The following is a 64,259-nucleotide window of genomic DNA, read 5'->3' as shown; positions in this document are numbered from 1 at the left end:
TAAAAGACGCATTGAGATTTTTCATGAAGATCTGAACAACCCGAAGCTAGTTTGGCATTATCACGTCTTTTTGTGTCTTTTCGCGCGATAATAAAACGCGAAAGACATGAAAAACTTCATTTGGAGCTTCCCAAAATCAGCCCAAAATGGACTTCTCGCATCTTTTCGGCACTCCGGCTTTTAGCGGCTAGATCTTCCATGAACCAAACGAGAGTAGTCTGAAATTTGGTCTACTTAGCTTGTAAACAACCGAAAGACCGTATGGAAAGGCATGCTAAACGGGCTCATAGTTTTGAAATCACGTATGCTAATATGTTTTACAATAATAACATGATATTTTATCATTTTCTCTTAGATTGGTTGCATCTATTTTCATCTTTCCACAAAGGTTTCCACATTCGATTTTCTCACAAAGCATAGATTTCAATACTTATTCCATTTTCACAAATGCTTCATTTGCTTAGAAATAGACAGTGCTTTTGAAATTGAAATATGATATTCATCATACTATAAAAAATATGCTATTTAATTATTTATCCAATACAAGATGGCATATCTATAGATATAACATTTTAGAGTTCATGTTTATGAAATTCAAATACACTATTAACTAATGCACTGAGGCATTTTATAGACACACAATTTTGAAATCACGTCTTCTAACCTGCCTTACGAAAAAAGACATTGTTTTCTCCTATTCTCTTAAATCGGTTGTTTCATTTTGCTATTTTTATTTTTTCACAAAGTTTTTTACAGTCAAGTTTATCAAAAGGCATGGGTTCCAATACTTGGTTTTTTACAAATGCTTCACTCACACTTAAAAATAGATAATGTTTTCGAAATTCAAATACGTTATTTATCATTTTATAAAAAAATACACTGCTTAACTATTTTTCCAACATGAAAGGCATTTCTAAAGACATAGCATTTTAAAATTCGCATTTATAAAATTTAAATACACTATTAACCGACACGTAAAGGGATTTCTAGAGATACATGCTTTTAAATCACAATTGCTAATCTGCCTTATAGAAATATATTTCCTCATATTCTCTTAGATTGGTTTGCTTTCATTTTGCTATTTTTATCTTTATACATAAGCGTTCATAGTCTAGTTTATGACAAGGAATAGATTCCAATACTTATTCCATTTTTGCAAATATTTCAATTGCTTAGAAATAGATAGCATTTTCAAAATTCAAATATGCTATTTATCCTTTTATAAAAAAAACAATATTTCATTATTTATCTAATGCAAAAGGCATTTTAGAGACATAATGTTATGAATTCGCATTTACAAAATCCAAATACACTATTAACTAGTGCACAATGGTATTTTATAGAGATGCATAATTTTGAAATCACGTTTTCTAATCGAAGAATGCACTATTTTCTCCTTTTCTCATAGGTTGGTTTCTTTATTTTGTTATTTTCATTTTTCCACAAAGGTTTTCACAACTAAATTCCTCACAATACATTGAATCCACTTGTTTAGGTGATGGTTGAGTTGGCAAAGGATCACATGGCAACTTCCACAACCATCCTCTATCTAGCCACGTCGATACCATGTGTAACGGAAGAGCATGACTAAAGAGTGTTCTACATGGACAAAGAAGCAGACTTTGCCGAGGAAGAGGAAACCTCCCAAAGACCTCACGTGAATGACTTCATCCCAACAATCTCGGAATCACTAACCATCTAGGGCACGAATACCCACCTATAAATGGGTATTCCCCGCCCGAGGTAAGGGACCTTTGTTTGGAAGAACACTCTTTGAATATCTTTGCACTATCTCTTTGACTCGGACCAATATTATTTCAACCTGCTCGGCCCGACCACCTTTTTCTCTACCCAACTGGCTTGAGCGTCGAAGTACCTATTCGGGGAATAACTCGTTGGTCCTTTGACCTTTCTCTTGGTTGTAGATCTCAATGCACACCTTCGTCCTTCCACCTCTGCTTTGACTAGTTGGCAGGATTATTTGATTGTGTTCTCGGTTCGAAACACCTAAAATTGGACAACATCACCAATAGTTGTTTAATTTTCACAAATACTTCACTTGCTTAGAAATAAACTATAACCCTAAGGAATAAATCGTCGGACCTCTGACCTTTCTCTTGGTTGTAGATCTCAGTGTGCGACTTCGCCCTTCCACCTCAGCCTCGTCTAGTTGACAGAATTATCTGATTGTATCCTTGGTTCGAAACAACTCGGATCGGACAACATCACCAATAGTTGTTCAATTTTCACAAATACTTTACTTGGTTAAAAATAGATTGTAATTTTGATTGTATTCTTCTTTCAGCTTTTATATAAATTCTAAAAAAGACAACTCAAATATAGAAAACACACACACACACAATGGTGCTAAATACGATTACACTAATCTAGATCAATTCCATCTATACACTATAATCACTTCTTGATGTTGGGTGAGGAAGAAAGAATTAATTTAAGCCAAACCATTTTACATTTATTCACTTGTTTCCCTGATACAATGGTAAAGAAATAATTGGTGTATGTGTTGTGTGATTGATAGAGGAATAAGGCGTTTAATATAAGTAAAAAAATCAAATTATTAATATATCCTTGATATTGCTTTGATAACTGGGTTCTCGATATGAAAATGATATTATATTACAAGGAGATGGCATGCTAGAGAGCACACGTTTGTACAAAGAATACAAATAAACATATAAGAAGATAATTTTGTATATATTTTCAGTTTTTTCATTTACTAAGTCAAATAAACAAATTGGTAAGTATCTGCTTAAGTACATTGACGATTTGAGTAAAGTTTCTACTTGTAATTAGGGGAAAGTAGCTATATATTCAGGATTTTTTAATTGGATCTGTTCAACATGAGGGCAGGACATATATTTCTCGTATATATTACAAGTTTTCCAAATTGAACTTTTCCTAATTAATTGTTCATAGAATAATATGCTATATTGTTTATTTCTTAATTAATGTAATTAATTATTTATAGCATATTTGAATAAGAGGTTTGTATGCAAATATGTTTTGGAAGCTTTAATGCCTCTAAACTATTTAATATATTTTTCATTATTCCAATAATATTTTAAAATTTTAGATTATTTATATTTTATATTCTTATTATCAAATATTTTTAAATATATTATAATTACTTTTTCTTTTTGATAAATTTTTAAATTAATTACATAATTTCGTTCTTTAATCTATTTTTTGTTTTTTAAATAACATTTAAAATATGATTTAGTTATTAAATTTTCTGATATTTAAAATTTAGTGAATTATAATATTATTTAGTTATTTAAATAATTTATTGATTATTTAAAATTTTAACATATTAATTTTTTTTAAGTTTAATAATCTATAAAATTAACATTTACATTGTTATCACATAATTTTGTTATTAACTTTGTAAAATATAAAATTGATATTAATTTAAATATTTATGAAATATATTATACTTATTTTTTATTTTTAAGAATATTTTTAAATTCATTACACAATTTCATGATTTCAACGATTTTAAATTTAGTTATGTTAAATATTTAGTTATTTACATATTGGAATAATATTTTAAATTTTGTTGTCATTTAAATTTTATTTATTTTAATGTTATTATATAATATTAAATATTTTTCTATATAATTATTCAGATATTTTTAATATTTTGAATTTTGAAATATTCAAATAATGTTTTAATTTTAATTTTTTATTTTTATTATTTAAATAATTGTATTATTAAATTAAATATTCCACAAAATTATAATTTATATTGTTATTTTGTAATTTTGTAATGAATTTTCTAAAAATATAATTTTATTAATAATCTGAATATTATTAAATATGTTGTAATTATTTTTATCTTTATAATAAATATTTTAAAATTATTACGTAATTCTGTTATAGTATTTAAATATTTCTTATACTTTTTATTTCAAACTTTCTTTGGTTCAAACTTTGGGCCAATTTGGAAGGGTTTTCACGTAGATGCACCCAACTTGGGTAGCCTATTAAGTAGTGTTTGGAAGGAGTGTAAATGGATTGAATTCGGCTCTAATCAGGCAATATATGATTTAAAATCCTATTATAAAATTCGTATCTGAATTCGATTCGATAATTGACATATATTAAAAATAAATGTTTGAAACTTTTAATTCAAATTCAAATAATAAATATTTGAAAGTTGATTTGATTTGAATTTGACCTGTTAATTATTTTATGCAATTAATAAATGTATAAAATAAATATTTTATTTATGTACATTATATAAATACATAAATCATTTTTATAACTTAAATATTATATATATATATAAAGTATATACAATATTTAAATATTTTATATATTATACATAAGAATTAAATAATTGATAGATATTTATCAAATTGAATCATACTATATCATAATTCAATTCAATTATATAGATCTCGAATTTAAAAGGGATTATAGCTTATAAGGGCAACTTTTGGGCCCTAATATCAATAAAACTAAATACTTTTAATAAATTTTAAAAAATATGTTAACTTTTTAAAAATAATATCAAATAAGGGCAAAAATACTGCTCATCTTCTTCCTCTTGCAAACCATCATCAGCGCCACCGTTCGCCGTTGTCTCTAGCAACACCTCAGCCTACCTTCACTGCCTTCACCTCTACCTAATGCCGCCACCTCCGCCTCCGGCAACGTTGCCGGAGGTGGGCGGAGGCAGGCGGCAACGGCGGCGCTGGTTAGAGAGAAACTTACTTGGGAAGTTGTTATTCTTGGCCAAATTAACTTGGTGTCCTCGTAGTTGTTCAATTTCAATGATTGGCCACTGCACCAATTGTTTCCCACTTGAATCGAGTCAGAGATGCCTTGGGATTGCCTGCAAAATGGATCCCGTAAGATTTTATTGATCTTCTCCTTCCTTTTGATTAAATTTCCCAACTTCAGCCGAAGGGCATCGATAGAGGAAATTGAAACTGTTGACCTAGGTGAAAAACTAAGCCACTTTTTGAATCATAAAGGATTACTGGAAAGCAAACTATGAGAAATAAACTGGGTCTAGGAAGCATTAATTCAGACATTAGATGCAAATCGTGCAATCTATGAGATGAAGAAACAGAGATGTTCACAAACACTAATCAGACCATCCCTTCTTTACATCATCGGCTACGCTAGAGGATTCATTTATCCAACCCCACAATATCCTCCTCTTCTTCGAGTCATCTAAAAATGTTTTCGAAGTGTAATTTTCCATAGTCGTATCTCAAGCCTGAGCCATTGTCTACAAAGCCAGAATCGGGAGTGTATTGATCCTTGGCAGGATCACAAGTGCCAATTATGTAATACTCGTGTTTGGTATCATCCAAGCTCACCTTAAGCACATGCTTAACACCCCGATTAATGACTGAAGTATTGAGACCCATTTTGCCATTGAGAGAGACTGGGAAGAAATCTAGGCATTCCCACATTTCAGTGTTGTCCGACAAATGGAGTGGGTGTTGATCTTGCCGGAGGTGGGCGGAGGTGGTGGTGTTGGGCAGAGGCAAAGGCGTTGTCGGAGGCAGCTGCGGGCGACAATGCTGATGATGATTTGTAAGAGAAAAAAGATGAACAATTTTTTGCCCTTATTTGATATTATTTTTAAAAAATTAATTTATTTTTAAAATTTTATTAAAAATATTACTTTTATTGATATTAGAGCTCAAAAATTGCCTTTATCAACTATAATCCCAATTTAAAATCAGATTTTAGAATATCGTTGACAAGTGAAAACTCTGGAAAACCCAAAATACAAATCGAGAGTGCTTCCAAACGGGGCCCTTTGTGACCTCACCTTTAGTCATTTTATTCGACTTGACCCGCGCTTGTCAGGCATGGTGGGCTTGGCAATTCGAGTAATTCTCTCTCCGAGTCATATACTCCTTTCTTTGGATATTCGACTCGTCCGAGTACTTTTACTCGGTGCGGACTTCGGACACGTCGAAGGAAAACTTTTGACCAATAAAACCGGACCACGTCATCTCGAATGTTGACGTGTAAACAAGCCAACGACCTGTACAACTCAGAAGACGGCTTTAGATGAACTAGGAAGGTGAACTTTCTAAAGTGACCTTGTTCCGTAATCAAGTGATCGTACTAATGCCCTGCTTTAATTATGGGTATTTTAGGAATTTTACTCGTTCGATAAAATGGTCCTGATAGTTTCACAGAGAGCAAGAAAAAACTCTTGTCAGGAAAAGGAATTTTCTTCCTTCGGGTTGAGAAATTTGGAGGTGCTTTTCATGTATTTGAATTTTTGTCTCTTTGATCTATAAGATGAAATGGACAATTGGAGTTCTGAGTGAGATCTTTAATAGTGTATTTTCAGTACCCTTGCTTAATCTCTGATGGTTGAGAACTTCTCTATTGATTGCAATGGCCGCTCCGTTCTTCTCAACGCCTTTCCAACCTTATGTTTACCAGGTAAACTTTACATTTTTTTTGTTTTTGTTTTTCTTTAATTTCGATTACATTGCGTGTATGTATTTGTATTCTCTTTTTTGGGGGGATAAAATTGATTTGTTATTCGGTTTTAGTGTTAGATCCGCTCTGTATCTAGATATAGTAATAATTTTCGTGATTTGATGTGCATTAACGAAGAGTTATTTGTTTTGTCTTCTGTATAGTCGACCTGTCTGGTTTCAATTTCCTGTGATTTTGGGCTTACGTGGTATTTTAAAGGTCCTGAAAGTCATAACTGGAGTCAATTGACTACAAAGAGATTTCTTAGAATGTTGGTTATGACGTGGAAATTTTATGTTAGCCTAAACTTACAATCTATACTCATTATCATTCATACTATAGCCATTGAGTGAGCTGGAATTATTAGGTTTTATCTTACAAATACTCGTTTTGTGGCAGTTTCTTTAATTTGTCAAGAACCATTACTATAAATCAGAGCTAACGTATGATGCATGCACAAATCAAGTGTTTTGCATCCTTCTGATCGTCTTCGTTGTTTTTAAACTATTGTCATCTGCATTATTCCACTGAAGTGGGGTGTGAAACATGAATATAGTTCTTCCATTGTATTCTGTGTAATGCATCATATCTTTAGCAACATAATACGATCAACTGAAATGAAAATGGCATAACCCCAACCATATGGGGTTGGCTAGATGAATCCTGTTTCCAATTCCACTCTATCAAGGGACTATCTTACTTTCTCATGCCGTCTTTGGTTTGTGTATAGGTCTTCCAGTCCCTTAGCTTTATCATCTATTTCTTCTTGCTGGTGTTGTAGAGGATGTTCTATTCACATGGCTAAACCACCTTAACCCACTTCCCCTCATTTCATCACCTGTTTGGGCCATATTGTCAAGGTGCCATTGTGCCAAGGCAAAGCTAGGCAACAAGGGAGTGACTAGCCACTTGGGCGATGGATTTTTTCTTTTCTTTAACCTGAATCCTAGGCTAATTCCCTAATTTTGTTAGTAACCAAAACTCATTTTTTACTAATATGTAGTAGTGGTTTTCACCAAAAGTACAAACTTCAGATCAAAACATAGAAACTCATCATATTCATGAGAAGAGGAAGAAGAAGAAGAAGTACAAGCCTCTTATAGAAATTGTCCCAAAAGAGAAAGGGAAAAACTTAGAAAATAAGGAGAAGGGGAGAGGCCCCTATTTTTGTCCCAAGAAAAGAAGAAAAGAAAGGGGTGGAATAAAAACATTCATCTCAGTCCTATTGATTGCTCTTATGTGTTCATTAGTTAAAGTCTTCAAGTTCTTCCATGCTTATTGATTGAAGTTTTTAGTCTTCAAGAGCTAAAGGCAGTGTTCGCTGACTTGTTTTTTGATTAAACCACGACAAACAAGAAAGTAATAGAAAGAACTAATATATAAAAAATTACAAACCTACAGAATCAATGATTTGATGTAACAATGTCTATGATAAAATTATAAACTCACAATATAAAAATATAAAAACATTATAAAGCACATTCTACAAAAACAACTAGGTGCTTGGATGAGGTGACCCCCATCTCCTAGGCATTGCTTTGACAACTATGGTTTAGGAAACTTCTAGATTTGCACAAATGCATTTATATCTAATCCTATCCTTTCTATATTTGTCCCTCATTCATCTCAACGTTTGCATCTTTGTTTGACATGGTATTTAATTACTGCCATATTCTACCAAATAATGAGCTCTCAAAATTGTTTCTTGTTTTTTCCTCTAACAAGTAGCGAAATAATGAACAGAAAGAAGAGGGGGAAGATGTGTACAAGGAGAGTTCCACAGAGCTGTCTTAGAGGAGTTTTAAATGTGGTTTCATTTTTTTTTTTTTGATCAATATAAATATGGTTTCATTCCACCACAAGAATAGATCACATGATTTTTTTTTGAAGATAAATAAAAAAGATAATTCATTAAATAAGAAGAAAGGTACAATGCAGCAGTGACAAGGCATCACCCACTAATCCAAATAACAAGCAGTAAAAAACAAAGAGATCACATGAAGTATAAACCAAGGCTAAACCATTGACATCTTTTGATATGCATAAGAACAATGTTTTCATGAAGATGGCTAAGGCTCTAATCTTGTGGATATGGAACAAGTAATCGTTCCCTAGGCTGTTTTGTTTTTCCTAACCACGTTATTGGAGTCTCTAGTCAGGACTAAGGGAACAGGAAAATGTGATTGTTTACCTACCTATTAGAGTTAATGGTTCCTTTCCTAATATGGTTCTGGTTTAGTAATTTTGGAAAATATTTTGCCGTCCTTTCTTTTATTTTCTTGTCCTTCATTAGGTTCTTTTAATCCTGATTTTATATTCATCAACATCACATTTTTTAACTCACTCCTTCCTTCGTTTCTTCAATTTTTTAGACATCTTTAGCAGCCATATGTTCTTAGCATGTTGCACAAGTAAACATTGCTAATTTGAAATGCAATTTCTTTAGAATATTTTGTTTTGCCTTCTTCTTAATGCTTTTATATCACTGTAGATTTTTTGTTCATTGCTGGTTCATTTTTCCAAGCCGTTGTTCACTGATAGCCTTTTGGATATCATTATTTCGCTACCAAATTCACTGAAAGGCAGGAAATAAGTCATTCAGTTCAGCCACTTCAGCTGTTATCAAATAACCCTTTAGTCGAGGGGGAACCTGCTCTTGAGGGGTTGGAACCTGATTCAAAGAGAATGAGGCTGCATACTTCCAGCCTCTTATGACATCATTAGATGAGGACCAAAACCCTTGTTGTTTCACCTAATGAGCCACCTTCACAGGTATTAGCTCAACCAATGCTTCTATAGATTGGTTCTTATTTGAGAACGCTACCATTTCCTTCCTGCTAAACAGACCACAAAACAGCTGCTTGAGTACAACCCCATAAAATCTTTCCTCTTTTTGAGGAGAGAAGAACAGGGGATGGACTAAGTTATCTATGTCCAACAATAACAAAAGGACAGGAGATTAATAACTAACTTTCATTGCAATGAAAAAAAAAAACATATGAGGTGATAGATACCAAAAAAGCTTTCTTTTGAAGCCTTTTACAAGTGTTGACCTTTTTTTTGATAATTAACTGGAGAATTTTATTAAGAAAGAAACACCATCCTTCAAACTCAACTAGGCAGCAGGCCAAAAGTTACAAAGCAACTCCCAGATATAGGGAGCCCAACACAACATAAACATAACCAAGCACAATAAAGAGAAGCTATTACAAATTACAACTCCACCTTGGACAACCCCATTCTAGCTGTTCCTTAGTCACCCCAGCTCTTGCTAAAGCATCTGCCAACATGTTAGCACTTCTGCGCACCCGATTGAATGAGACATTCAAGGTTGTACTTGCACCTAGAGAATGTGCCTGCCTTACCAACAATCTGACTTTCCAAGGTATTGCATTTTGGGTTTTCATCCAACAGACATTCAATTAGGGGTCATCACTTTTAGCCTGGTCTGCCCTGCAAATTTTTGGTCTTAGCCCTAGGTTTTGTGTCCAAGCTTGGGCTGAGTTTGAGCCTGCACCAGGTCCAGAAATTTGCAGGTTGAGCTTGGAGCCTTGGGCCCAATATGTTAGGACCCAGAAAACAGGCTGAAAGTATATTATAGAAAGAAGAGGAAGAAGCCAACTCAGCCACTGAGACAGCTAAGCACAACTAATCAAGAAACAGTTGGCACCTAAATTCAGTTACATGTAACCAACCAAAAAGCGAAGCCAAGTGGCAAGTGATTAGTTAGCTGTAATAATGTCATGAGACCATTACAAGAAGGAGAACACTATAAATAGAGGGCTGTACTCTGAAAGAAAGGAATAGAAGACTTGCACCAAGTTCTCTCTCTCTCTCTCTCTCTCTCTCTCTCTCTCTCTCTCTCTCGCTCTCATCTAATTTGATTCAGGAGTCAGCATCACCCTTGAAGGGAAGCCTGTGTCAGGCAGTAACCCAACACAATACTTGTAGGCCTGCCTGGAACAGCTCCAAGTTTTGTATAGGGCCTGGTCCTATATTTCAGGCCCGGGGTGTGGGCTGGCCCGGGCCCAACCCTCGGTTAAGCCCCTTATCCTAGGTGCTAAACATGGTGAGGCCCAGACCGCCCCAGGGCAAATCTGGATACCTTTTACTAGGAACACTAGAGGAGGATGTAGAGATGATGATAGAATTTTAAAGAAACAAATACAAGTGACCAAGAGAATCAACAAAACAAATCCTAGAATCTGACTTTTATAAGTCTAGGAGGGCCTTAAGAGTGTTGAAAAGGTCTATTCATCCTCAATCTCATTATCCCTCAAATTTCTTCTCAACCCAAGTTCCCTTTGATAACCACAAAAAAGAACTAAACATACAATCTGCAATAAGTGACAACTTTTTTCAAGGAGATGGAGTAGATTGTAAGGAATTTCAAGTAGGGTGAGGGCTTCTTGTCTCTCTAAATATTTGTATTCTTTTTAACAATAAAAAAAATCAATTCCTTTTTGTTTTTGAAGTGAGTGAACAAATGAGGTTTATTTTCTACATCTCTTGGCGTTAATGTTTTAAAACTTGACCCAGACACTGAACCGCTTTTCCCTCTCAGTCAACGGGTCAGAAGTTCATCTGTTTTGGTCAAATGTGATGTCATAGAAAATTTCAAAAAATAGTCATACAAAAAAATCCTAACCAGGTCAGATGGGTCAACTTTCCAGGTTGATGGGTCATTGACCAAGTTTTGTAATATGAAGGGTTAGAGGTTGACGCAAAATGGAACTGTGACTGGGTCATGGGGTCACCTGTCTGACTGATCAGGTTAACGACAGGTTGAGAACACTGTTTGGAGTTCATGCATTGAGGAGGAGCCCTTTGTCTTGGTGTAGACTCTTTCTCTCTGTCTGTCTGTCCTTTTCTTTTCATTTATCTCTTTTATCTGTTTTTTTCCCTTTCTTGTGAGACTTTGTAGGATGTTGCACAAATTACCTTCCCCAGGAAGCATATTGCACCAGACCTCATTGTTGTTCATTTGTTGTAACTGTTTACAAGGTAGTATCTGTGAAAAAAAATGCATATGTTTTCTTTATCAAAAGGTCAAAACTTTGATTTCTAGGAAAATTTAATACCTTACAGAATGGGATATACTGTAGAAGTTTTGCTAGAAATTTCAAAATGGCATAAAAGTTCCATATATAATGTGGAACTTCAGATAATGTAATATAGACACGATTCATCTTAAAAGCTACCATACTATGAAATAACCATATATAATGTTTATGACAAGCTCAAGGAACAAAGTAGTGTTTCAGAATGATATTATGCATGTATGATTTGTTGGAAACTTGGAACATCTCTCATTAACACCAAAATTTGCTATCATTAATTGTTGATTTCTTTGTGCTATTTATCAAATATGATAATGCAATCTTCTGGCAGAAACATCACCTGTATCTTGTTGAAACTATGTGGTTTTGTGAATTTCTTTTTAAGAACAACTGTACTGATACTTTTTAAAACTAGTAATTAAGCACGTGAGAAATTTTTTTCATACTAATTACTTGAATTTTAGATATATCATAATTAAGATAAAAATTGAAAATTAACAAAATTAACAATATGATTAAAAATAAACTCAGATGCTTGTAATAAATGTGCACGCGCATTGTGTGTGGAAATTTTAAATTACAATAACAATTATTATTATTATTATTATTAAATTTTGTATTTCATTAATTTTTGCCATAAATAAAAATAAATTTTATTTTAACAATTATTTTTATTTATTAGGATGAATATATAACATTATAAATGTTCCCAAATGCAGTAGAATTTTGTACTTTTTCATTGTTTGTGTTTTATCTTTTTTAAATATTCTTATTCAATTATGACATCATGAGTTTCTTTGAAAGGTTGGATCATTGACCCACCATCTAGATAAGAAAATAGCTTTACTTTTGGATTTGTTTTAAATTATATATCATCTATATTTTATAAATAATTTTTACTTATTACACTTAATTTTTGTTTGACACAATTAATATATAATTTTTTATATATTCTTTTGATTACTTGTACTCTTTTATTTTTTAAAAGATTTATTATTTAACTATCATATCCTTGGTTAATCCATTTGACCCAAACCACTAACCCATAACCCAAAAAGGAAAATAATTTGACTTCTAGGTTGACACTAAATTTTATATTACATTTCCATCACTTATAATGAATGTATAGTATTGGAGATATACCCATATTTATTTCTATGAATATGGAGCGTTAGATATGTGCCCATTTTTTTCTATTTTTTGTTATTATTTATATTTTCTATTTTTAAAAATTTTATTATTTGACTATGACATCATTTCATTTATAGGTTGATTTTAACTTTGGTGTTCCATTTTCATCATTAATAAAATTACTTTACATTTCATATGTATTTTTATAGTATAATGAATATGCAATATTAGATATATGTCCAATTCTTTTTATTTTTTGTATTATATATTTAATATATTTAAATTTTGTATTATTAAATATGGCATTATTTATTAACCCATTTGACCCAAATTGGTTGAATTGCTTACCCACCATTGGGAGGGAAGAAAATAGTTTTGTTTTCAAATTATTTTTCAAAATATTTATTTTTATAATATTAAAATTAATTTTATGGATTTAATGAGAGAATATACCTTAATATGAGATTTAATGAGAGAGAATAGGAAAATAATTTTATTTTTAATTGATTTTAAATTTTACATTCTATTTCCATCATTAATAAAGACATTTCTTATTTATCATACTTATTATTATTTAATATGTCGAATATATGATATTAAAAATGTTCCCAATTTTTTAATTTCTATATTTTTAAATTTTATTATTTAATTGTGACAACATGGATTGGCTCATTTGACCCGAAATGGTTTAATTACTTATCACTGCCTAGATGAGAACACTATTTTTTAGGTAGATTTTAAAAGTATGCTTTTATGTTATTGGAATTATTAATTTGTTATGTATGGATTTAATTAATAGAATTTAATGATGATGAGAAATAAAGATGCCTTAAATATATGGTTCAATGAAGTTGAATGCAAATTAATACCTTAAGTGTTGGATTTAATGAGAGGAAATTGAATGCATTGAATATCTTATAATTGTCTATTTTCAACTCATTTAATATTAATAATTGATTACCCTTTTGCCCTCATTTTTTATCAATAAATTTAAATATGAAAGGGCAAATTTTGTCCTAAAAAAATTCTAGAAATATCAGTGAGACTATTCGTACTTTTTAAAGTAGTATAGATAATATCTTCTTGTCAATTTGATACTTTTGAGTTGCCTAAATATTGAGAACTATGTTTTTTCAGAGTCCACAAGCAGCTGTAATACCTTTTCAAATTTTGGGCGGTGAAGCTCAGATAGTTCAGGTATAGTTCACAATAATAAAAAGTACTCTTGCGATTGTCCTATTTTTGTTTTTCTTCTTTCCATTGAACTGATAATATCCTTTCTGTTTTCTTGTTCTTTTGGCCACTAGATTATGTTAAAACCACAAGAAAAGATTATTGCAAAGCCTGGTAAGTATCCTGTCAATGATTTATGTTGTTTTAAACATTAATTGTGTGGGAAATATAATATGGTTTAACAAATTGCCTTGGCAATATTTTTTTTCTTTTTTCTTTTTGAGTGTGTGTCTGTGATTGTTAATGTTGAGTTTTGGGCTGATGTTATTTGTTTTATTTACATAGCATAGTTAGGGAGTTATTGGGCCTTAGGCCCATTAGTTTATGTTTTAAGTTAAGAGTGTTTATTCAGTTCTTACAAGTAGTCAACTTACTAAGGGCATACTTGTCTTTGTAATCTCTTTTATTTGTGAGTATATAATCTAATGAAAGGGGCGACCAGACCTAATTTTGTGAGTATAGAGGGAGCGGTAGCCTCTTCTCTTTCTTCTCCCGCTCTTACAGAAAAGGGAATCTTTGGAAGGAGGGGCTTCTAGAGTACTAGGAAGGTGTTGAGGTTTCTGAAGGAGATAAATACCTTTCTTCTCATCTCAAATTGATTTCGTAGTTTGTTCTGTGAGTTATGGAGGGTTGTGGAGCTGAAAACAAATTTGCAGGTGAAATGGAACTATGGGGAGGAGGTGTTGGAGATCTCTTAAGGCTTGGGACCATCACTACAGTTAAGTTGGATGGTACAAACTGCTTAGAATGGTCACAATCTGCAAAAATGGACATTGGAGCTCGTGGGAAATTGGGGTATATCACCAGTGAGGAAAAGAAACCTAAGACTAACTACTAGTGGGTACAAGGGAATTACATGGTGATGACTTGGCTATGCAATTCCATGTTACCCCATATAAGTAAGAATTTTTTATGGGCTAACACAACTAAGGAGATTTGGGATGGAGTAGCAGAAACTTATTCGCAGAATGAGAATGTTGCTAGAGCCTACCAGTTGAGAAACTAGGTGATTGCTACTAGGCAGTAGACCTATTCATGGGTCGGGTAGCCCGATGGCTCGGCCCGGCCCGGCCCGCACCCCCGGTCGGGCTTGGTCATGTAATTAGGCCCGCGGGCCTGACCTTGGGCCTAACACAGTAAACCCGATTGTGTTTCGGGCCGGGCTCAGGATTTGTCATAAAAGGCCGGCTCGACCCGACTCAACATTATATATTTTATAAATTATATAAAATATATAAATAATATAATATTTATTGAAATATATATTTATAATTTAACATATACATTTTTTATTCTTTTCTTTATAATTTCTCTCTCTCTCTCTATGTATATATATATATATATACATATATATATTCAGCCGCTTCAGCAGTAGTAACAGTATGGGCTAAATTTCGGGCTCGGGCCCAGGCCTGGGCTTCGGGCTTTTTATGAGGCTCGGGCTTGGGCCTTAGAAAAATCTGTTAATACAGAGTGAAAGCCCGGCCCGGCCCATGAACAGGTCTACTAGGCAGGGAGATAAGTCTATTGCTATTTATTTTTTAGCCCTCGAAACCTTATGGTAGGAGATAGATCATTTGGAGACTATGGTTTGTGAAAGTAGCAAGGACGCAACAACTTATCAAAAGTTGGTAGAGAAGAATGGGGTTTTTGAGTTTTAAATAGGATTTAACTCTGAGTATGACATTGCATGACAGCATATTCTTTCCCTAGACAGTGTAACTCTCTCTCAGGCATATGCTTTTGTGTCTGGAGAGGAGAGTAGGAGGAATGTGATGATGAGGAACCCAGACCTTGAGCAGTCAGCTATGGTTAGCACAGTGAAGCCTAAGCCGAGTGGGGACAAGGGTGGAATTGAACCGAGGAAGGAGGATAAGAAGGATCTGATCTATGACTATTGTAAGAAACCTAAACATACCAGAGATACCTGCTGGAAGCTTTACCCACACCTTATACCAAGCTGACTCAGAAACAAGAAGGGAAATGTGAATATGACAATGATTGATGATTTCTCAGGACCACCTACTATAGCTTCTCCAGAGTCTGTTGCAGTAGCTGCAATGAGGGCTGAATTGGAGAGGTATGGGCAATTTTTTATCAGAGGGATACAACCAGCTCTAACTCATTATTAGGTGCATAGTAGGGTGCAAGTGGATCAGGAGGTAGCCATTCTACTTCGTTTGCACATACAGTTAGTTCACATGCCATTGCAAATTATGTCTCTACTATAGGTAAGGGGGGACCTCCCTGGATTATAGACTTAGGAGCCTCAGAACATATGACCAACATTTCCACCATTTTCTCGAGGGGTTCTTCTTAGGGGGAGTGTTTTGGGGAAGGAAGTGAGCAATCAATACCATTTCCTGTTCTAGCTCCTTTGTCCACTCTAGTGTTTGACCCACCTACTCCACTCACTTTGCCACCTCCATTGCATCCTGTCTCTCAGTGTTTTACACGACAACACAGGGAGGTTTATTCCACAACAGAGTAACCCACGTCACTCTTTATCGGCTCATCGGAGATTCCAGGTTCAATTGACACAAACCCAAGTATGCTTCTTGTTTCTTCTGATGACCTAACACCATTGTAGATGACCTAGATCTCCCTATTGCACTTTGAAATGGGAAGAGGAAGTGTACTGCTCATTGCATCTCACACTATCTTTCTTATAGTGGATTATCCCCTTCATATCGGGCCTTCCTTTCCTCCCTCGACTCTGTGTGTATACCCAAGAGTGTTAATGAGGCCCTCTCCAAACCTGAGTGGAAGACAGTTATGCAAGAGGAAATGAAAGTATTAGTTAAAAATCATACATGGGAGATTGTGGATTTACCTGATGGCAAGGAGATAGTTGGGTGTAGATGGGTTTATACAGTGAAGTAAGTACAAGGCTGATGGGAGTATAGAAAGGTACAAGGCAAGTCCGGTTGCAAAAGGGTACACTTAGACTTATGGCACAGATTACTTTGAGACTTTTGCACCAGTGGCAAAGATGAGCTCAGAGTCCGGATTCTTCTATCATTAGCAGCTACATACTCTTGGCCACTCTTCCAACTTGATGTGAAGAATGCTTTTCTTAATGGGGACCTGCAAAGGAGGTGTACATGGACCTTCTAGCTAGCTTTTACAATGATGTGGATAAAGGAAATGTATGTAGGTTGAAGAAGTCTCTATATGGTTTGAAGCAATCACCCAAAGCATGGTTTGGCAGGTTTAGAAGTGCATTGGTTGTATTTGGCTACACTTAAACTCAATCTGATCATACTTTTTTTGTGAAGAGGAGGGGGTCACTGGTGTCAGTTTTGATAGTGTATGTGGATGACATTGTAGTCACAGGAAATAATCTGAGTGAGATTGATACCTTGAAGAAGAACTTGCACAAAAAGTTTGAGATCAAGGATCTTGGGGAGCTGAAGTACTTTTTGGGCATTGAGGTGGCAAGGTCCAAGCATGGGATCTTCGTCCCATAGAGGAAGTATGTTCTGGATCTACTACAGAAGATAGGAAAACTTGGGGCAAGGGAAACTGATGCACCTATTGATAAGAACCAAAGGATAAATGCTTCAAAAGGTGAACTAGTGAAGGATGTTGGAAGGTATCAAAGATTAGTGGGCCAGTTGCTATACTTGTGTATGACACGACCAGACATCTCTTATGCAGTAAGTGTGGTGAATCAATACATGCATGTCCCACAAGTTCGGCATTGGGAGGCTATTGATAGGATACTTTCCTATTTGAAGGGACACCCAGGTAGAGGCATATTGTTTGCTGACCATGGATAGTTGAAGTTAGAGGCTTACACAGGTGATGATTGGGCAGGGTGTCTAGATGACAGGAGACCTACATCAGGAGTTTGCACTCTTATTGGAGGTAATTTTGTTTCATGGAAGAATAAGAAACAAATAGTTGTGGCAAGGTCATGTGCATAAGCTAAATACAGAGCCATGGAACATGCTGTTTTAGAGTTCCTCTGGGTCTATTGTGACAATCAAGCAGCAATTAACATTGCCCACAACCTAGTTCAACATGATAGGATAAAGCATATAGAAGGGGATAGACACTTTATAAGGGAAAGGGTGACATTTGGAGAAGTTTGCTTACCATATATTGCATCTGACTTGTAGCTTGCTAATGTTCTTACAAAAGGTGTTGCAAGAAACAAGCTGGAGCATGATCTACGCAAGTTGGGAATGTGAGACATCTATTCCCAACTTGAGGGGGAGTGTTGAGTTTTGAGCTGATATTACTTGTTTTATTTACATAGCATAGTTACAGAGTTATTGGGCCTTAGGCCCATTAGTTTATGTTTTAAGTTGAGAGTGCTTATTAAGTTCTTACAAGTAGTCGACTTACTAAGGGCATACCTATCTTTGTAATCTCTTTTATTTGAGTATATAATCTAATGAAAGGGGCAACCAGACCTAATTTTTTGGCTTCTCCCATTTTCTTCAACCTCTCTTCTCTTTCTTTCTCTGCAGAAACCTTCTCTTTTCTTTCTTTTCTTCTCTCTTACAGTTTTTATATCAAAACAGATCTTCCAAACTTTTCTATTGTTAACTGTCAATTTATTAGATTATAAATAATGAATGATGTATGTACAACATGCCATGCACCATAAAATTGGTTAAAGCCAAGTCTTTCCAACCCATTTTGTTGTTTGCATTACAGTTGCCAAAAATAATTAATTCCTGTTTACCCCTTGCTAGGATAGAGCATTGGCCAATTTATTAACTGATCTTGGTACCCATGAAAAACTGGAGCTTAGTTCCATGACTGCTCATAACATGTTGGTACTGCCATAAACCTTGGCGATTATTCTTTAACCAATCCATCACTAGTTTTAAATCCCCTTCCACTATTACATATCTATAACCCAAGGATTTCCCCAAATGTAGTCCTTGCAATAATGCTAGCAGCTTAGCAGTTAGCTCTAATGAAACCCTCATTTCTGTATACACCACCTATAGCTGATGGCCTCAGGTTGCAGATGCTACATCCCTCAAAATTCAGCTTGGCATCCCATGATATCTATTGACTTTGATTAGGATTCAGTTTTGTATAGTTAATGATTTACTATTTTATATACTTTTGATTACCTTCTAATCATTGTAGAGAAGATGGGCCGAATGGCCCATAGGCTATTTATCCTTTTTATCTTTTATGTTCTTTGTTGTAATGGGCCTTAATCTGGGCTTTATTCTTTCTTATGTTATGTCTTTTTAATTTTCTGCCCAATTAGGGGCTTCTCTGTAAATTACTAAAGTTTAACTTAATGAAATAGAATTAAGGGAGTAAGAGAAGAGATTATGTTCGAAAATCTCTCTTTGAACCCAAGTTTCCGCCACCTTCTTCTTCTTCTCTCCTCTTAAACTCTGATTTCTGCTACTTTCTTTTGAATTTTTGCAACTTTCTAAACAGTCCTTTCTTCTCAAAAGGCTGTTTTTCTTCTTGGTATCAGAGCAGGCTTTTTTTCCCTTTTTTTCACCTTTTTTTTCACCTTTTTTTCCCATACACAGTGTGTATGGAGAACTGAATCGTATGAATAGTTAAAGAAACCTATTTCAGCCCAGTTGTTAGTGGTTTCTGGAGAGAAGGGGACTGGTTTTGTCGTCCTCTTGACAGATTCAAGTGTGTTGCCCAAAACCCTAATTTTTTGGAGAAATCTGATTGTGGGCCCCACAGGGAGTTTGACCTGGGTGCTCAGTGACTTTGAAGGCTTTCTCATTCTTCTTCTTGAAGATCGAATCAAGTGGATTGGTGTTCTGTGAAGTCTACAAGGAGCGGCTGAGTTTTCTCTGTTTCTCCCAGCTTTCGGGTGTGATGCAGGTTATTGGTACGGCTGCATAGTGGTTGGCTCACAACACAGTTTTTTGTTCTGTCCTCATTTGTTGTTATTCGAAGTTGTTTGAAGTCATTTTTTGAAGTATTTAAGAAGATGAACTCCTCAGACTTTGAAAACAAGCATGTTGCTGAATCCGAACAAGTTTCGGGAGCCTCTGTAGACTCTCTACTAGTTGTGACCACAGTCAAGATGGATGAAACTAATTATTTGGATTGGTCACAATCAGTAAAAGTTCATATTTGTAGTAGAGGCAAATGGGGTTTTATCTCTGGGAGCAAAAAGGCTTCTCCGGAAAATGATCCATCATATGAAAAGTGGATGCAAGAAAATTATACTGTTATTGGATGGCTTGTGAACTCAATGCAACCACAGATTAGTCAGCACTATTTGTGGAAGAATTCAACAAAGGAAATTTGGGATAGTGTTGCTGAAACATATTCCCAAAAATTAAATGTGGCCAGGGTTTACAAGTTGAGAAGTGATGTGAAGAATTTGAGACAGGGGGAGAAACCATTAGCTGTATACTTCTCAACACTGAAGTCTTTATGGCAAGAAATAGATTTGATAGAAGTTGTAGCCTGGGAAACCACTAATGATGCTGAAACCTACAGAAAACTGGTTGAGAGAAACAGGGTGTTTGAGTTCTTGACAGGGCTAAATCCAGAGTATGACATTACAAAGCAAAATATTTTATCCAATGATAGTGTCTCACTATCTCAAGCATATGCCTTGGTAAGTAGTGAAGAAAGCAGAAGACTTGTCCAGGTCCAAGGGGCTGGTCTAAATGATCACTTTGCTAATATGGGAGTGAAACCCAAGGGGGTTGCAAGGACTCCAAGTAGCTCAGGGAAGAAAGAGATTATCTGTGAGTACTATAAAAAGCCAAAACACACTAAAGACAAGTGCTGGAAATTGCATCCTAAGCTCCTACCACTTCGGTTTCAGAAGAAGTCTGATAATATAAAGGCAGGGAGTGCCAATGTTGCTGTTGGTCCAGATAGTGACAAATACCAAATTGAAGAGATGACGGCTAGTGAGCAGTTAGTAGCTATGAAGGCAGAATATGAGAAGTTTGGGAGGATGATCAATCACCTAGAGGGTGTGACCTCTTCTTCCAACCCTCCAGGAAATTCAACCTCTTCTGCATTTGCTCACTCAGGCATACGGGCTTCTGCCAATCATGCAACCATTTAAGGTAATCGTAGGATCCCTTGGATTATTGATTCTAGTGCTTCTAATCATATGACCAGCCTTTTTACTTTTTTTGTTTCATATGATTTACTTCCTGGACGTGACAAAATCACCCTAGCTGATGGCTCTCTTGCCCCTATCCCCGGCAAGGGAACCATCGAGGCTACAGACTCTTTGGTTCTTCCTTCTGCTCTTCATGTACCTAGACTAAATACAAACTTGTTATCTGTAAGTAGCCTAACTAAGTCATTAAACTGTTGTGTAACCTTCTTCCCTTCCTATTGTGTTTTTTAGGATTTGGAGTCTTAGAAGGTGATTGGGAGTAGCCGTGAGGCGAATGGATTATATCTGCTGGATACTCCTGGACAGTGCCATGAACAACCTGGAAAAGCTGCTTTTGGGTCTACATCTACAGAGTCCATCAGTCGAGTCATGTTATGTCATTTTCGTTTGGGTCATCTTTCTTTTTCTGCATTAAGTCATTTATTCCCAGAACTGTTTAAGGGAATTAGTTTGTCTAGTCTTCATTATGAGTCTTGTGAACTGTCAAAACATTGTAGAAACATTTATCCTCTGAGTAATAAAAGATCTTCTTCTCTTTTTAATATTGTGCACTCTGATGTGTGGGGGCCTTACTACTTACCTTCTATGGGTGGCTACAAATATTTTATCTTGTTCATTTATGACTTTTCTCGATTCACTTGGATATTTTTGATGAAGTCCTGTGATGAAGTTCCCAAACTCGTGAGGCAATTCCATGAATTTGTCCTAACCCAATTTGATACCAGAATTAAAATTTTCAGATCCAACAATGCAAAAGAATATTTTGAGAAAAACCTGACCTGCTATCTCACTGATTTAGGGGTTATTCATCAAAGCTCCTGTGTTAGGACCCCAGAACAGAATGAAGTTGCTGAAAGAAAAAATAGACATATTGTTGAAGTTGCAAGAAGTATTCTATTTGCCTCACATGTCCCTACAAAATTTTGGGGTGATGTTGTTCTCATTGCTACCTACCTTATAAATCGTATGCCATCCAGGGTTTTAGGGTTTAAGTCTCCCTTCAGTCTTCTCCATCCGGACAAGGATCTTTTTCAGATTGATTTATGTTTTACAGTGTACGTGAACCTGATAGTACACCATATGTCTTCTCCATATTAGATGTAATAATGTATCATTGATTGATCACAAATTTACTGATCAATGTTCAAGAAGCTTTTTTCAGAAGTGATTACTGACTTTAATGAAAGCCATAGAAACTAAGGTTCTATTTTAAACTAATCTAACTTTAAAAATATAATTAAAAAATCCTAATTAATTCCTCATCTATTTGTGATGCAATATACATGTAATAAAATGATTTATCCCATACTCACTCTATCATTGTAGTACCTTTGTTTTTATCCCTTGGGGAGTGACAAAGCATTCATTGGCTTTATCATGGTAGTTCCTTTGTCATGTAATAAAATGATTTACCCCCTACTCACTTTATCATGGAAGCTCCTATTGCCTGCATGAACTTCTATTGAGATCTTAGAAACCATGTCTGGCAAAGTATTGGCTTTATAAATGTCTTTCCCTTGTTTCAACAAGGAACATATGTGCAGAAATTGTTAGATGGTCTAATAGAACTGCAACCTTAGGTTATACCATAAAATGTTCTTCCGCCATTTTCTACAACTCTGGTTTGGATTTTTGCTATTTTCCTCCAATTGGGGGCAGTTTTTTTGCATGTCCTTTTATAAAATACACAATGTATTTAACATTTCCTTTCCCTATGGTATTCTAAATTGTTAATTGTCACTTTCTAGATGAAGGAGCTAGTCACATCTGTTATGTCCTTAATTTGTCTATCTGATGCTTTAATAAAATTTGTAGGCTCCATGTGCTACATGTCAGGGTCCATTCAGATGGAAAATGTTTACCCCCCAGAAAATGAAGGAGGTATTTGGCAATGGCTTTTTGGGAAGAATGTGACTAATGTTGTTCTTCTCAATCCTGGTCCAAATGATGGATTTGTTGGAATAGCTGCACCTTCTCTTGCAAGGATACTACCGGTCTGTATTTACAAAATATATCCATTTTACTTGGTTCCATATTTGCATTATTAAATTATGCATTTCGTGTCTGCTTAACTTCATTATTTGGTCTTTATTAGGTGCTCATACTACTAATATTTATCTCTGGATATCACCAATCACACTCACTCTTGTTTCGTACTTGTGTTTTCGGTTCTTACAGATTGACTTAGCAATGTTTGGCGGTGAAATTTTATGCCAGGTAGAATTAATTATCAGCAACACCCATTCCAACATTAGATGAATTTGGATGGTGTTTTTACCATAACCTCTCATTTTACAGTCAGCAACTTAGTGAAGATATTCCCATGTGTCTCTTGTTAGTCTAGTTAGCTTGTTGCCTTTTCTTTGCTTTCTTTTGTTGAGTTTACATTTTATGGAAATGGTTGTTGTAGCCAGATGCGTTTCTTTGCTCAGTCCATGATGTGACTGTCACCAACTCTATCGATCATAGGCACCGTAATGTTGTCCCTGGTCCAGAGGTGAGATCATGATCAATGCTGGTTTTCTTTCTGTTTAATTAAAGTAGAAATTCAGGACTGTTATCAGTCTTGAACCCTAATTGATTTCAGGTTCGAAAATAAGAAGGTAAAGAGAAAAGAGGAGGAAGAGGGAGGAGAAGCAATAGAACACAAGAGTTGAAAAAGGAGGAGCAGAAGCTTAATGTTCTGCCGCTGCCACTTTAATTAATATTTATAGGTTATGCTCATTACATGGAAAGGACAGATCTGCCCTTAGTCTTTACATAACAAATAGAGCAAAAATAAGACTGAAATAAATAATAACTGAAACAACTAAATGACCAATAGCTAACCCTAGGAAGACTAGAACACCTTCCACCCTACGAACACAGTGGGACCGTAGCTGTGGGGCCCACATCAGTGTTCTCTACACTCCCCCTCAAGTTGGGAATAAATGTTTATCATTCCCAACCTGGATAGATCCGCCTCTAACTTCTTCCGTGGTACAGCTTTGGTGAGGATATCTGCCAGCTGCATGTTGGAGGTGATGTATGGGAGACACACTTCTTGTGATGAGACCCTCTCACGCACAAAGTGTCGATCAACTTCAATATGTTTAGTTCTGTCATGCTGCACCGGGTTGTGTGCTATATTAATAGCCGATTGATTATCACAATACAACATCAGGGGCTTCTCATACTCAATACCCAACTCCTCAAGTAGTGATCTCAGCCAAAGAGTTTCAGCCACTCCGTTAGCCATTGACCTGTACTCAGCTTCAGTACTAGATCGGGAGACAACACTCCGTTTCTTACTCCTCCAAGAGACCAGGTTACCTCCCACAAGAGCACAATATCCAGAGGTAGACCTTCTGTCATCAACACTCCCAGCCCAATCGGCATCCGTATAGACTTCCTCCTTCATGTGGTCATTGTTCTTGAACAGTGTACCTCTACCCGGGCATTTCTTCAAGTATGCTAGTATTCTTTCTGTTGCTAGAAGGTGCGTGGTTCTAGGAGAATGCATGTACTGATTGACAACACTAACTGCATAGCTGATATCTGGCCGAGTGAGGCATAGATATATGAGCTTTCCCACTAACCGCTGGAACATAACTTTGTTTTCAAGCAGCTCCCCACTCTCTGCACTAATCCTGTGGTTCTGTTCAATGGGTGTATTTGCAGGTTTGACACCCAGCTTTCCAGTTTCAGCCAACAGATCTAGAACATATTTCCTCTGAGAGACAAAGTTCCCTTGTTTAGATCTAGCAACCTCAATACCCAAAAAGTACCGTAGTGTACCCAGATCTTTCACCTCAAACTCTTGATGAAGTAGTTGTTTGAGGGACTCAATCTCATGGCTGTCATTTCCTGTCACCACAATATCATCAACATATACTGCAAGTAGTGTCAGTGAGGATTCCACCCTCTTGATGAACAGTGTATGATCTGACTGGGCCTGTACATAACCGAACTTCCCAAGAGCTAGTCTGAATCTGTCAAACCAAGCTCTAGGTGACTGCTTCAAACCATACAATGCCTTATTGAGCCGGCAGACCTTCTTACCTGCCTCTGTATCATAAAATCCAGGAGGCAACTGCATGTAAACCTCTTCCTGCAAGTCCCCATTCAGGAAGGCATTTTTAACATCCATTTGGTACAAAGGCCAAGTGTAGTTTGCTGCAAGAGATAATAGAACCTGAATGGTGGTCATCTTGGCTACCGGGGCAAATGTCTCCAAGTAATCTATACCATAAGTCTGAGTGAACCCTTTTGCAACTAGCCGAGCTTTGTACCTCTCAATGGAACCATCCGCATTGTGCTTCACAGTAAATACCCATCTGCATCCAACTGGTTTCTTTCCTTTGGGCAGGTCAACTAGCTCCTAGGTATTATTTTTCAACAGGGCATCCATTTCAACTTGCATTGCACCTCTCCACTCCGGGACTGATAGGGCTTCTTGCACTGTTCTTGGAATAGGGATATTAGCAACGGAAGTGAGATAGGACCTGTAGGAGGGAGATAGGTGATCATAGGACAAAAACTGGGAGATGCAGTGGGCTGTAGATGTGGTGCAATGCCGTTTTCCTTTACGGATGGCAATGGGAAGGTCAAGGTCATCTGCAGGGGGGTGAGGTAGCAACAATGGAAGGAGTCTCTGTGGGCCCTGGGACTGTAATATCTGGACTTGGAGCCGTAGAAGAGGTTGGAGCTGGCCGAGACTGCTGATGACCGGGATCAACCTGCCTGCATCGCCTGTGATAGACTCTCAACTCCCGATCCCCCTGACCACCTTCACTACTGCAGCCCTCATCACCCACTGGAATAGGTAAGGGAACAACCCCAAAAGTATTAACCCTGCCCTCACTGCACTCCCCCTGAAGAAAAGGACCCAAATCTCCACGCTCACTACTCTCCCCCTGAGGAGAGACCCGAGAATAGTAGGGTGTCTCCTCAAAGAAAGTGACATCCATGGATACAAACCTCTTCCCTGAGATAGGATCATAGCAGCAATAACCCTTTTGAGTTTGTGCATAACCAAGAAAGATGCATTTGGAGGCCTTGGGTTCAAACTTGGAGTGATGGGGACCGAGAAGCTGAACAAAACAGGTACAACCAAATGTTTTGAGGGGAACAGTGAACAACTCCTCATCTGGGTATAGAAGGGAAAAAGGAGATGACATATCAAGAACCCGGGAAGGAACCCGATTAATAAGATATACCGCCGTGAGGATAGCATCACCCCAGAAGCGAATAGGGACATTGGAGGTAAACATAATGCTTCTAGCCACCTCCAAGATGTGCCTATTCTTCCTTTCTGCAACCCCATTCTGTTGAGGTGTATAAGGGCAAGTGCTCTGGTGAATAACCCCATGGGTAAGAAGGTAAGATGCCAATGGCTTAGCAAAGTGTTCCTTTGCATTATCAGATCTAAGAACTTTGATCTTGGCATCAAACTGGGTTAGGATCATTTGGTGAAAGTTTTGCGTCATGGTGGGAACCTCATCTCGTGAAAGCATAAGATAAACCCAAGAAAATCGGGTATGGTCATCAACAAATAACAAAAAATATCTGTACCCACCCATGGAAGGAATGTGATATGGCCCCCAAACATCCGTATGCATAAGATCAAAAGGACGATTGCTCCTTTTATTGCTCAACGAATAAGAGTGTCTACAATGTTTAGCAAACTCACAGCTTTCACATTGCAACTGGGACAACTCAATAGACTCAAACAAATTAGGAAACAGACTCCTTAAGGACCGAAAAGACAAATGACCCAATCGGTTGTGCCAAAGCATAACCGAACTCACACTCTGGGAAACAAGTGACTTCTTATCCCCTGGCTCTTTCCGACGAGAACTCTCCCCGAGCAGATAGATCCCATTCGTCTCACGGCCAGTCCCAATCACCTTCTTCGTCTTCAGGTCCTAAAAAACACACCAGTCAGGGAAGAAGGTTATTGAGCAGTTCATGTATTTGGTAATACTACTGACTGAAAGGAGGTTAGTATCAAGCTTAGGGACATGTAAGACAGAAGACAAGGAGATGATATCCGATAGCTTGATGTCACCCTTGCTAGAAATGGGGACAAGAGAGCCATCAACAATAGATACTTTATCCCTACCAGAAGATAAATGATAAGTGGTAAACAATGAAGGCAAGCTAGTCATATGGTCGGATGCACCTGAATCTATTACCCAACAGGGTTCAATGGTACCTGGAGCTGAGGCATGGCAGGCTGAGGCTCGAGTACCTGAATTTGCGGAAGCAAATGTGGCGGGGGCTAATGGTGACTGCGGTGACTGAGTTGAGTTCCCAACTTCCCCTTCCAACTGTATAAGAGCAGCCCGAACTGCGGCTAAGGTCTCTAAGAATGTGCCTCTCGTGCCAGACGTGGATGCTGAATTAGTATGCACTGCCACATGAATGTTACCCTTCTTGCTTCTTAACTTTGTCGGGACCAAATAAGGATGTAGCTTCCAACATGTTTCTTTTGTGTGTTTGGGTTTCTTACAATGCCCACATACCACATAACTGCTGTTCCCAATACTACCTTCTGCCTGATTCTTAAACTCTATTTCGGTCAAGAACCAGAAGTCTCAAAATTAGGGCTACTACAGTCAAAACCAGCACTTGGACTATCAACCACAATCACAAAATCAGTATAGAACCAATCTGTACTCACAGTAGATGTACATGAAACAGGTATAAAACTGATCTGAAATCAGTAACCACACATAACAGCAACAGTCCGAACTGTTTTCACCCCCTTAGAAGAGCTCAAAACCCCAAAAGAAAACTGAAAAACAGTTTGAAGAACAATCTGATATGCTGAAGCCGAATTGGGGTTTTAATCAGTCCTAAAAGCAAATTCTCAGCCGTACACTCCAGACAGTACCGTACGGATAAGGCTTGTAGTAGGGTTAATATGAAACCCTAAAACTGATCAATGTTGAGGAGAGAACTATTAGGGTTTGCCGTAGTATTAGATCACAAGGTTCAGTCCAGTACTAGGGTTTGCCGCAGGATTAAGACAAAACCCTAGAGAATAGAAAGATAAACCCTAGAGTGGTTTGGCCGCCCTTGCTAGATAGGTCCAACCTATCTTCTCTGATAATACTTCTCTCAGAAAATAAAAACTTACAATAGGATGTTGTTCGCTGCCTTCCAAGGTTACTCGAACCTTAGCCTTCTCTGATTTTTCCTGATCACCAACTCGCTGCAACTGTGGCAATTCTTCAAACAGCTGCTAATCCTCTGGAGATCTCCAAGAACCCGTACGGATAAGGCTTGTAGTAGGGTTAATATGAAACCCTAAAACTGATCAATGTTGAGGAGAGAACTATTAGGGTTTGCCGTAGTATTAGATCACAAGGTTCAGTCCAGTACTAGGGTTTGCCGCAGGATTAAGACAAAACCCTAGAGAATAGAAAGATAAACCCTAGAGTGGTTTGGCCGCCCTTGCTAGATAGGTCCAACCTATCTTCTCTGATAATACTTCTCTCAGAAAATAAAAACTTACAATAGGATGTTGTTCGCTGCCTTCCAAGGTTACCCGAACCTTAGCCTTCTCTGATTTTTCCTGATCACCAACTCGCTGCAACTGTGGCAATTCTTCAAACAGCTGCTAATCCTCTGGAGATCTCCAAGAACCAGTCAACGAACTCTACTTTCTCAGCTTCCAGCCTTAGATGGTTCTCATGTGGTCGGCTGGACTAGACTCACATGAGAAACCCTAGCTCTGATACCAAGTAGAAATTCAGGACTGTTGTCAGTCTTGAACCCTAATTGATTTCAGGTTCGAAAATAAGAAGAAAGGTAAAGAGAAAAGAGGAGGAAGAGGGAGGAGAAGCAGTAGAACACAAGAGTTGAAAAAGGAGGAGCAGAAGCTTAATGTTCTGCCGTCGCCACTTTAATTAATATTTATAGGTTATGCTCATTACATGGAAAGGACAGATCTGCCCTTAGTCTTTACATAACAAATAGAGCAAAAATAAGACTGAAATAAATAACAACTGAAACAACTAAGTGACCAATAGCTAACCCTAGGAAGACTAGAACACCTTCCACCCTACGAACACAGTGGGACAGTAGCTGTGGGGCCCACATGAGTGTTCTCTACAATTAAAAGATGAGATCAGCATGCAGCTGATGTTATGCTACCTTGGGATATGTGTCTTTTGCTTTATTTATATCCATTGACTTTGCACCTTGTTATTTCTGTATGGAGTTGTCTATTTGACCGTGAAGTTGATGTTGTTATAGGCAATACTGAGACAGAAGCTGGCTGGCCAAGGGCTTGCTTTCATAGTTGCTGGTGGATCTGGTAAGAAACTAAAAATTCCTCTCTCCAATTCCGATTCTTAGTTTTTAATGGCATTGTGTTACTGCAAATTGTCATATGATTTGTATGCTTGTCAGTTTCTTCTAACTACATATTTACAGACTGCATGGTTGGAATGAATTAAACCATGTTAGAAACACATCTTAGAATGAAATAACCTGTGTGCACAGGTTTGCATTTCATATCTTGCAAAGTTGTCATATCCAACTCCTAGTTTTGATTATAGATTATAACAGAGAGTGTTGGTCTGTTGCTACATAGGTTGTCTGCCATTCTTCCTTAAAAAATGTTCAGGGTTTTTAAAATTTGCTTGGGCTGTTGCAGTTCTGGCTTGAGTTTGGGTTTTATTCTCTGGATATGGGGTCTGATCATGGTGTGACCATTGAGCAGACCTGCATGCATCAAATGCCCTGGTTTATTTACTAGATGCCAAAATTGCTTCTGCACCCATTTTGGTTTACAGTACCCAGTTTCTTACCATTACTTTGATCATCTTGACACAGTTTTAGTAAGTTATTTTTTTCTTGTTGCTGAACAAAATCTGCCTAAACACTGAAATACAATGAAAATCATTGATAGCAGCAGTATTTTTACAAACCAATTGATGACTTTTTGCATATTTGGGGGGGGGGGGGGGGGAGGTTAGCAAAGAAATGAAGAACTTTGAATCAGAGGGTTTCTGAATTGTACTGTCAACAGTGATTAGCTTAGCTTCCCCTAGTGGTAACAGCACCTTGTTCTCTGCATGGCCTGAAGCTGGTTTCACTAGGAGTTGGCAATTGCTCTGGCTAGATTCCCCCTTAGCCATCTGTTGGGTGGTGCTATGTGAGGAGAGGAACAATCGGATCTCCAGGGGTAATTCCACTTGAGTGGAAGTGGTGATTGGTAGGGCAGAAAGACTCATGTTCAAGTGGGTGTCCATAAAGAAAGACTTAAGAGGCATATCCTTCTCTCATATCTGTAATCAGTGGAGACAAATAATTGGTCTTCCACCCCTTTTTGAGAGCTTTATTCTATTTTGTACATGATGTGAATTGCTCATACTGATTGCCCCTCCTTATAGGGGATTTTTCTTTTATCTATTGGGAGTCCTCTCCCCTTCATTAATACAACTACTTTACCTTTCAAAAATTTAAAAGCTTTTCACAATCAAGAGATTGCTTTACCCACTTCCTAAGTCCCCTAAATTGAAGACCTCATTGATAAATTCTGACTCAAATTTTCATTGGATTGGTAGGGGGTAAGATAACTCAGTTGTAGTGATGAAATTTCAGATATTGGAACCCATAAGGATAATCTTATTTATGATTGAATTGTCTAGACTGTTATCCCACCTGTCCCATGATTCAGAGGCTTGTATCTAGGTCTTGTATCAGTTATCTGTCATATGACTCGTACCTGTGCTAATTGCATTTAATTACATCTTTGGCTTGAAGCTGAACTTCTCAATACGTAAATTACTTGGAACAAAATATTAATATCTAATGCCTTTCCAGTGTTTTTATCTAAGTAGTTAGTTTTGGCTTGAAGTCCCAAATATTCTGAATCCATCCTCGTTTTCACTAACCTGTGGATAACTTTGGAACTTCCATCTGCGCTAGTTGTACAGAAAAATCTCGATGTTGGTGAAGTACTGGTTGTTGATGCCTCCTGCATTGTTGCCATGTCGGCAACCATCAATTTCCAGGTCAAATTCTCTGGTCCCATGAGGCGGGTGGTTTTTGGGGTAAGGTTTTTATTTTATTTTTTTAGTGTGTTTTCATCTCTTTTTCATTTCCTCCATCTTCCCTTACTCTATCCCCTGATCCCCTCCTTGTATTGCTTTTTTTCCCCCATTCCCCTATCTCTTCATATCACCCTCATATTCTTAACAATGGCATACATGATTCGTTTATTACTTCTGGTTGTTGATTTATGCATGTCTCATCTTTGGTAAAGGGGGTAAACTATTTTTAAGGTATAACTAAATCATATTTAAAGTGGCAAATATAATCCTAGTTGTTGCAGAAAGTTCGCTTCAGCTAGCCTCTCCTGCTGTTCCCCAAGTGAGAACCATTTTAAATAAATCAACGTGCAGTTTGGGTTTTTTTTTTTTTGGCATGGATTTCCTATTCCTAAGGTCTTCTTAAGTCGGGTTTCACAACTCGGGCTTGAATTATTAGGCTTAGGTTGATTATTTATGAAAGGGTCATGTGTCTTTCTTCATTCTGTTGCAAAAATGTTTACTCAGTCATGCAGCAATTCTTGGTGCTTCAAACACACAGATTCATGATTGGAGCACGCCCAGTAATTGAGCTATACATGTTTATTTACTCAGTTCAATCAATCCAATGTGTTTAATTGTTGTTTAGTTATCATCTTGCAGGGTGAGAACCTAGTAACAGCTGTTTTGACGGGACCGGGCATAGTCTTCCTTCAGAGTCTGCCCTTCTGCCGATTATCTCAACGCATTGCAAGGCAAATCTCCTTTCCTTTCTTCTTCCTCCATCTTCTAATCAGTGTTTGTCACGGTATCAATAGACAATAGTGATGCTGTTTAATCCATTTCCCCCTTCTTTTCCTTTCTCATGTTTTTTTTTTTATTTTTATTTTTAATGTTTTTGTGCTTTCCTTTTTCTTATTGTACTTTCCAAGTTTGAATAAATAAGTGATTTCTTTGTTGCAGAGCGGTTACGTCACCGAGCATGAGGGAAAATCCAAAATTCTTCATCCAGATAGCCATTTTCTTCTTTCTAGCTTATGTTATGATTGTATCTTCATTAATCTTGACAGATGTCTGATTTCCTTTCCTCTTTTCTGCCATAACCCATTTTATTTAGCATTTATCCGGTCTATTGTTACGTAGCAATTTTGTTATTTTCACATGTTAAAATAGATAAACCGGCTGCTAACCATGATTGGTCAGCTATGAAGTAATCAAAATTTTAGTTAGAAGGTACAATTACACTTTGTGCTCGTCCGTTTTTATTTACAATTACACCATGGCTAAGTGTTTTTCAAGTTACCAACGTTTTTGTGTGCTATCAGTTATTTGGGTGAAGAGAGGTAAAAGGGAGAGTGTTTATGGGCTGCAACAAAACGGGCGGGTAAATTTTTTATCCACCTCTCAGGAGGGTATCAGACTATCCGTTATCTGGATAATTGATACTGATATCTTGAATGATCGTTGAATTCAGAGTATCGGGGTTCTGACTGGTTCAAGGGGTAGAGGAGTCTTAAATTAGCTCCCTTGAACTGATTTTGAAAAAAAATAAAATAAAAAAAAAGTAAAAAAAAAATACTATCCATATCACTTGATACGTTGTTGGGCGTACCAATATTTAGAACCTTGGGTATTATGCACTTATTCCACTAAATACCGGCAAATGAACATAACCTCCCTTTGTAGTAGAGGAAACACACATGGACGTAGAGCCAAAGTGATCTTTCTTTTAAAGCTGTGATGGCTTCATGGTGCACTACCCACTAGTGCTTACTGTTTACTTGAGAAAAAGTATAATATATTGGGGGTGGGGATCGTAAACACTGTTACTATGTTGATTTCTGGACCTGATTCTTTTTTTTTTTTTTCTAAAATAAAAACGTTGGTCTTATTTGATATAGCGCTTCATAAAAGGCAAGTATAAATTTACTAGAATGGAAAATAATTATACTTAGGGCCTGTTTGGCTTGCAATCGGAATTGGAATCATAATTTTTTGGAATTGGAATTAGAATTGTCTATTCCCATAGCCTGTTTGATTAAAATGGGAATTGGACTTGGAATTAATTGAAATGGAATCACATTCTCAAGAAAGGGAAATGATCATTTCCTCAAGTAAGAGAATGCTATTCCACCATGAATGAGAATGAGATTTTCACTCCACCAACCAAACAGTTGGAATCAAACTCTTATTCCTAAGGACAAACAAGCCATTTTTCTTTCTGAAGTAGTAATTTCTTAGAACAAGATAATAGTAACAGTTATATTGAAGAACACCCTCTCGTTCTGGTGCTACTGCTAGCTAAACCCACCCTTATTGCTCATTGCTGAGTTTGTGTTTTTTGCAAACGGAAGACCAAAACTCATTGATGTGTATCGATAAATCCTCATTCATACACTTAGACATAGAAAAAATGTCCTTTTATTCAATCCTCATTCATTGTTTCAAATGTCTTTTTTTGTTCAATACCAAAAAAACCTCTATCATTAGGCATGGAGCATGGAGGGTTACCATTGGCATGGACATGAAACTTGTGTCAAAAACCAGTTCGAAAATCATTCCCATTTGGGCATTTGTCCAAAACACGTGAATCGGGATTAATTGATCCTTCTACTGGTTGGCTTGAACATTAAGAATTGACGTTTTTTTTTACACTATTTAGAGAATCAATTGATGTGGCATTTGAAACCGTGATGTTGTGTTTCCATTTTTACTCCACATAATTGCCACATAAGTGATATGAGAGCAATGTAATATCAAAATAAAAAGAAAATAAAAAATAGGCTCTGTTTGTTTGCAGTGTCAAATAAGGTGAGTGTGAATTCTGACTTTTTTTTTTAATATCTTCTAAAGGGTTGCACAACAAGGGGTAGCCCATCCCCCAACCTAGGTGCAAGCGGGATTTGATCCCAATTTTCCGCTACAACCAGCAAGAGACCTTACCAATTAGTTGGTTGGCACCTTGCTGTAAAATTTGATTTACTTTTACTTTAGAACTGACTGTCTTATTTGTTTTGTAATAATTTAATATGAAGTCAGATGATGTAGTCACAATGAGGAGGTAGGTGGAAGGTTATTTGTTTTGGAGTGGAACTTGGATACAGTCCTCACAAACCAGTGATCACATTGTCATTAGAGTCAATTACATCCATGTATTGGGAACATCTCCGGAATTGTATGTATTTTATTGATGGGGAGGTATTTCCAATGCACAAATGCAAGTGGTTGTGAGAACAATGTGAGCATAGTTGTGTGAGGATTGAATCAGATCTCAAATTAGGTAGGAAGCAAGATGACAGGTGGTACAGTACGGAAATAAAACATGTTGAGAAAAGCTTCAAGGAAAATAGCAGAAGTTGAATTACCAAGAATAAAAATTTTTCACTGAATAATTAAGAGAAAATTAAGTATCAAAACTGTCTTTGCCTTCCCCTAGCTACTTTTTATATAGGCATACACCCTTGTGGCTCTTAAAGAAATGTTCCTAATCTATGAAAACACTCCATAATAGAATCTTATTAAAACTCTTAAAAAATGAAGCCTTAATTGAGCAATCCTAATCTAAGAAAATACTCCACAATATAATCCTAATAAAACTCTTCAAAAAGAAAGTCCTAATTGAATACAAATTCAAAATCTCGCTATAACCCTAACTTGGTAATTATGAATTAAGATAGAAATTTTGCGGTGGTGCCAACTTGGTAAAAATGAACTAAGAGAGAAATTTTGTGATGATGTTATATCAGTAAATATTTAGCAAGTTGGATCAATGGTGTCATCTATGCTTCTTATGTGTCTTGGAATGATCCCAATTTGCATAAAACTTATTAGCTTCATTCTGTGTTGTATCATCCTCTCCCTATATGTACTAAGAGGGGTTTTCGAAAACCAACTTTATAAATGTTTACTCAGTTGGTCCGAATCTCATACTGCATCAATAAAGCTGCAAACCAATTGAACTAGATTTGGTAAGAGATATATCCGATTTGATTCAATAGCATTTCTTAGTGATTGGAATCCATTAATAATTCGGTGAATTTTACAAAAGCTTATTCGAATTTGATTCGCTAATCTTAGCAGATATCTGATTTGAATCCGATTGTTAATTATTGAGGGAAGCATAAAGTGCTAGCACATAGTACAAGCCCGGTTTCCCATTTCTAAGTTTCAATGGCCGAGTGAGAGACTGAGAGAGGCAGTGTAAGAGGGAGATGTGCTAGTTTTCCAGCACAAGGTGTTGTGTTGTCAATGTCGTCATCGATGATGGAATAACAAAGCCACTCAAACACAAAGGTTCAAGTTCAATGATCACGACCATTCGAAAAAGAAGAATAGGGGTAGGGCGGCGGTTGAATAGTCGGAACAAAGTTACTTGGTAGACCATAGGCATCAAAGAGGAAGGTTGTAATTGGTTACAAATGACAGGCGCTGAATGACCAAAGAGGAAGACCGGAGAAATGATTCAGTCTCATTCATGTTTAGGTTAGGGATTTAGGGCCTTTTGGATTATAAGCCAAATTACAATTATAAACATAATAAAATTACAAATATATAAAACCTAGTTAAAATATAAACTAAAAGGGTAATACTTGTCATATAAAATTACTTTAAAATATATATAAAAAAAATAAATTATACATATATTAGCGGATCAGATCAGGTCACGACAGATCAAATTGGTTGATGTTCGAATTCAATCCGTTAATGAATCAACTTTTCTGATCCGATCCGATTTGTAGGATTAGGAAGGATATCTGAATCCACTTCTTAATGGATCGGTATCGGATTTGAATTGGATCTGATCAGACTTATTTGCAACCCTACAAGATGGTGTGGCACTTTATATGAGAGAGAAATAACAAGTGGTGAAAATTTTGCATCAGTTTTTTAGATGCAAAATTTGTATTGCCATTTACCAACGAATGCAAATGAGATAAAATACAATTTCTTATTAGATGAGAAAGCAAATCATGTATAGGGGTGTTTACAGGTTGGGGTGGGTCGGTTTGAGTCATTTTTTTTAACTGACATGACTTAGCCGGTTTACTTATTGACTAAACCGAAACCGAACCAAGCATGAAGGGTCGGTTTATTGGTTTAGTCGGTTTTTATATATATTTTAAACTAAAATATCTATTTATATTTAAATTTATTTCTTTTTAGTTTTTATGCATAATCAGAATATATATTTAAATCGATTAATTTTTTATGCAAAACTGATTTTTTTGTCAATATATATTTAAATTTATACAAAACTGAATTAAATATTGTACCATTGTATTATATTTGTATTAGTTTTACATTTTAGTTTTTATCATAAATAACCATTTTTTTTCAAAGTTCAAACAAAACACAAATAAAATGTATCAACATTTAACATATAGGGTAGGGACTAATTAATAATTACATAAACGTATAGGATCGGTTTGGTTCGGTTTCAGTTTTCATACATGAAAATCAAGACTGAACCGAATTATCAGTTTATTTTCTCATACAAACTGAAACCGACTGATGATTTTGAAAAACTGACCAACTTGGATTGGGCCAAACCGGTTTAATCATTTTGGTCGATTTAACATTTAATATAAACACCCCTAATCATAGCTAGAAACAAATGAATGCAAAATTAGTATCCAATTTAGATTTGCAATACAAACAAACCGAACTTTAAGTTGGAATTTGGAAATTTGAAACACCATGGGATCAAATCCCCTTGCCATTGTCATAGACGACTATTCGATCCACCCTATTATGTATCATTCAAGATATGCTGCTCAAAATGCTGTGCAAGGGGTTGGGAGATGTTCTCAATAAAATACGTTCCAACATACCTCCAACATGATCTAGCACTTAACTAGGCCTTTAAACAAATGACGTATAGGCGTATCGCATATGGCCGTCAAACCACCAGCTGGACCTGGACCGATTCGGGTTAAAAAACCATCTAACTAGCTGGCACTTAACCAGGATTTAACCTCAGTTAGCGGTTGCCTTATATACGAAAGTTCCGGGCTTTGGTAGAGGCGAAACCGTAACCCTCGGCGTTTCGCGTCGCCGTGCCGTTCTGTTCTGCAAGCAAAGATCCTCTTTGAAGAAAAACCTAACCCTAATTTTTTCTCTCTCCTTCCTTCGAGTTCTGCTGTCGCTTGAAATTCTGAATTGCCTTTTGCGTTATTCTGACGGGAAATTAAATTCTTTGCATGATATAATTCGATATTTTGGATCTCTACGGTGCAATCTTGCTTGGTTGGATTTGTTTCGGAGTCCTGCGATCATCGAATCAAATCGTGGTTGGTGTTGCGTTCTTTGGATCTGCTTTCGCTGCTGAATCCGTTAGTTGAGATTGGTTCGTGAAGATTGCGGCCTTGGCGATCGTTTGGATCTCCAGATTGTGAATGCTCGATTACTGCTGCATCTGGCTTTACTTTATCTGGAACGAGGACTTGGATTGTTTCGTCTAGATCTGCTCGAAAGCATCGAATTCGCGACGAACTGGGGGTTTAGGTGCGGCGAGGCTACGAACTTTTCTTGGAGGCGTCGTCTGGTCTCCAAAATTCGAAGAATTCTCTTAGTATATTGGCTCCAGAGGTGTTCAGATCAAAATCTTCTTAGTTTTGAAGCATTGAAGGGGGGAAATCTTCTACTTTTCAGAGATCTTGCGTGTTCGTGTGGTCGTTGTTTGAACAACAGAGGACAACCGGAAAAGAAAGGAGATAATTGCTTGTACTCAGTATCTATTTTTGTTTTAGAGTTTGATATCAGGCCTTTTTTATTTTACGGCCTCTGAATTTCATCTATTCCTCTTTGGGCAATTTGTTTTTCTTGATTTCTCTTACGTTTATAGCTGAGAGAAAAAAAAAGAAAGGAATATGGCTGTGTATTATAAGTTTAAAAGTGCAAAAGATTACGACTCTATTCCTATCGACGGTCATTTCATATCAGTTGCGAATTTGAAAGAAAAAATATTTGAATCCAAGCATTTGGGCAGGGGAACCGATTTTGACCTCATGGTCGCCAATGCTCAAACAAATGAAGGTTGGTTCCCTTAGATTTTCTTGGTTCATATTAAAAACTTCCATAAATTCATTTTGTTTGCAATAAAATGAATAGTTAAATCGTGGGTTCCATTAACTGTAGATTCTGAGGGTTAGTGTAGGTTAGTGAGGGTTAGAGCATGTTCTTGTGCTCTTCCATATGACTTGGTTAGTATTTGGCTGGACATTGTATGCAATTACCAATTGGGATGATGGATTAAGAAGGAACTGAGTTTGAAGGTTTGGAGCCGAATTGTCTGGTACTTTTTGATGAGGGACATCGAGTGTTGTGATCGATTCTAGCCTTATGAACCATGTCTAGGATTATTTTTATTTATAGGTCCTATTGTGGGTTTATGGGATTTCCTTTCACTTCTATCTTTGGTTACATGGACTGGATTAATCTCTGCGGTTTTTATATATGTTGTGTTCTTTGCTTTGCAATTTCAGAGTACCATGATGAAGCCATGTTGATACCCAAAAATACCTCTGTTTTAGTTCGTCGGATTCCTGGACGGCCTCGCATGCCCATTGTTCCTGAACAGGACGAGTACTACCTCACACCTTCAATCTTGACCATTTGTTGCTTACTCATGTTGGTTTATTTGCAGTTTAAGATGGATTACTTTATAGTTCCTAGTTTTGCATATTTCAGATCTCCTTCATTTTGGTGGTAACTATTTTTCTTTTAACTTTAAACAATTTGGTACCATATTCTTTAATGGTAGTGGTTCTGAGGGATCTTCTAGGTTTTAGTTGAGATAGGCTGTGTGTCTGTTCTTCTGCAGGCCAAAAGTAGTAGAGAATAAAGTAGAGGATGCTCCACCTGCAAAGAGTAGCTTCCCTTTGGCAGATTCATCTGCTGCAAGATTTGTAAGCATTAGTTACCATTCTCTTAGATACAATCTGGTCTTTGCATGGTTTTTAGTGTGAAGTTCCGATTTAGCAGTAGAGTAACTTGTCCTTTGGACTTTACAGCCCGAGGAATCGGAATGGGATGAATTTGGTAATGATTTGTATGCCATTCCAGAAGTGCAACCAGTTCAGTCAAGCAATCTAGTACAGGATGCTCCTGCTCCCAATAAAGTTGATGAGGATAGCAAGATTAAGGCTTTAATTGATACACCAGCCTTGGACTGGCAGCGGTGAGACATTCTCCCTTGGTTACTTTATGGTGCCAAATTTTCTGTTTTCTGATACTGTTTTCTTTTCCTCTGTTCCCTAATGTTGGATATCTAAAAATTCTAATTGCATTTCAGACAAAGTCAGGAGGGTTTTGGCTCTGGTAGAGGCTTTGGAAGGGGTATGGGTGGAAGAATGATGGGTGGCCGGGGTTTTGGTAATTCTCTTTTGTCTATTTCTCTTGAGTAACATACATACCATCTTTTATTGGGTCTGAGCATTAAAGCTTGCTTATTGCAAGGTCGTGGTGGGTTGGAGAGGAAGACACCTCCTGTAGGTTACATCTGTCACAGATGCAAGGTCCCTGGTATGTTGGCATTGATGAGGTTCATGATGTTAATTATTGTTTGCTTTGTTGGCTTTTCTTGATAGCCATATGATACTTAATGTGTGACTGTCCAGGTCATTTTATTCAGCATTGCCCTACAAATGGTGATCCTAACTATGACATTAAAAGGGTAAAGCCTCCAACTGGTATTCCAAAGTCAATGTTAATTGCCACTCCAGAGGGTTCTTATGCATTACCAAGTGGTGCAGTTGCTGTTTTGAGGCCAAATGAGTAAGCTGTCCATTAAACTCATTCACTATTTTGTTTGCTGTTATTGTAGCTCTATTTAAGCTGGATATTTACCTGGAACCTTTTAAAATTGAAAACAGGGCTGCATTTGAGAAGGAAATTGAAGGGTTACCTACCACTCGATCAGTCAGTGATCTTCCTCCAGAGCTTCACTGCCCATTGTGCAAGGAAGTAATGAAAGATGCTGTACTAACAAGCAAGTGCTGTTTCAAGAGTTTCTGTGATAAATGTAAGGTTTTTGGTCTAACCTGCTCCTCCACTCTTCTTCTTTTGAGGAAGGTGGTGGTTGGTTTTACTAGTTTTTTTTTTTTTCCTCTTGTCTGTAAAATATCAATAAGTTAGATGTACCTTCAACTCTTTATAATAATATTTGAGGATGACTTAAAACTAACACTATTTTGATTCCACTACTTGTTTATTTGTTTTTTACTTAAAAATTAAAATGGTCATCATATGATATTTGGTGATTATGTTTCTAAGTGATGGCGTATATCTTGCTCAGATATGTGAAAGATAGTTCTTGTATTATTAATTTCCTTATTATTTTGTTATGTTTTTATTTTTTAACTTGCGTAAAATTTACTTCTGGAGATTCTAAAACTTCCATGTTATACCAAAAATAGGCATCCGGGACCACATTATTTCAAAGTCCGTGTGTGTTTGTGGGGCCACAAGTATACTTGCAGATGATCTTTTACCTAATAAGACACTTAGGGACACCATTAACCGCATTTTGGAGTCAAATAACAGCAGTGCAGAAAATGCAGGAAGCATGTTGCAAATTCAAGGTTTGTTTTTAATAATTCATGCCTCCCTTATGTTCTTCCCTCTTCAATCTTGTGTATCAACCTACTTGCTATTGTCAGATATGGAGTCTGCTCGTTGTGCACAACCCAAAATCCCATCACCTACACATTCTGCCACTTCCAAGGGAGACCACATGCCTCCACCACAAAAAGACAACACTCCATGTACCAAGGAGACAGCAGATGAAGGAAAGGCAGTTACAACTATTCCACAACAGTCATTGGAGAAGGGGAGAGTTGCACAAACTGTGGATGTTTCTGAAGCCACACATGAGTCAATGAGCATGAAGGGTCCAACATCACAGGGGAGTGCTCCACTGGCTGAGGATGTACAGCAGAAGATGCCTGCTGGTGAGCCAGGTGAATAATCTACAAATAGTAGTGGATATGTTGATGGCCTTCATTTGTGAGTCTTGGTGACCAGGCCTCAAGCTCTGGAATTCTACTTAGCTTTTCTCCTGTCTTGTTAGAAGGATTCTGACAAACTTCTGCAAGACCCAGTGCTTGCAAGAGAAAGTGTCCTCCATGCTCTAATATTTACTTTCTTCCATTCTTTTTTTTCAGGAAAGAGAAAGAAGAAGAAAGTTCGATTGGCTGTAAATGGTTAGTGCTTTGCCCCTCTTTTTTGATGATTTTGTCCTGGAAGAAATTTTCAAATTATCTCTTGGCAATTGGTTATCATAGCGAAATGTTGCCCAATGCTATAATGGTTGGCCATTGAAGTAAAAGGGAAAATGTCTGAGCACATTAACTTGTGCAAGTTCTTGTATGCTGGTGAACTTTTTTTATCTATTTGTTGATTGTCGTTTTCTCATTTCCCTCTTTTTTCATTGAGTTTTAGATTTTTTGTAACTGCAAATAAAAAGTATTTGTTTGAAATTATGCTCTGCTCTACAGCTGTAGACATGCAATGGAAAGCCTCTCAGGATCTTGCGGCTGAAAACTATATGATGCCACTTGGACCGTCAACCTACAACCCATATTGGTCTGGTTTGCCACTTGGGATGGATGGATATGTTGCCCCTTATGCTGGTACTATGCCATATATGGGATATGTCCCTGGTCCTTTTGATGTTCCCTTTGGAGGTATCCTACCACAAGATCCTTTTGTTGGACAGGGATACATGTTGCCTGTGGTACCACCTCAGAGGTATTCATTGACGGATAAATATGATGCACTTCTTTCTGTCTTTTTTCATTTTTCATATATACCTTACATTTTTCAAGCCTAACAGTTAAATAAGTAATCTGATCTGAAACTTCAAAATTTCCAGGGACCTTGCAGAGTTTGCTATGGGTTCAACTCCAGCCCCTCCAGTCATGAGCAGAGAGGAGTTTGAGGCCCGGAAAGCTGATCTAAGGAGAAAACGTGAAAGTGAACGACGCGGTGAAAGGTAAATTATAACTGTTCTTGTCTTTATGGGGTCATGTACACTTCTTTGTGTTGAGTTGCTATATTCCATGTAGAATTCCAGCGGAGATATATGCATTATTGTCATGCCGGTGGAAATGAGATTCTCCAGTTCCTACAAATACTTGCACATCTAGGATTGACAGTGGCAAGTGGTTATTCTAATAAACTATTAATATTGAAATGGATAAATGATCCTATCCTTTTGATTTGCTATGCTTCATTTATTGTGTGGGTGTATATGTCTTCCACGTTACTCTCTTTTCCACTTTCCAAGTTCTTTTTAACCCGTTTCTGCATGCATGGCATGGCAAGGCAAGATATGATCTCTTATGATTATAATAGTCTGTCTATGGTAGAGTATAGGCATGATATCTGAAGAACTGTAGCCAATCAGCTGATATCATAAGAGGTAAATCAGCCAGTATTCTTCAAAGTTGACAGGGGGATTTGTTTTGTCAAGGTTCTTCTGGTATCATACCCTTGTGACATCATACATATTGCCTAATTCAAATTGAAACAACAATAGTTGCAGACTAGAGGCAAAATTCGAAAATGCCAATACATATAATATGCTCTGTGGATGACATGGGCCAAGACACTTTAAAATGTGGCTAATGATGAGGTTCATTAGATTCATGGCCTAGGTTGTCCATATCACCCCTCTGGGTAAATTTTCTGAAAATTGTAATTGTATTATAATTTTTTTTTTGAAGATAAGTGAAAAAGAAAATTTATCAAGGAAACAGATTAAAGAAGATACATCAGGGTGATAAGAAATCACCCAACAAAGGAAAGACCAATACTTTCAACCTAACCCTTATAGATAATTAACCCTGGTAATCCTGTTAATTGTATTATAAATTGTAGAGAAGGTTGAATCATTAATATTGCTTCAATATTTTAGAATTTTGTAAAAAAATTAAAAACATTTAACTAAAAACTTAAATATCTGGTAATCCTGTTAATTGTATTATAAATTGCAGAGAAGGTTGAATCAAATTGAATCATTAATAATATTGTAAATCATAATATTGATTCAATATTGTAAATCATAATATAAAAAAGTGATTTTGCCCTTCTTTTGATCCATATATATTATTTAATACAACAAAATTCAACTTTACATTTGCTCTTTAACCTTTGGTCGGTTTTAAAACAAGAGCTCATTGAAAAAGAATGAAAAGAAATGGAAAAAGTACAAAACCAAGTCTCAACTGAATTGATTCAAATAGAATGAATTGTATAAACTCTAAATTGTAGGATTCATACGGCAAATTGTAAGTTACTTGTTGAAAGAATTGATGTAAGATTCAATTTGAAACCCTTCAGATTCACTACTCTAATTGTGAATGGTTGTCATAAATTGTCACATTTTGACAACCATTCTCTGAGGACCTAATTGTGGGTGCTCAACAATTCTGCATTTAGAAAAGAAGTTTCAAGTCACGTTAGTCTCTTTTCAATTAAGTAATGAAGGATAGCGAATAATGTTCCTTTGATTATGTCTCCACACTAAATTTTATTGCAATTATCATAAAATGATATAAAAATTGAAAACTGCATTGAATGGCATGTGTGTGTGAATTTTGATGGATGACAAATAGTTTTATTAATGAATAAGGTATAACGTGATATAAATAAGTGCATTTGTGTTGTTTATGGTTTCCTGGATGTTGGCTAATTGCTTGATGTTACAATTGTCTTGTTAATTTGATGCTTTTATAGAGTATGAATCTTTTTTCCCCTTGTCCAGTAGGGAATGTTCCAAGGAACGACAAGGTGTTAAAGAAATGAGCAGCAGCGGTGATGTTCCTTCAATGAAGTCCAAACCTGTATGTCTTTTTTTTGCTGTCAAAATTCGCTTTGTGCCTTCTTGGATATGTACTGCAGGTTAATATCATTCATGATTACAAAAAGGTTGGCAGGAAAACGCAGTATCTCTTTTTTCTTTTTTCATGGAAAAAGAGAAAAGTCGTTTTTGTTGCTGTGATTTACCACCAATCTTTTCAAAACATCCTAAAATCTGCAACTACTGGTTTGTAAAGCTTATCTTTTGATACAAATGTGTAGTTGATAGTCAGGCCTTAGCTTCTCCTAGGGCTGCAAACGGATTGAATCAAATTGGATACAAGTAGAGATCCAAATTTGATTCATTTACATTTAAATTCAAATCGGATCTTATCCATCCGATTTATATTGGATTCAAATTTAATTCGGATTGCAGTCAGATATTGAATAGTATAAATAAGTTAAACTAACAATGATAAAAATATCTTATGTTAATAACAAAATTGAACTAAAAATGACCTAGATATTGTGTTTCATGAACAAAATGATTTGAAAATTACTTGTTACTTGAACCTATGACAATTTAGTAAAAACAGAACATATAAAGCACCTCTACTACTAGGTACAATATGAACTCTTAAGTATACGAGTATAAATATATTTACATCTGATTGAATTGAATCAGATTTTATTCACCCTTGATGGGATTGGATTTGAATTTGAATTCGGGCAACCGGATACCATTTGCAGCCCTAGTTTCCTCCTGCTATGCTCAAGTATATCCTTGTGCATTTCAGTTGTTTGCCAAGAGCAGGTAATGCTTTGTGCATCGTTACCGACTTAAACGTGCTATAAACATGGTTGGACCAGTGTGGAACTGTCGGTCTTCTAATTCCACTTCTATTTGAGACCTGGCATGTTTGTAGTGAGTTGTAAATCGGTATGCTGCATAATGGATTGCTGCATTGCTCATAAATTGGCAGTCCAAAATTTTCATGTTATTTAGAGTTGGACTAGAGTGGGTTGACAGTGGGGTACCGCCGTATGGGGGGGGGGGCATCACTTTCAATCCAAATGTGATTTTACAGATATACGATAGTTCTTGTATTTCAGATTCTTGATTTTCACTGCAACGAAAAATAATATTTATATGTTATTCAAGTCTAGAGGTGTAGTCTGTAATTTGAAAATTGCTGTGGAGCATGTTCGTTTCTGGTTCTGGACTCTGGAGCAAGTGATGTAGGCCATGGCATTGGGTCAATTTAGGTTTTTTGACGCAATCTCTGTTTTGTTAACAAGGCATGCTGCCTTGCCCTCCTGCTTTCATTGATCCGTTTTCATAAACAAGATTTTGGGCTATCTATTTCTCTATTAGATGGTTTTATCGGGATTTTTATAGTAGGTAAACTGTAAACAGGCCCCTTAATTGTAGAAACTAGAAAGAAAATGTAGCATTGATATAATGATATCGGTTCTGATGAGCAAATTGTGTGGCCAAACAACCGTTTCGGTAATTCTCTTTTGGATGTTTCTTTCACGTATCGGTTATTTGCTACCTAGTGTAAAATAACTCAAGAGGTGGTTGGCTCATATGTATTCTCTTTTTGTAGCGATGGAGTATAGATTTGGTGTGGCAAGGCCAAAACTTTCTTTTCACTCCTATCCAAAGAAATCTGGAATTATTTGCTGCTTCCAGGGTCTGGTGTTGTCTACCGTCTACGTGAGGCCTATATGGGCACTTGATTCCTTTTGGGTATTTTTAGGCACTTGACTCCTTGAATTTCCTCAGGCATGGAACTTGTTTTTGCATCTGCATCCCCAGATGCGCCATACATGATATAATGTGGTCGATATACCACTTAAAATGGAGATGCCCTTTTTGCGGTGCCCTAAGCATCTGTGGCTTCAACGACTTCTAGCGGGAGGTGGTATTGTTAGGGCTCAATTTTCCCTTTTGACCATGTGACTGGCAGATTTCGTTTCGGTTGAGGATGGAATTATGACGTTCTGGGCCTTATCCATTCTAAATTCTTTTTCAAAATTCTACTGCTTCAGGGTCTTTCAATAAAAATAAACAAAATACGGGTTTTATGTGTCTGAAACGGGGAATTCACGTTCCTATTTCTCTAAAAACGTTATCTCATCTGGCTTAGCTTATGGTTTCAAGGGCTTTGGGCTCTATTTTTTTTCACCCATCATTAATCCTATTTTTGATAAATTTATAAGCCCTGTTCCTGTAATACCGGAGTAATGATTACTAAGTTGGGCTATTAGAGGTAATAATCAAAGAAGAATTTAAGGAATAATGTTAAATTGCAATATCATGTAAAAAATTTGTATGTTGGTTTATAAAGCCAAAGCCAACGTTGTCTCGTGGTCTTTGCCGTTCATGTCACGAAAAGCGAAAAAGAGGAATGTTAAAAGAGCCCTATTGCACGTGCGGTTGGATAATTCTATAACTTAGTACTCTCTTGCACGTGCTATTGCCTTGTGATGATTAATAATTAATTAGTCGTGTTTTTTTTGGGTGCAGAAGTTACCGTCTCATGCGGCAGCGTCGGACTATCAACACCACCGCCGATCGGACAAGGCGCCTAGTCCGGAACGGCCCTCACGCGAGGTTGAGTCATCCCGTCTTGGGAAGAGGAAAAGTGACGATCAGTATCACCGCCATTACCATCATCAAGACGAAGATGATTCAACGGCGGTCGAAGCCGACCCCGGCAAGGCAGCCGCGGCGGACCGCAAACAGAAAGGGAGCGTCTTCTCTCGCATCAGCTTCCCTGAGGGGGAGAGTAAGAAGAGGAAGTTGTCTTCTTCTACGGACAAACCCGGAAATCCCGTCAACGGATACAAGGACTATGATAGGCCGTCGTCTAATGGTTACCGTGACGACTGGAAGCCACCACAGCCGACCAAAGGGCCATCTATGTCGAGTTTGGGAGGGGCACGTGGGAGCAGCAGCATCGTCGATCAAGACTCGAGCGACGAAGACCGGCACTTCAAGAGGAAGCCATCGCGTTACGAGCCACCACCGCCACCACTTTCAGATGAGGAAGCCCGGCCCTCGAGGAGCTCAAGGGAGCGAGATCGCGGGAGAGACCATGATCGGGAGTACGAACGAGAACGCGGGTACAAGCACAGCAGGTAGACATCTGGCAAGGAATGAAATGGCCAAGCTACCTTCGTTGCCCACCGCTGCGTGGTCTCTCTCTCTCTCTCTCTCTCTCTCCAAGGTCGACAGTCGAAAATTGTTATGCACGATGCCTAAACGGGCGAAGCGCCCGAAATCGTGGGAGAAGACCGACTGAAATGCAGACTCGAGGAGTTCTCTTTATGTAAATAATTTGTATTTTTTTGGTCTCAAGAGTAAGGCGAACGCTTTCTTTTTGTTAGTTTAACATCATTTTTGTTATCAAATAAAATATCTTTCTTTGTTCCCATTTGTTTATTTAATATTAAGGTTCAGTTACAAATATATAGATGGCAAAATCTTATATTTGTATTAATTTTTATGTATTTATATCGTATATATTTGTATTTATACTCTTTTCAAATAATATTTTAAATGTGTATTTGTGTTCAGCGGAATTGATGCCAACTCATGAGTGGGGGTTGGTGCATAGAGTGTGGATTGTTGACATTTTGATTGTTTATAGCTCTGTAATGAAATCAGAAATCTGCATTGGGCCTGTGTATTTTTTTATAAATTTTATGTATTTTTTTTAATTTTTGGTTTTTATTATGAATTGGATGCAGATTACTCAAATTTGATTATATAAACATTTCATTCAAATATATGATAATTGGATCGAGGTATAAAGTTTTAAATATTATTGACAGGCCTACTTAGTTAGACTTTTCTTTTTTAATATCATTCTTGTAGTTATATGAAAGATCAATGTCATATATACAACTAAAAAAGGGGTAATAATTGCTTTTCGAATGCATTATTAATAAAAAACTTAAGGCGATAAATAATATCACTCATATAATTAATAAAGAACTCAAAGTGAAATAATAATATTCTTGTAATTAGTAAATAGTCAAAGTGATAAATAATAGCACCAAATGCAGCTTTACACAAAATTAAAATGCTTGTTGGATCACAGGTCAAACAATTTGATTGTTAGGTCAAATGGTTTGACCACGAGTTGTATATTTCATATGCATTAAGCTGCATTTGGTATTTTTTATTGTAATGATTTATCTTCTTTTTGCAATTGAAATGCCTTTATGAACACTTAGGGGTGTTCATTTTTTTTTTTGGATTTTGAGAGGGAGGAAAATTGGTCAACGGGATTTTGGTTTTCATTGACCAAGAATTTCATATTCTTTTTTATATTCATGTTCTTGGATATCACTAACCCAAGTAAATGATACTCATCTCATAGATGGATAAATAATTTTCCCACTAGGTAGGAGGGAAAATTAACAATACTTAAATGGGACAAAAATACCCCTTTTAGTAATTGATTTTTATGACTAAATGGTCATTGTCTTATTTACACATCTAAGTTCAAATTTTGTTTTAAACATTTTGGGGGAATGTACATCTATTTTAATAAAATACATACATTAAAGATGTATATTTAAGCACAAGTACCAAGATGGATTAATGATAATAGACTAATTTAATTAAGAGTTTAATCTCACTATTGACATTTTATGTTTTCAAGCATTTATTGACTTGGGCGGGTGGTTGAATCCGGTTGGATCATCAAATCCGGCTGATTTTCAACTGTTCTATTATGTTTTCATTGTTTTTCAAAAATTTTAAATGTAAGATTTAAGTAAACCAGAATAGTCTTAGGCTCCTGAGTCTAACATTCAACCATCCGGTTTGGTCAGGGTAAGTTAAAACATCGAATGCAATAAATATAACATTTTCGTTAGTTGACCATTAGATTCCACTTACATGTAACATTTTTAGTTTTAATTTTTCAGAAAACCCAAATTTCCCCCCCTCACCACTGATAATTTTACTAGTGTCCTTGTTGTCACTAATTCACTATAACTCGTCCCTGTTATTGAATAGTACCACAATTTGGTTCATCGGTTTGAGAGGAACTATTGCCAGACAATCCTGTAAGCTTTTTGTCATGGCAAAATAATTCACCATTGGAATAATTGACAAACGCACCGAAACAGAGGAACACATCGGTTGTTCCTAGGCAAAAGACTTAAATCTCCCCTGATATTCATGTCAAATATTAAGACCTCTCTTGTATTTTTAAAATGGATTAATGCATTCCTTGTCCTTACAGGATTAATACTAAACAAAATTAGAGAACTTGTGTCTCTGTCATGGTTATACTCAAGATATAAAATAATGCTTTACAAAAATTATATGAAATCATAATTTAAATAACATCATAACAATATAAGGTATAAATTAAAATCGAAAGGTAAAGCTCTAACAAAAAAACATTAATAACCAAAATGTAAAGTGTCTCCTTCACAGTTCTGTTCTTCTCTACCTTCAGGCAAAATCAGAGAATTTGTTTTGAGTCTCTTTCTCTCTCTCTCTAATTTGCAAGTTCCTCTTTCTCTCACCGTTGGAGTCTCTTACTTCTAAGAATTTTAGATCTCCCATCATCTCCTAACCCCGTATTGATTTTTTTTTTTATTGATCTAAGGTGGAAATGGAAATCTGAGAAGTAAACAGGGGAGAAAGAGATACAAGAAAGAAGTGCAAATGTGTATCAAATCATGGTGGTGATATTTATTGGTCTTTGATGATGCACAATCCGGCCGATCTTAGCTGTCAACGATCTTGCCTCTGAACTGAGTGGCAGGGACCTGAAACGGAAGGAGAAGAGAAGCTCCGGGGAGAACCTGGCGTAAGGGCTCTGAAGCTCAAGTTAGATTCTTTCAAAGGCAAGATAGACCAGATAGCGCAAAAGTTAGCATACCTCGTTCCTGGGGGGTAGGAGCCTTTTATAACCACCTCGCGCACTCACTTCCAGGCTTCCGTCAGATCGAGCGTGATTACTTCTGAACTCCTGCCAGTTCGGATGTCACTTCCTTTGGCCGGACAGAACCGCCACTGCTCCTTTTGTCGGAGCCGTCTTTGCGGCTAGTAACGATGGTGGCAGGTGGCGGTAGCAAGAGGCCGTTTGAAGTGCGGCTGTCAGGCGTCAGATCCCAAATCAGTCAGGTGCGTCGCCCTTGGATACGGACGTCCTTGGTGTCAGGTACGTTTGGTCAGCCTGGTGTTTCGGAAGCGAAGTGTTGGAGTGGCGAGCGAGATGTCTTGAGTTCGGTTTGGGGAGTGTTCTGAGCTACCATGGGCCAGCTCGGGTCACAGCTTTGTGAGGCTTGGGGCCCAAGATAGTTCGTGCTCCTTGCAGGGAGCTCGGGTTCTCAGTAGGGAGCTCGGGTTCTTAATAGGGAGCTCGCTTTTAATAGGGAGCTCGGACTCTTGGTAGGGAGCTCGGGCTCCTAGTAGAGCGGTCTGGAGTTCGGGCTCGGTAGTGAGCTTGGACTTCGTTACTTTTGGTGCTCGTTTTGGGCGCTCCGCTGTCCCGAGGTGTTTGCTTTTGCCACGTGTCGGGTGATTGCGAGGTCGGGCCAAATTTCCCTTCATCAGTCTTATTTTCAGATTTAAATTGTTAAAGCATGAATTTTTGTTCCATTTGCAGTTGACTTTTGATTTTCTTGTAACTTTAAAGACATATCATGGTTTTCTTGTCTTAAGAGTGCTGTGCTTGCTCCTTGGGGGCGTTCTTTTTTTAGATTTTGAGAGGGGGGAAAGTTGGTCAATGGGATTTTGATTCCCATTGACAAAGAATCTCATATTATTTTCTTAGATTTATGTGGGGATCAGGGAAAGTTTATTTTCCTGAGTACCATTTACTTGGGTAAGTGATATCCATCTCTTAGGTGGATAAATAACCTTCCCACCTAGAGGAAAAGTTGCCAACACTTGAATGGGACAGAAATGTTCATTTTAATATGGCTAAAATGGTCATTGCCTTATTTACATAAGAAATAAAAGAACATGGATAAATGCACTTATCCGGGTAAATGTTTCTCAGGAAAAACTTACCCAAGTAACTGCATTTACCCGGGTAAATAACTTACTGAAAAACAAACAGGGCCTTGATAGGAGGGGGAGCATGCTAGGGGCTAGGGAGATAAATAGGGTTTTGACCGTAAAAAGGGTAAACAAGTAAACCGATGAATATGGTGAAAGAAGAGTGACACAAAGCAATGGTTTTTCTTTGTTAAAATGGTGAATTAGATGCAGGCAACGGTGAGCCTTTGCGTGAAGGTCTTTGTCCAATGAAATTCACAAGTAATTAAAGCCTAACCCAACCTTAAAAGTGCAAAATTGAGTTTTTGAGAATATTTAACACACACATGAGTTCACATGTGGTGGTGTTTTGAGAATCCTAATGGAAGGGAGATTCTTGTCCAACAACATCACATAAAAGGGGTTAGTCCATTTGAAAAATACAAGGAATGTCTTAGTATTTAATATTAATATCCGGGGAGGTTTAAGTCTTTTACCCAAAAGAGGAGCTCATCAGTCAAATTCTGTTGTCGAAAGCTGCTAGTGTAATATCCAACCCATTTCTAGGCTGAAGTCTGCCTTTGCGTTTTAATTTTAAAACCTCCTTGAATGCTTGAATTTAATTTTCTCAACCGGAAGCTACCACTGCAATATCCAATCCATTGCTGGGCTGAATTCAATTGTATGAGAGAAGATATGAGGGAGAACACTAACTCAATTCAGTTTTTCTCAGTATACACAAGATCCTAATGGCTTCCTTGAAGAACCCATTTTGAGAATACCCAGCCATCGATCCATTTCAGGATACAACACTTCTTTGGGGCATCTCATCAAACAATTGTCTTGCAGCCTCAAAGCCCCCGAGTCTGATATATCCATTGATCGTCACATTCCACAAAACTATATTCCTATCTTGTCGTCTCTTGGACATTACTTTCTTGTGAGAATTATCCACATTAACAGACTTTTGATGAACCCTCAATAGTTTATGATTATCAGTACTTCCAGAATCCCTGATCTCCCTACTAATAGTCTGTCATTGGGGGCTGTTCCTTAATGGGTTCTCAACATCCTAATAGCGATGTCAAGATTGGGAGCTTTATCGAATGCTTTATGGTTCTAAATGGACCTCTGGTTTTAGCTTGAAAATCGAGGGTTTCGGATGATGCCATGCCAATCAAAGCATCAAAGGATTATACTTCTTCTAAGCGATTAATCCTCAATATCTTCTTTGATTTTTGGACTGCCTTCTACTAACTTCATACAGTCATACTCCGTTCTACAGTTTAAGAGTTGGTCATCAGTTAGAAAAGTTGACGAATAGTTATGGGCATAAAAGTTTTTTATCCAATCACGGAAAGTGAATTTTTCTAAAATTAGAGGTCTGTATTATGGTTTTTAAAAACGAACCAGTGACCGAACCGGTCAGGGGTCTAGTTACCGGTTCAAACGGTCTGACGTTCGACCCGAATGGTCGGCCTGTTTTGACAAAAAAATAAAAAAATTTAAAAAAGATTAAAAAATTGAAAATGGTCAAAACCGTTCGAACGGTTAACCGACCGGTTCAGCGGTTTGCTGACCAAAATCAACGGTTTTGGAGAAAAACGGAACCGGTCCCAGTTTTTCCAATCCGACCATCCGGTCCGATCCAGTTTTGAAAACAATGGTCTGTATCAAGGTTCAAAGTATCGGTAGGGGTGTATCGGTACTAAAAAATCACCACTAAATGTGTTTTTTTTTCAAAATTTGATTTTTAAAGATGTTTTTTAAGTGTTTTTTTACTGAAATAAATGAGGGTCCCGAAACACCAGTAAATAGGTGTATCGAGACCAAAAGATACAATACGATACGCCCAATACAGGGCATATCGTATTGATACTTTGAACCTTGGTTTGTATGTGTTTCAACGTAAAGGGTATTTAAGTGTACTAATAAGTCTGCACGTGCAAAAGAAATTCTTTATGATAATAATAACAATAAATAATATATTTACAAAATTTTCTAATTTGTTATATTTCCATGTCTATAAAAATTATTCATATTTGTCACATTTATTTTTGTTTAATATGATGAATATATGCTATTAGAGAAGTGTCAAAATGTTTTTTACAAAATATTTTGTATTTTTTATACTTTTGTGTGCTTTTACCTTTGAAAAATTTCATTATTATTTAACTATAACATCAATGGTTGATACATTTTGACCCTAAAGGTTGAATTGTTGGTTCACCACCAAACAAGAAAATAACTCCATTTTTTGGTTTTTTTTAATTTGTATTTTATTTATATTATCAATAAAAGTAATTATTCTTTGTCACACTTATGTTTCTCTAATATGGTTAATTAATATAGGCATGTTTCAAAGTATCAATACGCCCTTGTGTATTGACAGGGGCGTATCGGTTCTAAAAACTCACTGCTTTTTCTTTTTTAGTTTTTTTTTTTCAAAACTTGATTTTTGGAGATGATTTTAAAGTGTTTTTTATTGAAATAAATGGGGTCCCGAAACACCTGTAAATAGGTGTATTGAGACCAAAAGATACGATATGATATGATACACCTATAAATAAGCATATGTATCGATACTTTAAACTTTGATTCAATGAAATAATGGGAATTAATACCCTAAATATAAGTCTTATTGAGAGGGAATTGAATGAAGGAAGATATAATATTTTAAATTACATTTTGTGACCTCTTAATTAGAGAGGGATCAAATTCGAAAATAAAAATATTTTAATAAAAAATAAGATTCATGAAATTAACACATTACGTTTATGTCCTTACAAATAGAGAAGTATCAAATTAAAAAATTGTATACAAAATTTATGGTTTAAAAGTTGGCGGTCGAATAAGAAACAGGATATATCATCAAGGGAATAGATGAACGGAACCAGGCTAAAAATGGATTAAAGTGGGGTTGATTTCTATTTGGCGAAGGAGGACAAGTGTTGGAAATACTCTACTCGAAAATGGAAAACCTGTAGTTAATACAACCAAAAGATATCCTCTGCTCAGTAGTGAATGTCTATTCCAGGCGGCTACTTTCGAAGCATTTATGTAACCCATGATTTGACACAGGAGTTCTTTTGTCTTTCTCTTAGAGTAGAGATACAGTTTGGATTATTTCGCTGATCGTTTTGAACACGTTGCAAAACCTTACCAGAACTAGGTGCTATTTAATGGAGCTATCAATATCAATTAGATAATTATTAAGCAACGCTTAGGGAGTAGCATATCTCATAACTTGTTTGCTAACTAGTTTGTTTTGGAAGATAAACAAAATATATATTAAACAGAAATGACATCTACAAAGGTCTCAACTCTAAGAATCCCATAAGGATAATCGTAATATTCAAAAAAAAAAAGATAAAAGGATGAGTTTTTGTCTATTGGGAGACCTTATGAGCTGATATATTAAAAGTTCTATTTACAAATTTAATGGTAAGATTAAGGTTCAAAATAGATATTAAGTTCCTGGTTGTCATCAAAAGCCAGTGGCAAAACCAGGGAAGAGGAGACGTTTTCAACAATTTGCTTTGCATCATAACAAATACATATTTCTTCCTGATCCAACTTTGCAATTCCATTATGACCTATTTGATGGCATACAATTCAGCTTGATCAGTAGAAGTAGGATGTGATGTTCTTCCCCCGATAACTTTGATACAATCTATACTTGTATTTAATATCACAATGCCAAAACTATAAAGAGAACCCGATATTTTCCCTGCATCAGTGAAGACAATTAACTTAGTAGCATTAGAAATAGATAGTTGTATTCTTTGACTTTCAGAGGAGTGATGTGGATTTAATTCAGGGCTTGACTCCATTGATTGTTGAAAAGTTTTATTAACAATAGTAATAATTCTCTGAGGCAAAATTTACTTTTTCCTGAATTTTTTTTTCATTCCGGGTATACGTAGGCAATAGCTATCCAATTCAAGATTTGTAGGAAAAGTTGGTTATATAGATTTTTGAGACAAGAGATCCAAGTATATTGAAAGATATTATGTAAATGTAAATTCCAAGGATTTTCAAATAGAACAGCTTGAGAGAATTAACAACGGCTGAAAAGATGATTAACCGTTTCTTCTGTCTCATCACACAAAACACAAAGTTTATCTGTAGGATCCATAGATAAAGAAACCTTTACTAGAATAGAATTGTTAAGGATTCTTCAGAATAAAAGTTGATAACAAGGAGGAATAGTCAAACACCAAACTTTGGATAAACAAAATTTAAAACCATTCGAAATATTTGTAAGAAGAGTTCTTTGTTTAATTTTGTATTCCTCCTTGACAGTATATTTTCCGGAGTGATGACTGGTCCAGATCCAGTTGATTTTTTTATTGGAGGGGAAAATAGGAATTTGTAAGACATTTCTAGATTCCTCACTTGAAAAAAAAGATTGAATTACATCAGTATCCCATTGTCCCATAGATATTAGGGAAGAAATATTCAAATTCCTCAATTGAGGGGCAGTAGGAAAGGGAATCCATTGGAATTTATGATTTATCTGAATCCAGGGAACTTGATGGACAAGAAAATTCGAATTTTCATTTACAAGATAACCAACTTTAAAGGCTAGTTCCATTATTTTAGGACAAACAACTTTCCAATAAATAGAACCGGTAATGGCTGTGGAGTAAGGAATAATGTTATGATTTTTCATATATTTTGATTTTCAAATCTGAGCTCATAATTTGTACTGTTCATTTAAATATTTACAGGCCACTTTCTTGAGAAGAGCATGGTTAACGAGATTAAGGTTCTTGAAACCTACACCTCCATAAGATTTGGGTAACATGAGAACATTCCATGAACACCAACAATAGGGATGTTTACGAGAAGAAGAAACACCCCACCAGAAACTTTTAATCACTTTATTCATTTGATCTACAGTTTTCTGGGGAAATTTAATAAGGCTTATAGTATGAATAGGGATAGCTTGAAGCACTGATTGGATCGGAATTTTCTTCCTAGCCTGACTGATTGTTGAGGCTCTCCAATTGTTTAATTTGGCCTTCAGATTTTCAAGAATATAATTAAGTTGTGCATGCCTATTACGGGACCAAAAGAGAGGAAGATGCCTAAATATTTAGAATTTTTATTCAGAGGGCCTATGTGTAATTGTCTCTTGATCATACGTTGATGCCTTCGATGAATATTTTTGCTACAAAATACTCCAGATTTTTCAAAATTAATCATTTGGCCAGATGCTTGTTGAAACTTGGTAATAATTTGGAGTAAGTTATCTAAGTCTTCCTTATGAGCTCGTAGAAAAAGCATGACATCATCAACAAAAAACATACGGGAAATTTTTGGGGAAGTAGAAGTTATGGAAATGCCTTGTATCTTTCCTTCATGTTCTACTTGAAAAAGGAGACTACTTAAACCCTCCATTGCTAAAATAAATAAGGAGATAAAGGATATTCTTGTCTTAGACCTTTAGAAGGGAAAAAATGTCATTCTGAAGCACCATTAATGAGTACGAAATAGGAAACTGAGGATGTACATTTTTTAATGATTTGACAAAAGTTATTTGAAAAACCAAGAAGAGATAGGATTTTCAAAAGAAAACTCCATTCAAGATGGTCATAGGCCTTTTACATGTCTAACTTTAAAGCAATGAAGCCTGTACCTCTTTTTTTATGTTTTAAATAGTGGAAAACTTCCTAAGTTAGAATGGAGTTGTCAGACATATGACGACCTGGTACAAAAGCTACTTGATTTGGAGCTATACATTTATCTAGGAGAGTACGTAGTCTAGATGCTATCAGTGTAGCTATCACTTTATAAATTACAATATATAAACTGATAGGTTTGTAGTCTTGGACTTTTGTGCAATCAATCTTTTTTGGGATAAGATAGATAAAAGTATGATTTAACCTCCTTAACAGTTTTTTATTTCTAAAGAATTCCTGAACCACTTGTGCTATATTTGAACCCATCAAATCCCAACAATCCTTAAAAACTAAGGCTGGCATTCCATCTGGCCCAGGAGATTTCAGACTTCCTATGCTAAAAAGAACCGATTTAACATCTTCTTCAAATGGAATATTCAGAAATTTGGTATTGTCCTCTTCATTAATAATCAGATTAAATAAATGAGGTAACTCTTCAATTTCCTGTGGATCTTGGGATGAAAAGAGCTCTGAAAAATATTCTACAAAGACCTTAGCAATATCTTCATGAGAGGATTTCCATTGATTATTATCATCCATAACTCCTTCAATACAATTTCTTTTCCTCCTAAAGAGAGTAATTTTATGAAATAAATTGGTGTTCCTATCTCCTAGATGCAACCATGTGTGGCGAGATTTTTGTCTCCAAAAACTTTCCAATTGCTACATAGTAGATTCATATTCTTTATACAAGCTATTTAAGGTAGAGGAATCTTCCAATTGTTCTGCCTGTATAATTTGAGCTTCTAATTTTTTCATTTTATCTTTTGGATCTAGATATGATTGTCTTTTCTAGTTGATTAAGTTTTTCTTTACCCTGCCCAACTTCTGGGTTAACCTATATGTCTCATGTCCATTGATCTGACAATTCCAACCATCCTCCATCACTTGTGTGCAGGAAGACTCAGCTAACCACATCTCAAAGAATCTAAAACGCTTAGGTAGGTTTAGAATATGAGGGTGGAGATTCAGGAACAAGGGATGATGATCAGATCCCCATTTTGAACCTAGAGATAAAGAAACATTTGGGAATAAATGTAAACAATCCGGGGACATAACTGCTCTATCTAAAGTTCTTTGAATATGTCCCGTACTTCTTTTATTTGACTAACAAATTCCACCACCTTGAAGATATTTTTCTAACAAGTTATGATTTAAGATTAAATTTCTATATTGGGTTGAGGTTAGTTGAGTTATATTAAAGGATGAAGATGAAGGATCAAGTGAGTTTAATGAAACTACTTTGTTAAAATCACCTATTAGAACAAAAGGAAAGTCAATTGTTTGCAATGAAGCATTTAAATTTGCCTAAAATTTATTCCTATGATGTTTAACAGATGGGCCATATATGAAGCCTATAAGCCAATAGTTAGAATTTGATTGAAGAAAGGAAGGGAAAGATAATGAAACCTATACAAGCTTTGTAAAGGTTTCTCTACCTTTCCCTTCCATTCCCTACTTTTTCCTTCAAATCAAACATAGCCTTAGGGAACACATACTTGGAGTGCGACCAAAATACAGAAACTCCAAACCCTACTTTCCATAAGACTGCTAATCCCCCCGCTCTCCCTTCTAGATTAATTACAAAAGAATTAGGATACCAAAGTTTATTTATCGTATTATCTAATTTAACAAGAGGGATTTTTGTCTCGCTTAAAAAAATAAAATCCAGATTAAAACAATGTACAAAATCCCTCAAACCTTGAACTACCTTAGAACATGAGGCCCCTCAGCAGTTCCAACTAATGATTAACATGGATAGGATGGGGTTGATAAGGGCCAGCCACCTCCGCCCACAGTAAAGAAAAACAAGTGAAAATAAATAAAATTACCCTTATCGAGAGCTGATGTTCAGGTTCAGAATCAGAGTCTCAATACTCTACATGATCCACTGGAATGAGATGCTCAGTTGATGAAGAGGGCTCTGACATTTCTGGTCTATTATAAATGGGAAGCGGGGTAGCAGACTCTATATAAAGTCCTGACAACAGGTCCACATGAGGACATTTTCCTCTAGACATTGAAGACAGACTAGGCTGGTCATCCATCAACCGATTAAATAAAGATTGGGTATTGATGGCCACCTAAAAAGTTTCAGAGGAGACTCGAACAGGGGTGGTCCTGATGGTGATGACACAACTAACAGATTTGGCTGAAGATTATCCGAAGAGACATTACGGGGTTGAGAAGTCAAATTATTGGTTGTCGGTTCAGGAGTTTCTTCATCATTATGGTTAGTTGGAGAAGAAGGAGAAGCAGGAGGAAGGTTAACAAAGTCACTAAACTGCGACCTCTTCCAAGATTGACGTAGTGCTTGTTTAGCCCTCAACCAGGGCCCTGGAAGATTCATAGGACAACGATTAAAATACTATTCATAAGATCGATCAATGATATGAGGCATAGGCTGAGAACATCGACGAAACAGATGTCCTACTTTCCCACATAAATAACAAACCTAGGGAAGATCCTCATAGCGGTAGGTAACCCAGTTATGAATACTGATAAAGCAACCGATTTTCAGAGGTCTATTGACAAAAATAATTACTTTTGCATGAATGTAATTTTGAACAACGGAAATGAATCGGGTAGGGCCTAGCCTTTCAAATAGAGGTCTTCCTGTGTAGGGGTGCAAGTTGAGCAGGTTGGGCCGGGTTTATGGTCAACCTAGGCTTGGCCCTAAAATTTGGGCTTAAGGCTCGAGCCTGAGGTCAAGCCCGATTTTCCCAACCTGAGCCCAGCCCACCCTGTAATTTGATGCACTCAGGTTGGGCTCAGGCTTGGATTGGTTAATGAACCCACTCTAAAATTATACATATATAAATGTATTTATGCAAATATATATATATATATATATATATATATATATATATATATATATATATATATATGTGTGTGTGTGTGTGTGTGTGTGTGTGTGTGTGTGTGTGTGTAAATATGTATGCAACATTTACATATATATATATATTGTATAAATGTATATAATTGGGCCAGGCTCGGCTCGGGTTTGGGCTACCTAAGAGCTAGGCTCGAGCCCGACCTGAAAAATAAAAAAGCCATACTTCTTAGCCCCAAGCCCAGCTCGAGGACCAAAAATCCAAGCCGAGCCCATGTAAATTCCGGATTGGGTCGATTCGGGCTCGGGCAGGGCCCGCCCAAGTTGCACCTCTATTCCTATGTCAACTGAGAGAGTTTCAAATGGAAGATCATGATGTTGAACCAAAAGTTCAACTTGTTGGAGATTCAGGAATACTGGGGTCTACTTGGGGCCCAAGGTTGCATGAGAACCCACTAACCATTTAAGGTCCAAGGACCATTGTTCCGGATTCTGGTATAGTATTTTGGTTACTTGTGTTTTATTATTTGACTTATTACTACTCTCTATTTCTCTCTTAAATGTTTCTTTTAAATGTAATAATAACATTTAAAAAGTTTCTCTTATTTTAATAATAACATGAATTAAAATAAGATGCCTGTGATCTTTCTCTCCATGGTTTTCAAAACCGGATTGGACCGGAAAAACCAGGACCGGTTCCGTTTTTTCTCCAAAACCGAATTTTTGCCAAAAAACATTGAATTGGTCAACAAACCGCTGACCCATACGGTTGAACTGTTTGAACCGTTCAATGGTTTTGATAATTTTTTTTTTTGTTAGAATGGGCTGATCGTTCAACCCAGAAGCTGGACTCCTAACAGATTCATTGTTTGGATCGGTTTTAAAAACCTTATTTCTCTCTAATAATATAAAGCTTTAATGATTTAAATAAAATAAACAATAATTATTTTTTTGAAAATAAAAATAAAAAAAATAAAAAAAAGATAAATAACTTCTCTCAAAATAGAGAAATGCTTAGATGGAAAAATAAAACAAGATGTTCGAGAAGAAAAAGAAGATGGATATCTATCTTCGATGAAAATCTAACATTCAATTTGACAAGACAAAGACTTGAGAAAAATTATAAGTTAGACTTTTCAACAGTTTAATCTTGCCATCTTATTGGTTGTTTATGTTGAAGTAGGAGATGAAGATGGCGATTGGGCTCCTGAATGTCTGTCTGTATAATCCATCCATCCACCAATCAAATAACCAATAGTTGTACGCGTAACATTTTTAAGGAGCTACAGTCTACGGTTATAAACGTTATGGCAGTTATATGATCCTCTCTCTCTCTCTCTCTGAGACTCCGATGCTGCAGAACTTGCACACCACCGCGAGCAGCAACCAGCAATGACCATTGTCACTAACCATGCCCTATCTCAGCCCCAACGCACTAGCGTCGCTGGTGGAATCAGCCGTGGCAGCTCAGTCCACTCTCTTCGGCCGTGCTGCACATGCTCAGATAATCAAGACGTTAGGCAGCCTTCTCCCTTCTTTCCTCTCCATCCACCTTATCAACATGTACTCCAAGCTCGACCTCCTCAGCTCAGCCCACCTCGTCCTCTCACTCAACCCAGAACGATCCGTCGTCACTTGGACCGCTCTCATCTCTGGTTCCGTACAAAACGGTCATTTCGCCTCGGCTCTTCTTCAGTTCTCTGCTATGCGCCGTGAATCTATCCAACCCAACGACTTCACATTTCCTTGCGCCTTCAAGGCCACGGGCTCTCTTTTCTCTCCGCTCACTGGAAAACAGATCCATGCACTCGCACTCAAGGCTGGTCAGATGGGAGATGTCTTTGTTGGCTGTAGTGCGTTCGACATGTACTGTAAGACGGGCCTCAGGGAAGATGCGCGCAAATTATTCAATGAAATGCCCGAACCGAATGTTGCTACTTGGAATGCTTACATTTCAAATTCAGTACTCTATGGCCGGCCATATGACGCTATTGGTGCATATATCAGGTTTCGACACGCAGGCTTAGAACCAAATTCGATAACTTTCTGTGCATTTCTCAATGCGTGTTCTGATGCTTCAGATCTCCGGCTTGGGCGTCAGTTACATGGGTTTGTGATTCGAAATGGTTCTGATGCAGACGTTTCAGTTGCAAATGGGCTTATTGATTTTTATGGGAAATGCAAGGAATTTAAATCTGCCGAGTTGGTTTTTTATAGAATTGTTCAACCCAATGATGTCTCTTGGGGTTCAATGATCACAGCATATGAGCAGAATGATGTGGAAGAGAAGGCTTGTATCACATTTTTGCATGCCCTGAGGGAGGGTGTTAGGCCGACAGATTTCATGGTTTCAAGTGTTCTTAGTGCTTGTGCTGGACTGGCTGGACTCGAGTTGGGAAGGTCTGTGCATGCCATTGCTGTAAAGGCTTGTGTCGAAGGGAATGTGTATGTTGGGAGTGCACTTGTAGACATGTATGGCAAATGTGGAAGTATAGAAGATTCTGAGCTTGCCTTTGATGAGATGCCTAGGAGGAATTTAATTTCTTGGAATGCAATGGTTGGTGGGTATGCCCATCAAGGGCACGCTGACATGGCTCTATCATTGCTTGAGGAGATGACACAAGGTGCCAATGGGATTGTACCTAATTATGTCACACTAGTCTGTGTACTATCAGCCTGTAGTCGGGCTGGGGCTGTGGAGGAGGGGATGCAGACCTTTGAATCAATGAAAGGGAGATATGGGATTGAGCCAGGTGCTGAGCATTATGCATGCATAGTGGACTTACTAGGGCGAGCTGGGATGGTCGATCGTGCTTATGAATTTATTAGGAAAATGCCTATCCCTCCGACAGTATCTGTTTGGGGAGCTCTGCTAGGGGCTTGTAGAGTGTATGGAAAGCCAGAACTGGGAAAGATAGCAGCTGAGAAGTTATTTCAACTTGATCCACAAGATTCTGGCAACCATGTCCTGCTTTCAAATATGTTCGCAGCCTCTGGCAGGTAATTTTCAATAACCTTAAATTTAATGAGAACTTTGCTGTTGAAGATTGTAATTGTACATCTTTTCACGTAAAATCATTTTTTCTTTGATATATGATAGAAAATAGTTATCTTTCCCAGAAGAAAGGAAAAGAAGGGTCGTCTCTCTTGAACTTATAATGACAAATTCTCCCTTGTACTTAACAATTTGCATTTGTGCCTAATAAATTGAATTATATTTTCAAAATATTCCTTATAAAGTTTAGTGCCACTTTTACCCTTAATTACATTTTCAAAATATTCTTTTTTTACTCTCAACACTGACCAGTCGAATACATTATTTAAGGTCATTTAGCTTTAGGATGTGATTCACTTTCTGCGAAACTTTTCCTGAAATTATGTTTCTCCCCTATACCGTTTTTTGGCCCCTGTGCTTCAACAACTTGGTAACAAAGTGAATACTATAATAAAAGTTAAAAACCTTTCATTGTAGTATTTGATGAATACCAAGATAGAAGTTCAAACTTGTTTTCCATGATGATTTTAACTTAAAATTACATAGGATGATAAAGTTGACTGCTTATTTATTTTTGATATTTTAAATGGAATAGTTTTAAACTAGTCCATAAAGTATTATCCTAAACTAAAAATTTTCATAATACTATAAATTCTTTGAGTGGAAAAGGTGATGTGAATGTTAATGTCCAAAAGTTGGAACTAACTTGTACATATAACTTATTTTCGGCATTTTTTGGATGTATACTACATTTTTTATACTAATTAGGATTGCAAAAAATGTAATTGGTTAATTTGTTTTACTTTATTTTATTTTTCTGGTTTCATTTGGGGGAAAAGAGTCGTTAAAATTTTGAATCAGCTTAGCTTTTTTATGAGAGATTTGAAAACAAACTTCATTTTATTCAGTGCATACATAGAGAATTAAATTATAGGGGAGAACTTGTTTGCCTTTATTGGTTAACTAGGTTTACTCGTTTTGCCAGTTTGCTTGATGGGCAGAAATGTTATTAAAGTAAATTTCAAATGGGGTCTGGGTTTTATAGGGGAGTTGTTGAAGACAAACTTTAGTGTGTTGAATACAAATATAAATAGTTTACAACATGGAAGAATTTGTAATTGAAGACAAAATTGGGAGGGAATGAAATTTGCCCAGGAAAAAATGATGGAAGGAAAAGCATGTGATCTTTTGGGTTGGACAGGTTATATCCAGTCAATTGAATTGGTTTTGAGCCTAACATATTCCTAGGTTGAACCTGGTAAAATTTTGAGCTCTTGATCCATGCACTTGATCGGAACAACTTTGGAAGTAGGAACTAGGAAATGTGGCTGATTTCATCTTGAATGTTTGATTTCTGGTTGGTAAATCTTTCACAAGCATGCTTGAATTTTTCCCTGTCAACTAATTACCTTAACATTTTGATATAGGTGGGAAGAAGCCACAATTGTCAGGAAGGAGATGAAAGAGGTGGGAATCAAGAAAGGCCCAGGATGCAGTTGGATCGCAGTAAAGAATGTGGTCCATGTTTTCCAAGCAAAAGAAACCTCCCATGAGAGAAACCTTGAAATCCAGGCAATGCTATTGAAATTGAAGAGAGAAATGAAGGCAGCTGGATACATTCCAGACACCAATTTTGCTTTGTATGATTTGGAGGAGGAAGAGAAAGAGACTGAGGTGTGGTACCATAGTGAAAAACTTGCACTTGCATTTGGGCTGATCTCTATTCCTCCTGGTGTCCCTATAAGGATAACCAAGAACCTCAGGGTCTGTGGAGATTGTCACAGTGCAATCAAATTCATTTCAGGCATAGTTGGGAGAGAAATTATTGTTAGAGACAACAACCGGTTTCATCGGTTTAGGGACAACCAATGTTCTTGTAGAGATTATTGGTAATGAGGTA

The 64,259-nt window shown here is 36.8% G+C and overlaps 4 protein-coding genes across 9 annotated transcripts in view; all 4 read left to right on the top strand.

The window, feature by feature from the left end:
* The first annotated feature begins 6,162 nt into the window (after nt 1–6,162).
* LOC104611627 (uncharacterized) lies at nt 6,163–32,269 on the top strand. 4 transcript variants are annotated; one of them, XM_019200135.2, is made up of 11 exons: nt 6,163–6,251; nt 6,336–6,441; nt 13,809–13,868; nt 13,979–14,018; nt 22,816–22,994; nt 23,179–23,217; nt 23,411–23,497; nt 29,245–29,305; nt 30,925–31,049; nt 31,689–31,780; nt 31,989–32,269. In XM_019200135.2, the coding sequence occupies exons 2-11, from the start codon at nt 6,394–6,396 to the stop codon at nt 32,101–32,103; spliced, it is 846 nt and encodes a 281-aa protein (XP_019055680.1). In that variant the 5' UTR covers nt 6,163–6,251; nt 6,336–6,393; the 3' UTR covers nt 32,104–32,269. The 4 variants fall into 4 exon arrangements, with proteins under 4 accessions (XP_019055680.1, XP_088742514.1, XP_088742515.1 ...); XM_010278775.3 differs by having other exon boundaries at nt 6,194–6,251; nt 6,347–6,441; XM_088886388.1 differs by having other exon boundaries at nt 6,186–6,441.
* LOC148800839 (uncharacterized) lies at nt 14,025–21,542 on the top strand. Its single transcript, XM_088886387.1, has 2 exons — nt 14,025–20,941; nt 21,232–21,542. The coding sequence occupies exon 1, from the start codon at nt 19,840–19,842 to the stop codon at nt 20,938–20,940; it is 1,101 nt and encodes a 366-aa protein (XP_088742513.1). The 5' UTR covers nt 14,025–19,839; the 3' UTR covers nt 20,941; nt 21,232–21,542.
* Nucleotides 32,270–37,047: 4,778 nt separating the features above from the next.
* Nucleotides 37,048–47,269, top strand: LOC104611647 (E3 ubiquitin ligase PQT3-like). Of its 3 annotated transcripts, none has more exons than XM_010278815.3 (15): nt 37,048–38,060; nt 38,510–38,609; nt 38,848–38,932; nt 39,038–39,204; nt 39,319–39,398; nt 39,483–39,548; nt 39,644–39,800; nt 39,899–40,047; nt 40,442–40,606; nt 40,685–40,984; nt 41,189–41,227; nt 41,522–41,774; nt 41,899–42,018; nt 43,795–43,870; nt 46,360–47,269. In XM_010278815.3, the coding sequence occupies exons 1-15, from the start codon at nt 37,895–37,897 to the stop codon at nt 46,975–46,977; spliced, it is 2,541 nt and encodes an 846-aa protein (XP_010277117.1). In that variant the 5' UTR covers nt 37,048–37,894; the 3' UTR covers nt 46,978–47,269. The 3 variants fall into 3 exon arrangements, with proteins under 3 accessions (XP_010277117.1, XP_010277106.1, XP_010277098.1); XM_010278804.3 differs by having other exon boundaries at nt 43,792–43,870; nt 46,363–47,269; XM_010278796.3 differs by having other exon boundaries at nt 43,792–43,870.
* A 13,163-nt stretch (nt 47,270–60,432) lies between these two features.
* Nucleotides 60,433–64,259, top strand: part of LOI1 (Pentatricopeptide repeat (PPR) superfamily protein) — a 3,959-nt gene continuing 132 nt past the window's right edge. Inside the window, exons 1-2 of the mRNA XM_010278834.3 lie at nt 60,433–62,364; nt 63,787–64,259. The exon at nt 63,787–64,259 is cut by the window's right edge and continues 132 nt beyond it. Coding sequence (XP_010277136.1) covers nt 60,776–62,364; nt 63,787–64,252 — 2,055 coding nt within the window. The 5' untranslated portion in view covers nt 60,433–60,775 and the 3' untranslated portion in view covers nt 64,253–64,259. The remainder of the gene's footprint in view (nt 62,365–63,786) is intronic.

Source organism: Nelumbo nucifera, chromosome 4 (genome assembly GCF_055504915.1).
Source record: "Nelumbo nucifera cultivar China Antique chromosome 4, China Antique-T2T, whole genome shotgun sequence".
NCBI lineage: Eukaryota > Viridiplantae > Streptophyta > Magnoliopsida > Proteales > Nelumbonaceae > Nelumbo > Nelumbo nucifera.
Note: the sequence above shows the minus strand (reverse complement) of the source record. Positions and strands in the feature narration are given on the sequence as shown.

Coding starts and splice junctions, on each gene's coding strand:
- LOC104611647 (XM_010278796.3), top strand. CDS start 37,895: ATGGCTGTGTATTATAAGTTTAAAAGTGCAAAAGATTACGACTCTATT. Junction 39,399..39,482: donor GATGGGTGGCCGGGGTTTTG/GTAATTCTCTTT, acceptor GCTTATTGCAAG/GTCGTGGTGGGTTGGAGAGG. Junction 40,985..41,188: donor GATGCCTGCTGGTGAGCCAG/GTGAATAATCTA, acceptor CTTTTTTTTCAG/GAAAGAGAAAGAAGAAGAAA.
- LOC148800839 (XM_088886387.1), top strand. CDS start 19,840: ATGAACTCCTCAGACTTTGAAAACAAGCATGTTGCTGAATCCGAACAA.
- LOC104611627 (XM_019200135.2), top strand. CDS start 6,394: ATGGCCGCTCCGTTCTTCTCAACGCCTTTCCAACCTTATGTTTACCAG. Junction 6,442..13,808: donor TCCAACCTTATGTTTACCAG/GTAAACTTTACA, acceptor ATGTTTTTTCAG/AGTCCACAAGCAGCTGTAAT. Junction 31,781..31,988: donor TTATCTCAACGCATTGCAAG/GCAAATCTCCTT, acceptor TCTTTGTTGCAG/AGCGGTTACGTCACCGAGCA.